The 72,089-nt window shown below is 40.0% G+C and overlaps 1 protein-coding gene across 1 annotated transcript; it reads right to left on the bottom strand.

Annotated features, from left to right (window-relative positions):
* Window positions 1-29,787: 29,787 nt before the first annotated feature.
* On the bottom strand, window positions 29,788-40,889 carry irbpl (interphotoreceptor retinoid-binding protein like; the record flags this gene model as incomplete). The annotated part of the gene is made up of 7 exons (XM_084078148.1): window positions 29,788-29,955; window positions 30,858-31,015; window positions 32,310-32,452; window positions 33,470-33,660; window positions 33,979-35,128; window positions 37,868-37,921; window positions 38,122-40,889. 7 exons carry the CDS (start codon window positions 40,887-40,889, stop codon window positions 29,788-29,790), a joined length of 4,632 nt encoding a protein of 1,543 aa, XP_083934274.1.
* Window positions 40,890-72,089: the final 31,200 nt, after the last annotated feature.

Raw genomic sequence — 72,089 nt, 5'->3', positions numbered from 1 at the left:
CCCGGAACATTACAATATTCTGGATTTTAACCTGTTTTAAACTTTTAAAAGGCACACCTATGGGCTCAATTTAGTGCCAATATTATTTTGTACTTGATTTTGTATTTGTAAACACATTTTGTATTTGTAAAAAAAACTATTTGTATTCGTAAAAATAATTTGTACTCGTAAAAAAATATATTTGTATTCGTAAATAAAAGATTTGTATTTGTAAAAAAAAGTTTTGTATTTGTAAGCAAAAGATTTTTATTCGTAAGAATGTCCATAAAAAAAGATTTTAAACTTTTCTGCTATATATATTTTTGGTGTGTTTGTAACATGTGTTAAACATGTTGTAATTGTAGAATTATATTTACAATGAACATTGTGACCAGAAAAAAATAACTGTTTCTACAGATTGCAAAACTTTCTACAAATTGCAAAACTTTCTACAAGTTGCAAAACTTTATTTTTGGCACTCTGCACTTCCGGGTCTGAGCCAATCACGTGAGGCCTTTCCCACTACCCAATCATAAAGCTCCATAGGTCTCCATGGCAACATGGCAAACAGGGTTGCCATGTTGCAACCCCAAGAGTTTTAGCTGCAACATAATTCCATTGCTCAGGAAATAAATAACGGATTCCAATAATATAACATTCCCTATAATCAGTAACATGTAGGTGATACCTATGTCTATCAAATATGGTTTTATTGAAAGGCAATCAAAGGCTAGATCGAGTTTAGAAAGCAAACAGGTAATGTCCGGGGGCCTCAGTGCGGCTGCAGAGTTTGATTGAGTGTGAGACTAGGACACTCATTATCCCACATGCCATATGTCAAAATGACAGGCTTCACCGGGAATCGTGCGCGTGTATTTTGCTAAGAGATTGGTTACATAGTTTAATTGATATTCATTTATTAGTGCATTAAATTTCCCCATCCACTTTAATGGGAAAATGAAAAAACTCGATTTCAAGTATTTTTTTCTTAGAAACTGTAAGGGCTAGAGTTACAAGACTTGGAGGGGAGGTGCATAATTTAGTCCGAAATTATCAAAAAGAAAAGTACACCAGTCGGCTTCATTGTGGCGCTATAAAAGCCCCCTTTACGTTTTGGCCTATAACTCTTGAACCGTAGGTCGTAAAATAAAAATATTTTTTCCCTAGATTCCTTGGGTCATGACGCAACTCCCCATATAGGCCACGCCCATTTGCGTCAGGAGAGATTTTCCGCCTCTTAAGAAAAGACCCGCCCCACCTGTCACTGATTGGCCTACCAAACGCCCCCTTCTGTGACGCACACGGAAGTTTCCAAATTGCCCTGCTGAAGCGGAAGGAAGTGGAAGGCTAGCCCAAGCCTTATATGGGCTAGCCCTGCGGAACAAGGAAGCGCGCCCGAGATACAAACGCTTCAGAGCCGAAGGAGGCGTCTACCTTTATATGTCTATGTTATAACCACTGTTAAATATTGGAATACAGCCAGTCCACTAGATGGCGCTCGCGTGCTGTCTTTTGGTCCTTGTGTATGATGTCACATCCAGGTCAACAGTCAGTGGATCGGTGGATTTGTTTCCATAGTGTTTACATACAGCTCATCAGACACAAGCCAACAACCTATTATTTGTAAAGGTAAAGTTACTTCTACTAACTGTGTGCTGTGTTATTATTATCTTGTTCTCTTGATGATGTTATTGCTCTTTTATATTTTACCATTTGGAAATTGCCTTTAGATTGGTTTGAGAAAGCAATGCTAACTATGCTACCTGCCTGTGTACACACACAGAGGCTACAAGCTACAAGCTCACAATCGCGACGCGTTGTGAGCTTGTACTATAGATCTGCTATTTTCAAACATTGTAGTAACCCATGGTCACTACAAAGTAAAGGAGAACATTCTACATAGATATTCTGTCTATTGTAGGTAGGTGCTAAAAAATTCCTTTACATTATTTACTTTCTGTTTTTTTCTAACATAGAGAGGGATGATAATATTTTTAAACCTCTCAGAGCTGACATTGTGAATCTACATGAGTTTGGCTTTATGTATTTATTTTAGCGTTGTTTAGTTTGGGAGTGTATAACAATATACACCAATTTCACAGATTTTTCATTCATTATTTTTATACAAGAATCCATTTCATGTATGGGTAAGAGATGATGAAAAACAGCCTTGTGTTTGGTTCTACTACCCCCGGTAAGGAGATCTATAATGTGTCACTAGTCTAATAGGCAGTTTGCTTCCTTATGGTACGTTTGATGTTATTGCATTATTTCATTTCAGTTGTTGGGGACTTGACAGATACATGCAGGGACATAATTGGCCATTTTATACAATAGACAATATAGCAGATATGTTGATTCTAACCACACTACTTTATTTGATATTTTCTATTATGTCTAGCGTACATGATTGGGCGATGATATTTACAGACAGAGTTTAGGCTTAGTTTGGACCAATAGAGACGGACAGAAATCTAAGAAAAAAGCTTAAGAGGGCTGCAGTGTTCTTAAAGTCTGTGTAAGATACATGGTAGGAAGGTGCTCTTTGGTTAGAAAAGGGGGGAGCCTTCAAAGTTTAAAAAGCTTTCATATAAAGGCTAGCTCATCTTTGAGCAATAAAAGCCAACATGTTTCGGCCTTTATGGCCTTCTTCAGGGCATGTTCTTGATGATTGGGCATAATGTGTTCATATTATGCTGCCAACTAGTATAATATATAGATATACAGACAGAGTTAAGGCTTTGGACTGATAGAGATCTGTTGATGTGAATACATGTTCATGTGTGCTACAGCAGTGGTTGTAAAACCTTTTCAAGTCAAGTTAATATTCATTCCTTTGCTCATTGTTTGTGAGTTATGTCGGTTCATGTCAAATGTAAAAGTGTCCTGTAAGTCCGTATGGACGGGGCTTCCTTGGAAGGATGACACTTTAACAAAGAAAAATCAATCAATCATATAGTGTATATTTGGCCACCCATCTGAAAAGGTTTTGAAAAACTTTCTAAAAGATCTACAGATCATGTCAATTGCTGATATTGTAGATCTGCTATTTTCAAACGGTTGATGGATACAGGTTTGAAGTGGCTACACAGATTTTGATGCTATATTAACACAAAGTGAGAATCACAGTGTTATTGTATACTTTGATTACAGGTTGATCAGTAAACACTGAAGGAGAGCTGTGATGGTTCTTTTCTTCATGTTCTGTTGATCTGTGATGTACAAACTGTATTCACATCAGTGTTGATTTTGACAGCAAATTTTGATTTAGTTTTAGTCACAGTCTTTTGAATAGAATTCCATATTTTAGTCATCTGAAATGTTTTTGTCTAGTTTTAGTAGACTAAATATAAGATTATAGTCGAATAAATCTACAGTTGATTTAGTCACCACCTTGATGGTGTCATAATGGCTGATTTCACACCTGGTTGCATGCTGAAAATAGCCGATCTACAAGCTCACAACGCGTCGCACTGCGACGCGTTGTGAGCTTGTAGACCGGCTATTTTCAGAGGCAACACCCGAGCGCAACTAAACATAAAATGACTTGCTTTTTACTGGATCAACACTGATTCACATGCAGGTAAGGACATGGTGTCAAAAAGCAAAAGTCGCTGGTAGTATGGTACTCCTGCTTTAGCGGGACGGGGTTCAACTCCCTGGGGTGCCCTGCTGATCTTTTTCACCTTTGTCCTGTTGTATGTTTACCTGAAATGTTGTGATAATTTAAGGACATTTAAAAACCAAACTAAACTATATATACAAACTGGTCAAATTGTCAAAAGGTGAACCTAGCAGATCTACAAGCTCAGAGGCGTTGTGAGCTTGTAGATCTGCTATTTTCACCAAGTATTTCCAATTTGCAGTACTTTTACTTCTACTGTACTACATCTCAGAGGCAAATATTATACTTTTACTCCAATTATTTGAAAACTTTAGTTAATAGTTACTTTGTAGATTTTCATTATTATTACAAAAGATACATTACCCACTTCAACCCTATATGAGCCATTCTACCGAATTGGTTCAAATTCAGAGTTGGAAATTGTGTGAAATTTTAATTCTATTTTGGAAAGACTTTGACCATATTCACGTTGCACCAGATCTAAGGGACACATATTTAGTAAAAGTACAGTCAATTATCATATTGTATTTTCATAATCTTTTGGAATATCTTTCCTCTCCCAAAATGTGTCACTACCGAAACATGTAGAATTACCTTAGAATAAAGATACTTATATGAATGTATTAATTTATTTTTTCATCCTCCCCTGTATAGACTGTTTCAAAAAATTAATGTAGGTGGTTTCTACAATATTAAATACATTAAAATGAATATTCTAACTGATTTTTTAATATTGAATTCTTAAGATTTATCAACATTAAATGCTATATTTCTTTGTAAAATGTATAAAGTTGATTATATTGATTTCAGAATTAACGATAGTTGAAATTACACATACACCTAACCAATCATTATCATAAAATATTGGTTGATAACTCACTATCTTTGATTTTTGACAAAATAACTGGTGTTTCGGTTGTGACTGCACTATTTCGGTAGTGACTGTATTGTTACGGTAGTGACCATAGTATTTTGTTTACAAGGCTGTGTCATAGTCACTTAACTCTTTTTGCTAAACATTCATTGTTGACATAACACATACACCTAACCAATCATTATCATAAAATATTGGTTGATAACTTACTATCTTTGATTTTTGACAACATAACTGGTGTTTCGGTAGTGACTGTATAGACGGATTTCCGCACGACGTCATCACAGAGCAGAATGCGCAATCTGCGCATGCTCGGGGGAAACGAATTGTTGCGCCGTTCACTCTGTTGTTGTGTTCGGGAGTTAGATAGCCATAATTCTGCTATTATAGGCATAATAGGCATAATGCTGCTATTATATACAAACAGATCCAACTTCCGACAAATCATTTTTATTGAGTAAACAAGGTATTACAAACTGCATAATTTAATCTACTTTCATTAAACCCGGTGAAGATCATTTCTTTTATGAATGGACATTTGACCAGAGCTGCTGCGGGTAATGGCGCCCTCTATAGGCTTACCCCTCCTCTGCGCGGTCATATCCTCTCATGTTTACTAACAGGAAACCCGTCTATTGTTACGGTAGTGACCATAGTATTTTGTTTACCAGGCGGTGCCATAGTCACTTAACTCTTTTAGCTAAATATTCACTCATAACAATGTTATGAGTGAATATGTTTGCTTTATGTTAGAAATATAATGAAAAATGATCAATAAAATATAGTAATTCATTATTGAAGCTGTTGATGTCTCAAAAGCATGAACATCCAATCTTGTTACTACCGAAACAATGATGTCACTACCGAAACTTGAGCATAATGTTTCGGTAGTGACTGGTTTGGTAGTGACAATTTTAGCTAGTTTTAAGCTTAACTCAACAATGCTAGGCAAGACATGGCTTGCAAACACAGCTTTGAGCAGTTGTACATGGATAAAAAAAACATCACATTTGAAGTAAAACCCAAAAGGAGTTTATAATTGCAGAAATGATGTGTTCGGTAGTGAAAATCCTTAAAAATACACACTGATTTTCAGACTTTGGAAGACATTACTTCTGACTGAAGTAAACTAGCACCAGGTGGCCATGATGAACAGGAAGTCTATGTCATTTCTTGGTGAAAAGTGTGGGAGTGTGGCTAAAACCAGGCTCCACCTATGGACTAAAACTCGTTGTGTTTCGGTAGTGACATGAAAACATGGGACAGCTTTTTTAATATAATGTTTTTTAATTTAAAGAAAATCCACAAAATCAATCTTAATATTTCAACTTCCCTTTAAGATAAATTTAAAGGATGTATTTAAAAACAAAATGAAATAAATTGACAAAAATCATTTAGATATTGTTTTCATGAATTGAAATTTAGGAGTTAGGGGTTTGGGACAGCCACCTCCCAATATGAAGTAACATATAAAGTATATTTTTTTATATATTACATTTTGTTCTATCTCAATTAATGTATTGTGATTCAATAGATCATGAGATGATATTAGTACACATGTAAGGTCTGACTACTTAATTGTTTTTTAAAATATTTTTTTCATTGTAGGACTGCAATTTCAACCAATTCGGTAGAATGGTCCATATACATTTTGGCCATTTGAAGATAGCAGATCTACAAGCTCACATTGTGAGCTTGAAGATCTGCTATTTTGAAACGATTTCTATACATTTGAAAACTTGTGAAATATCCTACATAATGAGTACTTTATACTTTGGTACTTTAAGTACATTTTGATACCAATACCCTGGTACTTTTACTCAAGTAAGACTCAAGTAATAGACATGAAAAAGTTTGATAACCGCTGGTATACTGTACTTACCATGTTAGCTCAGTCAGACCCACTGGCATACTGTACTTACCATGCATGTCCACAGTAAGGTGGAATTTTAAAATTGTGAATGGAGTTTCTAGGTGAAAGTTTTTTTTTGTTTATTTTTTAGGTGCCAAAATCCTCCATCGACCTCCATTATAAATCTCTGAACTTTTAAAGGAGTACAATTCTAAAACTATTAAACATTTCAAAGATTCCTTTTCAGGCAAACATGTCCACAGTAAGATGAACATTTTAAAGTATGAATGGGATTACTAGCAGTAAGTATGTAGGATTAGTAGCCTGTACTCGTTTCCCTTTGCCGCATCCACAATGCATGGGACGCTTAAAGTTAAATATCTCCCAAACTACAAATGATTTCAAAGAAAAAATATCAAGCATGCATGTCCACAGTAAGGTGGAATTTTTGAACTGTGAATGGAGTTTCTAGGTGAAAGTGTTTTTTTGTGTTTTTTTGATGTCCCAAATTCTTCCATCGACCTCCATTATAAATCTCTGAACTTTTAAAGCAGTACAATTCTAAAACTATTAAACATTTCAAAGATTATTTTTCAGGCAAACATGTCCACAGTAAGATGAACATTTTAAAGTATGAATGGGGTTACTAGCAGTAAGTATGTAGGATTAGTAGCCTGTACTCGTTTCCCTTTGCCGCATCCACAATGCATGGGGCGCTTAAAGTTAAATATCTCCCAAACTACAAATGATTTCAAAGAAAAAATCTCAAGCATGCATGTCGGTCAGGGGATCTTAGAATAATCTCACATTCTATTCCAATTCACTTTTTAAACAATTATTTTACTGATTTTCCTTTCAGACCCCAAATTAGATATTGCTCAATTTTTCAAATATTCACTTCCAATTTGAAGCTCAGATTATACTAAGATCCCCCGGGCCCTGTGAAGGTATCTTAGTATAATCTGAGATTCAATTCGAATTCACTTCTCAAGTCTATCTTACTGATTTTCGTTTCAGAACCTATATAAAACATTGCTTGTTTCTGTCTGCTTCTGTGATGTATGTCCTGTAATGTACTTTGTGTAATGTATTGTGTATGTCCTGCCTGTATCTTGAACGGTGACGTCATGGACACAAAGCAAATTTCGGTGAAAGGTGACAATAAAGTTGTATCGTATCGTATCGTATCGTATTGCTTCATTTTTTCAATTTTCTATCCCACCAAAAAGTCAGGAAAATGCTCCATTTTTCTGATATTCTGCTTAGTATTTTGGCTTCTTTTGATTTGGGACTGACACTGAGAAAAGCTCAAAATAGTTTTTTTTTTCCAAATCTTTCATCCCAGAATAAAAATCAAAGAATATCTTTGCCATTTTTCCAATTTTCTAGCCTACCCAAAAAAATCAGGAAAATGTTTCGTTTCGGTAAAATTTATTTTACCGAAACATCCCCCCAAAAACCTGTTAGGAGTACGTTTCAGGCAATTTAGAGTTGATTGGTAATTTTCGTTTCGGTAAAATTTATTTTACCGAAACGAAAGTTAAATGCGAAAAAATCACTAAGTGTGGTGGCCAAAATCGTCCCCCCAAAAACCTGTTAGGAGTACGTTTCAGGCAATTTAGAGTTGATTGGTAATTTTCGTTTCGGTAAAATTTATTTTACCGAAACGAAAGTTAAATCCGAAAAAATCACTAAGTGTGGAGGCCAAAATCGTCCCCCCAAAAACCTGTTAGGAGTACGTTTCAGGCAATTTAGAGTTGATTGGTAGTACTTTGTAGTGACTTTTTTTGGTCCCTAACATTCATCGAGCTCTGGACTTAGTAACATTTTTTTTTCACCATTGTGTCACTACTGAAACGAAAGTTTGTCACTACCGAAACGAAAGTTAAATCCGAAAAAATCACTAATTGTTGAGGCCAAAATAGTCCCCCCAAAAACCTGTTAGGAGTACCTTTCAGGCAATTTAGAGTTGATTGGTAATTTTCGTTTCGGTAAAATTTATTTTACCGAAACGAAAGTTAAATCCGAAAAAATCACTAAGTGTGGAGGCCAAAATCGTCCCCCCAAAAACCTGTTAGGAGTACGTTTCAGGCAATTTAGAGTTGATTGGTATATTTATTTTACCGAAACGAAAGTTAAATCCGAAAAAATCACTAAGTCTGCAGGCCAAAATCGTCCCCCCAAAAACCTGTTAGGAGTACGTTTTAGGCAATTTAGAGTTGATTGGTAGTACTTTGTAGTGACTTTTTTTGGTCCCTAACAGTCATCGAGCTCTGGACTTAGTACATTTATTTTTTCACCATTGTGTCACTACCGAAACGAAAGTTTGTCACTACCGAATCGAAAGTTAAATCCGAAAAAATCACTAAGTGTGGAGGCCAAAATCGTCCCCCCAAAAACCTGTTAGGAGTACGTTTCAGACAATTTAGAGTTGATTGGTAATTTTCGTTTCAATCAACTCTAAATTTAACTTTCGTTTCGGTAGTGACAAACTTTCGTTTCGGTAGTGACACAATGGTGAAAAAATAAATGTATTTGTCTTGTTTGTTGTTCAAGTCAAAGCACCAGGAAGGTATTTCTTGGCCAAAAGTTAGCTCAATGGGTTGAGACGCAGTATTCATGATCCAGAGGCCATGAGTTCAAATCCCACTGTTGTCTTTACTGTAATGCTTCCCTTTGCAGACTAACTTCTAGAAAGACATGTTAAAACCACCAGGAAACCTGTAACTCTCAGCCAACAGCTTAGCTCAACTGGTAGAGCGTCTGTCCAATAACATGACTTGACTTGAGTGGGTTCGATTCCCACTCGAGTCAAGTGTCCCCGGTAACTTGGGGCAACGGATAAATTGACTGATATCCTTAGTGATGCTTCCTTTTGCAGACTAACTTCTAGAAAAAAAAGTTAAAACCACCAGGAAACCTGTAACTCTCAGCCAACAGCTTAGCTCAACTGGTAGAGCGTCTGTCCAATAACATGACTTGACTTGACTTGAGTGGGTTATATTCCCACTCGAGTCAAGTGTCCCCGGTAACTTGGGGCAACGGATAAATTGACTGATATCCTTAGTGATGCTTCCCTTTGCAGACTAACTTCTAGAAAAAACAAGTTAAAACCACCAGGAAACCTGTAACTCTCAGCCAACAGCTTAGCTCAACTGGTAGAGCGTCTGTCCAATAACATGACTTGACTTGAGTGGGTTCGATTCCCACTCGAGTCAAGTGTCCCCGGTAACTTAGGGCAACGGATAAATTGACTGATATCCTTAGTGATGCTTTCTTTGCAGACTAACTTCTAGAAAAACAAGTTAAAACCACCAGGAAACCTGTAACTCTCAGCCAACAGCATAGCTCAACTGGTAGAGCGTCTGTCCAATAAAATGACTTGACTTGACTTGAGTGGGTTAGATTCCCACTCGAGTCAAGTGTCCCCGCTAACTTGGGGCAACGGATAAATTGACTGATATCCTTAGTGATGCTTTCTTTGCAGACTAACTTCTAGAAAAACAAGTTAAAACCACCAGGAAACCTATAACTCTCAGCCAACAGCATAGCTCAACTGGTAGAGCGTCTGTCCAATAACATGACTTGACTTGACTTGAGTGGGTTCGATTCCCACTCGAGTCAAGTGTCCCCGCTAACTTGGGGCAACGGATAAATTGACTGATATCCTTAGTGATGCTTTCTTTGCAGACTAACTTCTAGAAAAACAAGTTAAAACCACCAGGAAACCTGTAACTCTCAGCCAACAGCATAGCTCAACTGGTAGAGCGTCTGTCCAATAACATGACTTGACTTGACTTGAGTGGGTTCGATTCCCACTCGAGTCAAGTGTCCCTGCTAACTTGGGGCAACGGATAAATTGACTGATATCCTTAGTGATGCTTTCTTTGCAGACTAACTTCTAGAAAAACAAGTTAAAACCACCAGGAAACCTGCAACTCTCAGCCAACAGCATAGCTCAACTGGTAGAGCGTCTGTCTAATAACATGACTTGACTTGAGTGGGTTCGATTCCCACTTGAGTCAAGTGTCCCCGCTAACTTGGGAAAACGGATAAATTGACTGATAACCTTAGTGATGCTTTCTTTGCAGACTAACTTCTAGAAAAACAAGTTAAAACCACCAGGAAACCTGTAACTCTCAGCCAACAGCATAGCTCAACTGGTAGAGCGTCTGTCCAATAACATGACTTGACTTGTCAAGTGTCCCCGCTAACTTGGGGCAACGGATAAATTGACTGATATCCGTAGAATAACTTGTAGTAGTATGCTTGTTCAAATCCAGTTCAACCCAGGACCGAGCGATCCTGGGTTCGATTCCCACTAACGTCGAGTCCCCGGTAATTGGGGCAGCGGATAAATTGACTGATATCCGTAGAATAACTTGTAGGAGTGTCCTGGTTCAAATCCAGTCACCACCTTAGTAACTGAGACCGAATCTGGCCAATTCAGTCTCAGTTACTAAGATAGATAGATAGAGGGTGTGTAGAGTAGTGAGTAGAGTAGGGGTAGAGTAAAGAGGGAATATAGTCGGGGAGTAGGGGGAGGAGTAGGAATAGGTTCCAGAGTAGGGGGAGGAGTAGGAATAGGTTCCAGGGGAGGGGGAGGAGTAAGAATAGGTTCCAGATTAGGGGGAGGAGTAGAGCCCAGAGTAGTAGAGCCCTACTCCTCCCCGTACTCTGTGCCCTACTCCTACATCTCCCCCTACTCTTCCTCCTACTCCTCCCCCTACTCCTACTCTGGGCCCTACTCCTCCCCCTACTCTGGGCCCCAATCCTAGATCTCCCCCTACTCTGGGCCCTACTCCTCCCCCTACTCCTATTCCTACTCTGGGCCCTATTCCTACTCCTCCCCCTACTCTGGCCCCTATTCCTACTCCTCCCCCTACTCTGGCCCTACTCTGGAACCTATTCCTACTCCTCCCCTACTCTGTGCTCTACTCCTCCCCTTACTCTGGGCCCTACTCCTCCCCCTACTCCTACTCCTCCCCCTACTCCCCGACTATATTCCCTCTTTACTCCACCCCTACTCTACTCACTAATCTACTCCGCCTACTCTACACACCCTCTATCTATCTATCTCAGTAACTGAGACCGAATTGGCCAGATTCGGTCTCAGTTACTAAGGTGGTGACTGGATTTGAACCAGGACACTCATACAAGTTATTCTACGGATATCAGTCAATTTATCCGCTGCCCCAATTTACCGGGGACTTGACGTTAGTGGGAATCGGACCCAGGATCGCTCGGTCCTGGGTTGAACTGGATTTGAACCAGCACACTACTACAAGTTATTCTACGGATATCAGTCAATTTATCCGTTGCCCCAAGTTAGCGGGGACACTTGACTCGAGTGGGAATCTAACCCACTCAAGTCAAGTCAAGTCATGTTATTGGACAGACGCTCTACCAGTTGAGCTAGGCTGTTGGCTGAGAGTTACAGGTTTCCCGGTGGGTTTAACTTGTTTTTCTAGAAGTTAGTCTGCAAAGAAAGCATCACTAAGGATATCAGTCAATTTATCCGTTGCCCTAAGTTACCGGGGACACTTGACTCGAGTGGGAATCGAACCCACTCAAGTCAAGTCATGCTATTGGACAGACGCTCTACCAGTTGAGCTATGCTGTTGGCTGAGAGTTACAGGTTTCCTGGTGGTTTTAACTTGTTTTTTCTAGAAGTTAGTCTGCAAAGGGAAGCATCACTAAGGATATCAGTCAATGTATCCGTTGCCCCAAGTTACCAGGGACACTTGACTCGAGTGGGAATCGAACCCACTCAAGTCAAGTCAAGTCATATTATTGGACAGACGCTCTACCAGTTGAGCTATGCTGTTGGCTGAGAGTTACAGGTTTCCTGGTGGTTTTAACTTGTTTTTCTAGAAGTTAGTCTGCAAAGGGAAGCATCACTAAGGATATCAGTCAATTTAACCGTTGCCCCAAGTTACCGGGGACACTTGACTTGAGTGGGAATCGAACCCACTCAAGTCAAGTCAAGTCAAGTCATGTTATTGGACAGACGCTCTACCAGTTGAGCTAAGCTGTTGGTTGAGAGTTACAGGTTTCCTGGTGGTTTTAACTTTTTTTTAAAGAAGTTAGTCTGCAAAGGGAAGCATCACTAAGGATATCAGTCAATTTATCCGTTGCCCCAAGTTAGCGGGGACACTTGACTCGAGTGGGAATCTAACCCACTCAAGTCAAGTCATGTTATTGGACAGACGCTCTACCAGTTGAGCTAAGCTGTTGGCTGAGAGTTACAGGTTTCCTGGTGGTTTTAACTTGTTTTTCTAGAAGTTAGTCTGCAAAGGGAAGCATCACAGTAAAGACACCAGTGGGATTTGAACTCATGGCCTCTGGATCATGAATACTGCGTCTCAACCCATTGAGCTAACTGTTGGCCAAGAAATACAGCCTTCCTGGTGCTTTGACTTGAACAACAAACAAGACAAATACATTTATTTTTTCACCATTGTGTCACTACCGAAACGAAAGTTTGTCACTAGCGAAACGAAAGTTAAATTTAGAGTTGATTGGTAATTTTCCTTTCGGTAAAATAAATTTTACCGAAACGAAAATTACCAATCAACTCTAAATTGTCTGAAACGTACTCCTAACAGGTTTTTGGGGGGACGATTTTGGCCTCCAAACTTAGTGATTTTTTCGGATTTAACTTTCGTTTCGGTAGTGACATACTTTCATTTCGGTAGTGACACAATGGTGAAAAAATAAATTTACTAAGTCCAGAGCTCGATGACTGTTAGGGAACAAAAAAAGTCACTACAAAGTACTACCAATCAACTCTAAATTGCCTAAAACGTACTCCTAACAGGTTTTTGGGGGGACGATTTTGGCCTGCACACTTAGTGATTTTTTCGGATTTAACTTTCGTTTCGGTAAAATACATTTTACCGAAACGAAAATTACCAATCAACTCTAAATTGCCTGAAACGTACTCCTAACAGGTTTTTGGGGGGACGATTTTGGCCTCCACACTTAGTGATTTTTTCGGATTTAACTTTAGTTTCGGTAAAATAAATTTTACCGAAACGAAAATTACCAATCAACTATAAATTGCCTGAAACGTACTCCTAACAGGTTTTTGGGGGGACGATTTTGGCCTCCACAATTAGTGATTTTTTCGGATTTAACTTTCGTTTCGGTAGTGACAAACTTTCATTTCGGTAGTGACACAATGGTGAAAAAATAAATTTACTAAGTCCAGAGCTCGATGAATGTTAGGGAACAAAAAAAGTCACTACAAAGTACTACCAATCAACTCTAAATTGCCTGAAACGTACTCCTAACAGGTTTTTTGGGGGAAGATTTTGTCTTCCACACTTAGTGATTTTTTCGGATTTAACTTTCGTTAACGAAAGATAATTTTTACCGAAACGAAAATTACCAATCAACTCTAAATTGCCTGCAACGTACTCCTAACAGGTTTTTGGGGGGACGATTTTGGCCTCCACACTTAGTGATTTTTTCGGATTTAACTTTCGTTTCGGTAGTGACAAACTTTCGTTTCGGTAGTGACACAATGGTGAAAAAATAAATTTACTAAGTCCAGAGCTCGATGAATGTTAGGGACCAAAAAAAGTCACACAAAGGTACTACCAATCAACTCTAAATTGCCTGAAACGTACTCCTAACAGGTTTTTGGGGGGACGATTTTGGCCTCCACACTTAGTGATGTTTTCGCATTTAACTTTCGTTTCGGTAAAATAAATTTTGCCGAAACGAAAATTACCAATCAACTCTAAATTGCCTGAAACATACTCCTAACAGGTTTTTGGGGGGACGATTTTGAAAATCAGTAAGATAGACTTGAGAAGTGAATTCGAATAGAATCTCAGATTATACTAAGATACCTTCACAGGCCCGGGGGATCTTAGTATAATCTGAGCTTCAAATTGGAAGTGAATATTTGAAAAATTTGGAATAGAATGTGAGATTATACTAAAATCCCCTGACCCATGTCCACAGTAAGGTGGAATTTTTGAACTGTGAATGGAGTTTCTAGGTGAAAGTGTTTTTTTGTGTTTTTTTGAGGTCCCAAATTCTTCCATCGACCTCCATTATAAATCTCTGAACTTTTAAAGCAGTACAATTCTAAAACTATTAAACATTTCAAAGATTCCTTTTCAGGCAAACATGTCCACAGTAAGATGAACATTTTAAAGTATGAATGGGGTTACTAGCAGTAAGTATGTAGGATTAGTAGCCTGTACTCGTTTCCCTTTGCCGCAAACACAATGCATGGGGCGCTTAAAGTTACATATCTCCCAAACTACAAATGATTTCAAAGAAAAAATCTCAAGCATGCATGTCCACAGTAAGGTGGAATTTTAAAATTGTGAATGGAGTTTCTAGGTGAAAGTTTTTTTTAGTTTTTTTTTTAGGTGCCAAAATCCTCCATCGACCTCCATTATAAATCTCTGAACTTTTAAAGGAGTACAATTCTAAAACTATTAAACATTTCAAAGATTCCTTTTCAGGCAAACATGTCCACAGTAAGATCAACATTTTAAAGTATGAATGGGGTTACTAGCAGTAAGTATGTAGGATTAGTAGCCTGTACTCGTTTCCCTTTGCCGCATCCACAATGCATGGGGCGCTTAAAGTTAAATATCTCCCAAACTACAAATGATTTCAAAGAAAAAATCTCAAGCATGCATGTCCACAGTAAGGTGGAATCTTTGAACTGTGAATGGAGTTTCTAGGTGAAAGTGTTTTTTTGATGTCCCAAATTCTTCCATCGACCTCCATTATAAATCTCTGAACTTTTAAAGCAGTACAATTCTAAAACTATTAAACATTTCAAAGATTCCTTTTCAGGCAAACATGTCCACAGTAAGATGAACATTTTAAAGTATGAATGGGGTTACTAGCAGTAAGTATGTAGGATTAGTAGCCTGTACTCGTTTCCCTTTGCCGCATCCACAATGCATGGGGCGCTTAAAGTTAAATATCTCCCAAACTACAAATGATTTCAAAGAAAAAATATCAAGCATGCATGTCCACAGTAAGGTGGAACTTTTCAACTGTGAATGGAGTTTCTAGGTGAAAGTGTTTTTTTGTGTTTTTTTGAGGTCCCAAATTCTTCCATCGACCTCCATTATAAATCTCTGAACTTTTAAAGCAGTACAATTCTAAAACTATTAAACATTTCAAAGAGTCCTTTCCAGGCAAACATGTCCACAGTAAGATGAACATTTTAAAGTATGAATGGGGTTACTAGCAGTAAGTATGTAGGATTAGTAGCCTGTTATCGTTTCCCTTTGCCGCATCCACAATGCATGGGACGCTTAAAGTTAAATATCTCCCAAACTACAAAAGATTTCAAAGAAAAAATCTCAAGCATGCATGTCCACAGTAAGGTGGTATTTTTGAACTGTGAATGGAGTTTTTAGGTGAAAGTGTTTTTTCGATATCCCAAATTCTTCCATCGACCTCCATTATAAATCTCTGAACTTTTAAAGGAGTTTAATTCTAAAACTATTAAACATTTCAAAGATTCCTTTTCAGGCAAACATGTCCACAGTAAGATGAACATTTTAAAGTATGAATGGGGTTACTAGCAGTAAGTATGTAGGATTAGTAGCCTGTACTCGTTTCCCTTTGCTGCATCCACAATGCATGGGGCGCTTAAAGTTAAATATCTCCCAAACTACAAATGATTTCAAAGAAAAAATATCAAGCATGCATGTCCACAGTAAGGTGGAACTTTTCAACTGTGAATGGAGTTTCTAGGTGAAAGTGTTTTTGTGTGTTTTTTTGAGGTCCCAAATTCTTCCATCGACCTCCATTATAAATCTCTGAACTTTTAAAGCAGTACAATTCTAAAACTATTAAACATTTCAAAGATTCCTTTCCAGGCAAACATGTCCACAGTAAGATGAACATTTTAAAGTATGAATGGGGTTACTAGCAGTAAGTATGTAGGATTAGTAGCCTGTTATCGTTTCCCTTTGCCGCATCCACAATGCATGGGTCGCTTAAAGTTAAATATCTCCCAAACTACAAAAGATTTCAAAGAAAAAATCTCAAGCATGCATGTCCACAGTAAGGTGGTATTTTTGAACTGTGAATGGAGTTTTTAGGTGAAAGTGTTTTTTTGATATCCCAAATTCTTCCATCGACCTCCATTATAAATCTCTGAACTTTTAAAGGAGTTTAATTCTAAAACTATTAACTTTCGTTTCGGTAAAATAAATTTTACCGAAACGAAAATTACCAATCAACTCTAAATTGCCTGAAACGTACTCCTAACAGGTTTTTGGGGGGACGATTTTGGCCTCCACACTTACTGATTTTTTTCGGATTTAACTTTCGTTTCGGTAAAATAAATTTTACCGAAACGAAAATTACCAATCAACTCTAAATTGCCTGAAACGTACTCCTAACAGGTTTTTGGGGGGACGATTTTGGCCTCAACACTTAGTGATTTTTTCGGATTTAACTTTCGTTTCGGTAGTGCCAAACTTTCGTTTCGGTAGTGACCCAATGGTGAAAAAAGAAAATGTACCAAGTCCAGAGCTCGATGAATGTTAGGGACCAAAAAAAGTGTCACTACAAAGTACTACCAATCAACTCTAAATTGCCTGAAACGTACTCCTAACAGGTTTTTTGGGGGACGATTTTGGCCTCCACACTTAGTGATTTTTTTCGGATTTAATTTTCGTTTTGGTAAAATAAATTTTACCGAAACGAAAATTACCAATCAACTCTAAATTGCCTGAAACGTACTCCTAACAGGTTTTTGGGGGGACGATTTTGGCCTCCACACTTAGTGATTTTTTCGGATTTAACTTTCGTTTCGGTAAAATAAATTTTACCGAAACGAAAAGTACCAATCAACTCTAAATTGCCTGAAACGTACTCCTAACAGGTTTTTGGGGGGACGATTTTGGCCTCAACACTTAGTGATTTTTTCGGATTTAACTTTCGTTTCGGTAGTGCCAAACTTTCGTTTCGGTAGTGACCCAATGGTGAAAAAAGAAAATGTACTAAGTCCAGAGCTCGATGAATGTTAGGGACCAAAAAAAGTGTCACTACAAAGTACTACCAATCAACTCTAAATTGCCTGAAACGTACTCCTAACAGGTTTTTTGGGGGACGATTTTGGCCTCCACACTTAGTGATTTTTTTCGGATTTAATTTTCGTTTCGGTAAAATACATTTTACCTGTTAGGAGTACGTTTCAGGCAAATTAAAGTTGATTGGTAGTGACTTTTTTTTTGGTCCCTAACATTCATCGAGCTCTGGACTTAGTAATTTTTTTTTTGTTTCGGTAGTGACACCATTGTGTCACCATAGTGACACCATTGTGTCACTACCGCAACGAAGTTAAATCCGAAAAAATCACTAAGTGTGGAGGCCAAAAGTTGATTGGTAGTGATTTTTTTTTCGTTTCGGTAGTGACACCATTGTGTCACTACCGAAATGAAAAAACAATTACGAAGTCCAGAGCTCGATGAATGTTAGGGACCAAAAAAAAAGTCACTACCAATCAACTTTAAATTGCCTGAAACGTACTCCTAACAGGTTTTTGGGGGAACTATTTTTTTTTTGGCCTACACACTCAGTGATTTTTTCGGATTTAACTTCGTTTCGGTAGTGACACAATGGTGTCACTACCGAAACGAAAAAAAAATTACTAAGTCCAGAGCTCGATGAATGTTAGGGACCAAAAAAAAAGTCACTACCAATCAACTTTAAATTGCCTGAAACGTACTCCTAACAGGTTTTTGGGGGAACAATTTTTTTTTTGGCCTCCACACTTAGTGATTTTTTCGGATTTAACTTCGTTTCGGTAGTGACACAATTGTGTCACTACCGAAATGAAAAAAAAATTACTAAGTCCAGAGCTCGATGAATGTTAGGGACCCAAAAAAAAGTCACTACCAATCAACTTTAAATTGCCTGAAACGTACTCCTAACAGTTTTTTGGGGGAACATTTTTTTTTTGGCCTCCACACTTAGTGATTATTTTGGATTTTACTTTGTTTCGGTAGTGACACAATGGTGTCACTACCGAAACGAAAAAAAAAAAAACTAAGTCCAGAGTTCGATGAATGTTAGGGATAAAAAAAAAAGTCACTACCAATCAACTTTAAATTGCCTGACTTAACTTGCCTGAAACGTACTCCTAACAGGTTTTTGGGGGGACGATTTTGGCCTCCACACTTAGTGATTTTTTCGGATTTAACTTTCGTTTCGGTAAAATAAATTTTACCGAAACGAAAATTACCAATCAACTCTAAATTGCCTGAAACATACTCTTAACAGGTTTTTTGGGGAACGATTTTGGCCTCCACACTTAGTGATTTTTTTCGGATTTAACTTTCGTTTCGGTAAAATAAATTTTACCGAAACGAAAATTACTAATCAACTCTAAATTGCCTGAAACGTACTCCTAACAGGTTTTTTGGGGGACGATTTTGGCCTCCACACTTAGTGATTTTTTTCGGATTTAATTTTCGTTTCGGTAAAATACATTTTACCTGTTAGGAGTACGTTTCAGGCAAATTAAAGTTGATTGGTAGTGACTTTTTTTTTGGTCCCTAACATTCATCGAGCTCTGGACTTAGTAATTTTTTTTTTGTTTCGGTAGTGACACCATTGTGTCACCATAGTGACACCATTGTGTCACTACCGCAACGAAGTTAAATCCGAAAAAATCACTAAGTGTGGAGGCCAAAAGTTGATTGGTAGTGATTTTTTTTTCGTTTCGGTAGTGACACCATTGTGTCACTACCGAAATGAAAAAACAATTACGAAGTCCAGAGCTCGATGAATGTTAGGGACCAAAAAAAAAGTCACTACCAATCAACTTTAAATTGCCTGAAACGTACTCCTAACAGGTTTTTGGGGGAACTATTTTTTTTTTGGCCTACACACTCAGTGATTTTTTCGGATTTAACTTCGTTTCGGTAGTGACACAATGGTGTCACTACCGAAACGAAAAAAAAATTACTAAGTCCAGAGCTCGATGAATGTTAGGGACCAAAAAAAAAGTCACTACCAATCAACTTTAAATTGCCTGAAACGTACTCCTAACAGGTTTTTGGGGGAACAATTTTTTTTTTGGCCTCCACACTTAGTGATTTTTTCGGATTTAACTTCGTTTCGGTAGTGACACAATTGTGTCACTACCGAAATGAAAAAAAAATTACTAAGTCCAGAGCTCGATGAATGTTAGGGACCCAAAAAAAAGTCACTACCAATCAACTTTAAATTGCCTGAAACGTACTCCTAACAGTTTTTTGGGGGAACATTTTTTTTTTGGCCTCCACACTTAGTGATTATTTTGGATTTTACTTTGTTTCGGTAGTGACACAATGGTGTCACTACCGAAACGAAAAAAAAAAAAACTAAGTCCAGAGTTCGATGAATGTTAGGGATAAAAAAAAAAGTCACTACCAATCAACTTTAAATTGCCTGACTTAACTTGCCTGAAACGTACTCCTAACAGGTTTTTGGGGGGACGATTTTGGCCTCCACACTTAGTGATTTTTTCGGATTTAACTTTCGTTTCGGTAAAATAAATTTTACCGAAACGAAAATTACCAATCAACTCTAAATTGCCTGAAACATACTCTTAACAGGTTTTTTGGGGAACGATTTTGAACTCCACACTTAGTGATTTTTTCGGATTTAACTTTCGTTTCGGTAAAATAAATTTTACCGAAACGAAAATTGCCAATCAACTCTAAATTGCCTGAAAAGTACTCCTAACAGGTTTTTGTGGGGGACGATTTTGTCCTCCACACTTAGTGATTTTTTTCGGATTTAACTTTAGTTTCCGTAAAATAAATTTTAACGAAACGAAAATTACCAATCAACTCTAAATTGCCTGAAACGTACTCCTAACAGGTTTTTGGGGGGACGATTTTGGCCTCCACACTTAGTGATTTTTTCGGATTTAACTTTCGTTTCGGTAGTGCCAAACTTTCGTTTCGGTTGTGACCCAATGGTGAAAAAAGAAGATTTACTAAGTCCAGAGCTCGATGAATGTTAGGGACCAAAAAAAGTGTCACTACAAAGTACTACCAATCAACTCTAAATTGCCTGAAACGTACTCCTAAACGTACTCCTTTAAAAGTTCAGAGATTTATAATGGAGGTCGATGGAAGAATTTGGGACGTCAAAAAAACACTTTCACCTAGAAACTCCATTCACAGTTTAAAAAATCCACCTTACTGTGGACATGCATGAGATTTTTTCTTTGAAATCATTTGTAGTTTGGGAGATATTTAACTTTAAGCGCCCCTTGCATTGTGGATGCGGCAAAGGGAAAAGAGTACAGGCTACTAATCCTACATACTTACTGCTAGTAACCCCATTCATACTTTAAAATGTTCATCTTACTGTGGACATGTTTGCCTGAAAAGGAATCTTTGAAATGTTTAATAGTTTTAGAATCAAAAAAACACAAAAAAACACTTTCACCTAGAAACTCCATTCACAGTTAAAAAATTCCACCTTACTGTGGACATGCTTGCTTGGGACTTTTTCTTTGAAATCATTTGTAATTTGGGAGATATTTAACTTTAAGCGTCCAATGCATTGTCAATGCGGAAACTGACATTTACACAGGCTACTAATCCTACATACTTACTGCTAGTAACCCCATTCATACTTTAAAATGTTCATCTTACTGTGGACATGTTTGCCTTAAAAGGAGATTTATAATGGAGGTCGATGGAGGATTTTGGCACCTAAAAAATAAACAAAAACAAAACTTTCACCTAGAAACTCCATTCACAATTTTAAAATTCCACCTTACTGTGGACATGCATGCTTGAGCTTTTTTCTTTGAAATCATTTGTAGTTTTGGAGATATTTAACTTTAAGCGCCTAATGCATTGTCAATGCGGCAATGGACATTTAAAGGCAGGCTTACAACTTACGCCTAGTAACCTCATTCATACTTTAAAATGTTCATCTTACTGTGGACATGTCTGCCTGAAAAGGAATCTTTGAAATGTTTAATAGTTTTAGAATTGTACTCCCTTAGAAGTTCAGAGATTTATAATGGAGGCGGATGGAAGGTTAGGGTTAAGGGACCTCAAAAAACACTTTCACCTAGAAACTCCATTCACAGTTCCAAAATTCCACCTTACTGTGGACATGCATGCGTGATACTTTTTTCTTTGAAATCATTTTGCTTTGATAGAGAAAGATTGATAACAAAGTAGTAGTTGAGTTATCAACCAATATTTTATGATAATGATTGGTTAGGTGTATGTGTAATTTCAACTATCGTTAATTCTGAAATCAATATAATCAACTTTATACATTTTACAAAGAAATATAGCATTTAATGTTGATAAATCTTAAGAATTCAATATTAAAAAATCAGTTAGAATATTCATTTTAATGTATTTAATTGTAGAAACCACCTACATTTATTTTTGAAATAGTCTATACAGGGGAGGATGAAAAAATAAATTAATACATTCATATAAGTATCTTTATTCTAAGGTAATTGTACATGTTTCGGTAGTGACACATTTTGGGAGAGGAAAGATATTCCAAAAGATTATGAAAATACAATATGATAATTCTTTCCAAAATAGAATTAAAATTTCACACAATTTCCAACTCTGAATTTGAACCAATTCGGTAGAATGGCTATAGGGTTGAAGTGGGTAATGTATCTTTTGTAATAATAATGAAAATCTACAAAGTAACTATTAACTAAAGTTTTCAAATAATTGGAGTAAAAGTATAATATTTGCCTCTGAGATGTAGTACAGTAGAAGTAAAAGTACTGCAAATTGGAAATACTTGGTGAAAATAGCAGATCTACAAGCTCACAACGCCTCACAACGCAATGCGTTGTGAGCTTGTAGATCTGCTATGTTCACCTTTTGACAATTTGACCAGTTTGTATATATAGTTTAGTTTGGTTTTTAAATGTCCTTAAATTATCACAACATTTCAGGTAAACATACAACAGGACAAAGGTGAAAAAGATCAGCAGGGCACCCCAGGGAGTTGAACCCCGTCCCGCTAAATCAGGAGTACCATACTACCAGCGCCTTTTGCTTTTTGACACCATGTCCTTACCTGCATGTGAATCAGTGTTGATCCAGTAAAAAGCAAGTCATTTTATGTTTAGTTGCGCTCGGGTGTTGCCTCTGAAAATAGCCGATCTACAAGCTCACAACGCGTTGTGAGCTTGTAGATCGGCTATTTTCAGCATGCAACCAGGTGTGAAATCAGCCATTACGACACCATCAAGGTGGTGACTAAATCAACTGTAGATTTATTCGACTATAATCTTATATTTAGTCTACTAAAACTAGACAAAAACATTTCAGATGACTAAAATATGGAATTCTATTCAAAAGACTGTGACTAAAACTAAATCAAAATTTGCTGTCAAAATCAACACTGATGTGAATACAGTTTGTACATCACAGATCAACAGAACATGAAGAAAAGAACCATCACAGCTCTCCTTCAGTGTTTACTGATCAACCTGTAATCAAAGTATACAATAACACTGTGATTCTCACTTTGTGTTAATATAGCATACAAATCTGTGTAGCCACTTCAAACCTGTATCGATCAACCGTTTGAAAATAGCAGATCTACAATATCAGCAATTGACATGATCTGTAGATCTTTTAGAAAGTTTTTCAAAACCTTTTCAGATGGGTGGCCAAATATACACTATATGATTGATTGATTTTTCTTTGTTAAAGTGTCATCCTTCCAAGGAAGCCCCGTCCATACGGACTTACAGGACACTTTTACATTTGACATGAACCGACATAACTCACAAACAATGAGCAAAGGAATGAATATTAACTTGACTTGAAAAGGTTTTACAACCACTGCTGTAGCACACATGAACATGTATTCACAACAGATCTCTATCAGTCCAAAGCCTTAACTCTGTCTGTATATCTATTACACTAGTTGGCAGCATAATATGAACACATTATGCCCAATCATCAAGAACATGCCCTGAAGAAGGCCATAAAGGCCGAAACATGTTGGCTTTTATTGCTCAAAGATGAGCTAGCCTTTATATGAAAGCTTTTTAAACTTTGAAGGCTCCCCCCTTTTCTAACCAAAGAGCACCTTCCTACCATGTATCTTACACAGACTTTAAGAACACTGCAGCCCTCTTAAGCTTTTTTCTTAGATTTCTGTCCGTCTCTATTGGTCCAAACTAAGCCTAAACTCTGTCTGTAGATATTAATCGCCCAATCATGTACGCTAGACATAATAGAAAATATCAAATAAAGTAGTGTGGTTAGAATCAACATATCTGCTACATTGTCTATTGTATAAAATGGCCAATTATGTCCCTACATGTATCTGTCAAGTCCCCAACAAATAACATCACACCTACCATAAGGAGGCAAACTGCCTATTAGACTAGTGACACATTATAGATCTCCTTACCGGGGGTAGTAGAACCAAACACAAGGCTGTTTTTCATCATCTCTCACCCATACATGAAATGGATTCTTGTATACAAATAATGAATAAAAAATCTGTGAAATTGGTGTACATTGTTATACACTCCCAAACTAAACAACGCTAAAATAAATACATAAAGCCAAACTCATGTAGATTCACAATGTCAGCTCTGAGAGGTTTAAAAATATTATCATCCCTCTCTATGTTAGAAAAAATCACACCCTGTGTGAAGGAAGCGGTGCCTTTGGGGCGGGGCTTAACTAATTTCAGTTCGTCCCTATTGGTGGTCTGAGTCCACTTACCAAATTTGTACTTGGTAGCATGCTGCAAACTGGAATAATGGCTGTTTATAGCCCAGCCAAAGGGCAGACAGAGGGGGCGGGGCTTAAGTAATTACAGTTCGTCCCTATTGGTGGTCTAAGTCCACGTACCAAATTTGGACTTGGTGGCATGCTGCAAACTGGACTTACGGCTGTTTAAAGCCCAGCCAATAGGAAGACAGAGGGGGCGGGGCTTAATTAATTTCAGTTCGTCCCTATTGGTGGTTTTAGTCCATGTACAAAATTTGTACTCCGTAGCATGCTGCGAACTGGAGTTATAGCTGTTTAAATGCCGTGCTCATACGCCGTGCTCATACGCCGTGCTCATACGGACGTCAAGTGTGTGTGTGTGTGTGTGTGTGTGTGTGCGTGTGTTCGTGTGTGCGCATGTGTGCAGTATTGGCTTGTGTGTGTGTGTGTGTGTGTGTGTGTGTGTGTGTGTGTGTGTGTGTGTGTGTGTGTGAGAGAACTGGAGTTATAGCTGTTTAAATGCCGTGCTCATACGCCGTGCTCATACGGACATAACATACGGACGGACGGACGGACGGACAAACGGACAGAGTCAAATGTAGAGCGGTTGGCACCGCTAAAAACAGAAAAAACAGGAGTCATTTTAGCACCTACCTACAATACACAGAATATCTATGTAGAAAGTTCTCCTTTACTTTGTAGTGACCATGGGTTGTCATAGCAACACATATGATGTCGTAATAAAATCTATACTATATCACACCCATTATTAGTATTATTATTGTCAGGTGTGGAAAAATATAAATAATTCACTTGAGCAGAACTCCCTAAACTGTATGAAATGTCCCAAAGAAAATGAAAAATGTTCATAAAATATTCATCAAATATATGCAACTTCAACAATAGTGCAGAGAAAATGTAGGCCTACAGTAGAACTACTAGTGATTTATCTGGCCTGGCTGAGGGAAACCAAGGTTATGCTCATATATATAACAAGTCAATCCACCATAAGAAGTGTCCATGGCACAGTCACTACAAAGTGAAGGAGAACATTCTACATAGATATTCACATTTTACACTTCATGTTCCCTTTATCGTAGGCAGTAGTGGAAAAAGTACTCAATACTGCAATGTGGAAGTACTCTGTTACAAGTAAAATGTATGAAAATGTACTTAAAGTACCAAAAGTAAAAGTACTACAATGTTTGAAAATAGCAGATCTACAAGCTCACAACACGTCGCGATTGTGAGCTTATAGCTTGTAGCCTATGTCTGTGTACACAGGCAGGTAGCATAGTTAGCATTGCTAGCATTCTCAAACCAATCTAAAGGCAATTTCCAAATGGTAAAATATAAAAGACCAATAACATCATCAAGAGAACAAGATAATAATAACACAGCACAGAGCACACAGTTAGTAGAAGTAACTTTACCTTTACAAATAATAGGTTGTTGGCTTGTGTCTGATGAGCTGTATGTAAACACTATGGAGACAAATCCACTGATCCACTGACTGTTGACCTGGATGTGACATCATACACAAGGACCAAAAGACAGCACGCGAGCGCCATCTAGTGGACTGGCCAACATTTAACAGTGGTTTATAACATAGACATATAAAGGTAGACGCCTCCTTCGGCTCTGAAGCGTTCGTATCTCGGGCGTGCTTCCTTGTTCCGCAGGGCTAGCCCATATAAGGCTTGGGCTAGCCTTCCACTTCCTTCCGCTTCAGCAGGGCAATTTGGAAACTTCCGTGTGCGTCACAGAAGGGTGCGTTTGGTAGGCCAATCAGTGGCAAGTGGGGCGGGTCTTTTCTTAAGAGGCGGAAAATCTCTCCTGACGCAAATGGGCGTGGCCTATATCGGGAGTTGCGTCATAACCCAAGGATTCTAGGGAAAAAAGATTTTTATTTTACGACCTACGGTTCAAGAGTTATAGGCCAAAACGTAAAGGGGGCTTTTATAGCGCCACCATGAAGCCGACTGGTGTACTTTTCTTTTTGATAATTTCGGATTAAATTATGCACCTCCCCTCCAAGTCTTGTAACTCTAGCCCTTACAGTTTCTGAGAAAAAAATACTTGAAATCGAGTTTTTTCATTTTCCCATTAAAGTGGATGGGGAAATTTAATGAACTAATAAATGAATATCAATTAAACTATGTAACCAATCTCTTAGCAAAATACACGCGCACGATTCCCGGTGAAGCCTGTCATTTTGACATATGGCATGTGGGATAATGAGTGTCCTAGTCTCACACTCAATCAAACTCTGCAGCCGCACTGAGGCCCCCGGACATTACCTGTTTGCTTTCTAAACTCGATCTAGCCTTTGATTGCCTTTCAATAAAACCATATTTGATAGACATAGGTATCACCTACATGTTACTGATTATAGGGAATGTTATATTATTGGAATCCGTTGTTTATTTCCTGAGCAATGGAATTATGTTGCAGCTAAAACTCTTGGGGTTGCAACATGGCAACCCTGTTTGCCATGTTGCCACGGAGACCTATGGAGCTTTATGATTGGGTAGTGGGAAAGGCCTCACGTGATTGGCTCAGACCCGGAAGTGCAGAGTGCCAAAAATAAAGTTTTGCAACTTGTAGAAAGTTTTGCAATCTGTAGAAAGTTTTGCAATCTGTAGAAACAGTTATTTTTTTCTGGTCACAATGTTCATTGTAACTATAATTCTACAATTACAACATGTTTAACACATGTTACAAACACACCAAAAAATATATATAGCAAAAAAGTATTTTTTTTATGGACACATTTTTTTCTTACGAATAAAAATCTTTTACTTACAAATACAAAACTTTTTTTTATGAATACAAATCTTTTTTATTACGAATACAAATCTTTTATTTACGAATACAAATATTTTTTTTACGAATACAAAATGTGTTTACAAATACAAAATCTTTTTACAAGTACAAAATAATATTGGCACTAAATTGAGCCCATACACACTTATCAAAATGTAATACACGTACTGTGTAGCAAATGTAATTCATCTCTCTTTCACAGAGATCAGCGAGACCGATTAGGATTTCCGCACACTCAATACCAGTACATGCACATTATCCCAGTCCACAACATGACTGCAGGGTCAATGTGCACTGCAGGTTTATTCCTGTGTTAATCTCAGCCCCTCTGTTCTGTGTGTTTTGAAAATGTGATATGAAGTCTCCTGGCCTTGTTATGTTGGGAGATATTAAAGCTGCATTCTAGAGCTTATTTGAATGAATAAAAGGTTATCATTTAACCAATATCTATCAGTAGAGCATTGGTTCTCAAAGTGGGGTCCCCAGCAAAAGTAGTTTATATAGCAGCATCACAATTATTTTAACCACTTAATCCATATATACGTGGTCTATTCAAAAACAGCACATCTACAAGCTCACAGCGAGCTTATATGTGCAATTTTGAATAATTTTCATTTTCTTTCTGTTTTTTTACATACATCTTCTCTTCTGGGGGGTCCCTGGCACAAAACATTTTCAGATTGGGGGTCCGTGGCCTAATACATATCAATTTGGGGGTCCTTGACATGCAAGAGTTTGAGTTTGAGAGTATATTAACAGCCTACACTACAACTTGTACATCTGCAGTGTACATCTTCTCCCCTGGCCAAGCAGGCATTTCGTCTTGGTAGAGCGGTAGAAATTTGGTCTCCCACGAGACTCTGTTTTGAATCCCGGGTAGGGCATGAGACTTATGGATTCTAGCTACACACATGCCTAAACTACAGTACCACTACAATTAATTAATGTAATCACACCATGCCTAAACCTACCTAATCGTAACTACAATAAATTAATTGAATCACACGCCTAAACGTAGCCATACTAACAGTGTCTAACCTTAAGTGCAATTAATTAATAAAACCTCAACAAGCACAGGGCTAAACACAAGCATTGAGCAATTCACTGTCGTGTTATTGGGGTATACAGACAGCATCCTCTGGCCGCTCTACATTTAGGATAGACTTGTGTCGTATAATCTTAATCCATGTTCATAAAGCTATCACCTCAAGACTGGCACATTAAGGCAAAGTTGTTGCTTTGAGAGAGAGAAATATCCTCACTTTCTTCAGATAGCAAATCAAAAGATGAATGTGGGAGACAATGTCTCATTGTGTCTTCTTATACAGTAAACTGTATGCCCCATTTGACTTTATTACATTTTTTAAAGTAGAGTGGGCTCTCACTTTTGTATTTTTTTCTTTACAGAGACACATGTGTGGATTCAGAAGTAAAAGTCTCAACCACTGTACGGTTGACAGGCACCAATCGTATCTGTTTTGTTGGCCATGCAGTTCAACAGGGCTGTAAACTGCACAACAATAATTACCTGGAAGTGATTCTCCCCGGGCCAGGCTGTGGATTTTGTTTCATTTGCAATCTTGAGTAAATCTGGTGAGGATTTGTACTAGATGATTTATTTAAGTGCCAAGAAATGTGTTTGGTGTTACATAAACATACTAGCAGCCCGGTTAGCTGGCTTTGTTCAGACAAATCCCATTCTTGCATTGTGTCGAGTAAGTGGTATTGTCTTGTACTGCCGTTTTATAATGTTTTCTCATTGTGCCCGGGGTGGGGTCAAAGATGATTTTCCAGCTGTGTTGGATAATAAGAATATTGTATTGTAATGTATTTTTTTTCAATCTGTCTTTGTTGTTAGAAAAGACGAGGCTCACACACAGCAACGCTTTATGTTTCCACTGGCTGTTTATTCTGCATCAGGAATCGATACACTGCAAACATAGCCCCCCACATGGCAAGAATGAACCTGTGTGCCAAACATGATTCACATACACGGTAAGAAAGACCACCATCTTAACCAATTAAGAGCCATTTTATACTTTGTTGTATGACTGTGTTGCACAAAAATTGCCTATCTACGACCTCACAAAAAAGCTTGTGCTGTTTTTTTTTTGTTTTTTTAGCTGGAGGGAAAAACATGAAGATTTGCACCTATAATGACATATAGGGACACCGGGTTGGAAGAGGTTCACTGTGACATGTAGTTCCGGCTATACAAATCCTCTCTAGCCAGTCAACAGACAAAGTTCCCCACATTGGACTCAGTGCATTTTTGTAGTCTCCTTTCATTCGTTGCTGCCATTAGATTTGCAAGTTGCTCACTTAGTTACTGCTTTGCTAAAAAAGTGCAATTTCAAAAAGCCTAGAATAACCCCCACAGTCACCATATCACATCTGGCTTTACATAAACAGTCATAGCCTGTAAACCCACATCCCGAAAGAAACCCACGTCTCGGTACCCCCCACACACACACACACACAAAAGGAGTGAACCTACTGGAATCAATGGCAGAAGCACAACCTGCCCTACCAGGACACCCTGTTGTAGCTTTAACAATTCATTAATTTTGGTCTTATCACTTCTTTTTTATACAAAACAAAACAGGCTAAAAAGAAAGGCTTGGGTGTAAGAGAGAACAAAATAAACACTGCACAACGTGTTGGACCTTCCACTCTTGTCCTACATTCTTCTTGTATTTGTATCACATCAAACAACTTTCCGGATCCTAAAACCCCCCATAAATCCTTTGTTTGGCTGCCCCCCTCCCCCCACAAACCCCCCCAAAAACAACAACAACAAACAAAAACCGAAAAAACAAATAAAAAAATAAAAGAAAGCATAAAAGTGACCATTGCAGGAATGAACAGCAGCTCCGTATCAGCCACGCGCAGGCGGGGAGGCAGCAGTTCACTTCTGGCTGGTAAAGTGCTTGTTGAGGATGCCCTTGGCCGTCTCCAGAGCGGCGTCGGCGGGGACGGGGATGTGTGGCGCCACGCCGGCGCCCTCCCAGGCGGGACCCGCCGCCGTGTCGCAGTGCACGGTGGGGATGCTGAGGTAGACGCCGGTCTCGCCCACCTGGAAGTAGGGATGGGAATATTAACCGGTTTTACTGTTAACTGCGATTTAAGACGTCACAATTCATTAACCGCAGTGGCTCAGCATAATCGTGGAGAAATCTCTACTCAGGTCACTGTAATACAGTTGAAGAACCTTGCAGATACAGTACATGGATGTTTAACGATGTAGTCGCTTTTATTTACTTCCAAAGAGCTTTTTATTTCTTTCTTTCTATTTTGTATGTATTATTTGGCTTGTGCATTATTTAGGTAAGCTTTGCCAAGCCATGTGATCCATAGGGCAGGAGCCTATCTCCTGTTTCTGTAGCATTAGACAGCTGGATGTACAAGTATACATCACCTGGACTTGATTCTAGCACAGGGAGTCAGGGACTTACCCCCAATCCAACCCTTTATGCTGAGTGCCAAGCAGGGAGGCACTGGGCCCCATTTTTAGTCTTTGGTACGACCCAGCCAACCTTCCAGTCTCAGGACGGACATTCTAACCACAAGGCCACTGAGCTGGTTCTGCATTATGTAGCTACTGTAATAGGCCTATTTGTGTTTTGAAAGGCAGCAATGGTTTAAAAAAAAGCCCCCCAAAAAAACTCTAATTTACAAATGCTTGTGTTGTTTTATACACCCATAGTGTATGAAATAAATGTAGGCCTATGCGTAATAATAATGATAATCGTGAAAGCGTGATTATTTCTCTCATGGCATAGTAGAAACAAAACGAGCACATGCAGCTCAGTCCAAGGCGAAAGTAGTTTACCGGGTGCACGGCTCAACAGTAACACGACTCAACCTAAAAAACCTGTGCCGTGTATTTTGTAACTAGAAGCAGGCTACCAGAGCACTGGCATTTCTTTGTTCTTTGTTGTTGTTTTTTTTTTTTTTTTACATTCTCTCACTACGTACCGGGAAGGTCTGGGGAGGGTGGGAGCCCCCGGAGGTGGTCTCGCCGATGATCATGGCGCGGCCGAGCTTCTTCAGGATGTAGACGAACTCCTCGGCAGCGCCGGCAGTCGCCCCGCTGGTCAGGATGAGGAGGCTCTTTGTGGCGCCGTACCTGGGACCTTTGGGGGGTGGGGGGGGGGAGAAAGGAGAAAGAGGAACAGGGGATGAAAGAGAGTGGGGCAGGTGTACTTAGAACAGTGGTCCTCACACTTTTTCATGTCAAGGACCCCCAAATTGACACTTATCAGCAAGGGCGCCGATACCGTGGGTGCCCCGGGGGCTAAAGCACCCACTGTGGGTGAGGAGCACCCACTGGGTGCTGGTCAAAAAAAAAAAAGAAGAAAAATCAGATCGCCTGGTTCAGATCGCCACTGAACAACCGAATTAACCGAAATAAAGTTACAAAACCCCCCCAAAAAAGTAAATTACCCGCCAGGGTCCATTTGGTTCCATTTGTACACTCTCAGAGTTAGAGACCCATATGGGTCCATTTGGTTCCTATCCATCATTTAGCTGGGGACCCCCTGGAACCCCCTCAAGTACCCCCACTTTGAGAACCAATGACTTAGTAGATCAGTGATTCTCAACCTTTTTAATTTCAAGGCCCGCCAGGCCTTATAGGCCCCCCTAGTTTGACATGCATTAAGCCACAGACCCCCCCCGTTTGATACACATTTTATATCCGGGACTACACTAAATTGTCAGTGTTGCTTTAACTCTGAGAGAGTACAAATGGAACCAAACGAACCCTTATCGGTCCATTTGCTTGCCTGACTATCAATCATCTTGCTGGGGACCCCCTGGAGCTCCCTCAAGGACCCCTGGAGTTCCCCGGACCCCATGTTGAGAACCAGTGTAGTACTGAAGATGAACATCTTTACAAACTCCATGTGGAGCTACAGTGCATTGCAAATAAAACTATTCTTACGTGATCAACCAAAGTTGCACACAGTGGCTGTACAGGTATTTAGTCTTTTAACCCATTAAGACCTGAGGTCGATTCTACAAAATGTCTTCTAAATCCTAACAGTTTTTTGAAAAAAGCTTATGTTAGGTACTAGGTCAGTGGTTCTCAAACTTTTTCCTGTCAAGGACCTCAAAATGTATATGTATTTGGCCACGGACCCCCATCTCAAAAATATCTAGTTCCAGGGACCCCTCAGAAGCAAAGATCTGAGTTACAAATGTTGGCTTGAAAAGATATATATTCAAAGATTGGCGCACTCGGTGCCGCGCTACAGTATGAGCTTGTATATCTGCTATTTTTGAATATAGCCAAAGTGTAAAATAATGCTTTTTAGCTCAAATTAAAAAATGGGTCTTAAAGGGTTAAAAAGCAACGTAAGTGAAATAATATAGAACTGGTGGGAGAGCAGAATATCCATTTTAAAACGTGATCTTTTCTGTTTGTACCAGTGAGGTCATCGATGGTCCAGAGCTCCGTGGTTGTGCCAGAAGGTCTGTCATACAGCTTGTCCAGCAGGATCTTCCTGTCGGCGTTAAAGAAGTAGGAGCAGAACCCAGCGATGGCTGAGGTGGGACCACCAACGTTGTTCCTGCAAGGTACCACCACAGTCAGGTAAGTTAGGAGGACGTTATGCAGGGTTATTTCAAAACTTCACTGAATGTTCAATTCTGATTGGTCTGCCTATATTGGCAGTGGTTATCAACCTTTTCAGGCTGTGACCCCCCAAAATAATTATATTTGACCCCCCCCCCCCACACCCTGATAAGCACTTGGAATGTAGAAGTTGAGGCATTACATTTAGTTTGACTCAGTTCCACAGATATATCTTGTGAAAGTAGCTGATCTACAAGCTCACAACGCCTCGCAACACGAGTTGTTGTGAGCTTGTAAAACAATGTAAAAACAATTGCTATTCCCAAAATGTTTGCCTCTTATATTATTTGACAATTTGGCCAATGTTTGTTATTTTATAGTTGATTACTTTTGATGCTGTAATGGTCTCCCCCCTGGAGGACTCCCCCCTGGAGGTCCCAACCCACATGTTGAGAAACTACTGTGCTAAGGCATTCTGAGGTCTGCTATTTCACCATAAAAGACCCCTGTTCTGCTTACATTGCTGTCCACGTGGAAGCTTTTACATTTCAATAATTATTCTTGAATCAATATGTATTTATTATTTATTTAGTTTGCATCAGTTCTGCTTCACCCTGCGAACGTTTATTTTTGCAATAATGACTGGATTGCTGTGCATGATCCTGTACTTAATACATTCTAAGAATAATAAGCCCAATCTATTTACAATTGTTGGATTCTTGTGTATCCTATATTTGTATTTATCGTCATTAAGCTGACTCTCTTATCCAGAATAACAAGAAATGAGTGCATCAGTAGAATAAGCTTGACATTTCAGCTAAACGACAACCGTATCATAAAGGCCAGAGAATAAGTCTGTCCCTGCATCCTCTCATCAATGCAGCTCCATTTTTTTCTAGTTTAAATTGTCTCTTCACTGTCATCTGGGGACCCCCCCCGGAAAAAAAAAATCATGTGGGGACCCCAAGAGGGGGTCCTGACCCACAGGTTGAGAGCCACTGTTCTAACGTACCTGAGGTCGACAATCATGCCGTCGGTGTTGACGACCTTGCTCCAGACATGTTCAACGATGATCTGGGCGATGGGCTTGACCTCCTCGAAGTCTCCAAACATGTCGAAGCGCAGGTAACCAATGTTGTTCTCAAACACGTCGGTTTGGAAGGACACCTTGATCAGCTCAATGAACGTCTCTGGAGAATAGTCCTATAGAAACAAAAGTCACTTTACCTCCATGGTTTATTAAGTATGGCCAAAGTATGAAGTCAAACCATTTCAACTGTATGTTAGACATTGTTAGTAAGTAAAATAGCACTTCATTTAAAGACTAATAACATTTTACACACATTTCACGTATGTTTTATACAATATTTGAATTAGCCATTCCCACATCCCCATATGTGCAAAACAATTGATCATAAATAAAAATGTTTCATGCCGACTTCCTCATTTAAACACATTTCTGAAATAAGATATTACATTGAGTAATAATTTAGTAATTTGAAATGAAAATGAATGTCTTACCAGGGGTGGCAGAGCAGGGGTGTTACTGGTTGTCTTCAGACTCTTGTCTCCAGACAGAGTTTTCAGGTCGTCAGACAACTTCGCCTCCAGCCCAGCCTTAGAGTTGACCGAGCTATATTTGCCGCTGGCCAGGAGTCCTTTAAGCTTGTCCGCGACATCGGCTCCGATGGCCTCGAACGCGTAGTTCTCAGCAATCAGGGTAGCAGATCCCTCAATGATGGCAGGAACCTCGCCACGCAGCTTGAGGATCTCAATGGCGGTGGCGAGCGCGTCCTCAGCACTGACGTCGACGTCCGGGGTCACGCCGGTGACTTCCCAGGTGGAGCCGGTGACAGGATTGACAGACTTGGCTGTGGGAATGGTGAGGTAGAAGTCTGTGTCCGCCACCTTAATCTTGTCGACTTTCACGGAGCCTCCGGCCGTCTTCTCGCCGACGATGGTGGCCCGGTTGAGGTTCTTGAGGCAGTAGGCGACGTCCTCGGCGATGCCGTTGGTGTTCTGGCTGGTGAGGATGATGAGAGGCTTGGTGCTTCCGTACCTGTCACCGAGCAGGTTGGACATGGTGAACAGCTTCGTGGTGGTGTCCGAGGGACGGTCGTACACACTGTCGATGTGGATCACGGGCTCGGCGTCGGTGAAGTAAGACACGATGTAGGGCAGCCCCGAGACGTCTCCGCTGCAGGTGTAGCGCAGGTCAAAGATCAGGGCGGAGGAGGGCAGGATCTTGTTCCAGACCAGCTCCAGGAGCAGGGGGCCGATCTTCTCGGCCACGTGCTCCCCGAGGATGTGGTCGATCCTCAGGTAGCCAATGTTTCCCTCCAGGATGTCCAGCTTGATGGAGTGCTGGAGCACGGCGATGAGCTGCTCGGCAGGCAGGTTGGGGATCTCGGGAGGGGCGACGGCAGCGTAGTCGGGCTCGTGGGAGACCTTCAGGCGCGGGTCGTTGATGGTGCTCTGGACCCCCGAGGTGAGGACGCTAGCCAGGGTTTCGGGGTCGGGGATGCTGAGGATCTCCGTGTTGCTGGTGGCCGCGTCGATCGCCTCCTGCATGCCCGCCAGCTTCTCCGGGGAGCAGTAATTGTCCAGGAGGATCTTGGCCATGTCTGTGATGAGGCTGGGAGGGAAGGTGGCACGGACGATGAAGACATTGCTCAAAAGGAGCAAAGACGCCACCAGAAAGACTGCTTTAGCCATTTTCTCTCTTTTTGGAGAGACAAAGAAACTGATCGGCAGAACCTCCGTCCACGTTGAGGTTCTTTGTCAAATGAGACTATTTCCTGGCTGCAAGGTTTCTGTTAACGCACACCTAAGAGGCTTTGCCCCCACAATAAACCTCTAATCGCATTATGTGCTTTTGTAGGACAATAACAAGCTAGCCAAACAGGGTTGCACCACGTTTCCCAATATACCATCCTTAAATATATTGCAAGAGACTTACGGTAAATATTAGAAGCTACCTATGCCAATTAAGGTAAGGTTTGTAACAGACAGGAATATCTGTAATGAAGGGATTATGGCTCGTAGAAATATTTGGCCTACTTGAGTAAGTCACTGTGTAGGCCTATTTACTGAGTACCTTCCAGTGTGTGTGTCCTAGAGGTAGACAGCTCATAGAAGGCTCATAGACAGTGGTTTGTCTGTTACCTGTATGTATGCAGCATCTTGAAAAGTTGCATCTCTGTGGTTCTTGTCGAAAAGGGCTCCGGAGATTAGTGAACATGTTTGAACATATGTAGTGAACATATGTTTGAATCTTTGCAGACTCGCCCCACAGAGGAATTGTATAGGATATATTGGTGGAATATAATGTGGTTGTGTTGCTTACAAGTGCACAGAATGCAAAAATAACCTCTCTAATGATACGAAGAAAGGACAGTAATTACAATCAACACACATATAAATCCCACACTGATGTCGTATTTTGTATAAAAGGAATCTAATATCATCACAGTTTCTAGGTGGAAGTTCATTCCATGGCAAGAAAGCTTGCAGTCTTAGCTATTTGCATACCCCACCAACATTTGTTGCACAGCTTATTCCATATGGTATGCTAAGTCTAAGTCAGCACTTTTCTCACAGGCTTAGAACAACAATCTGCTACTCTGTCCTCCCTCGTGGGAGCATTTTGATTGACCTCAAGCCCTGATTTGCACACTGATCAAGCACTGGCACACAGTGGATCACACCAGTCACACCAGTTAACCAAGCTTTTATTCTTACTAAAACTAACCTGAGTTACAACGCTACTGTGACCACTTTTTTTCCCATCTACACCACAGCTCTTTGCCAAAAATAGCCGATCTACAAGCTTACAATGCGATGCGCTGTGAGCTTGTAAATCTGTTATTTTGGGGCGACTGTTCCCCCTAGAATAGGCATGCTGGGGGTTCAAGTGGTTGCCCTATTTCAAAACTAGTGAAAATTGCAGTTCTACAAGCTCACAAGGCTGTGAAATCTTTGGAAATGTTCTGAAATTATTTTTACATTTCTGAAGGTTTTTGTCTGTAATAACATTCCCGACATAAAGATGAAAGGGTTAAGTTGTTAATGGGACTGCACTGAAATGTTCCCTCAACATAGAAACATGTCTACCACCAGCAAGCTGACTTATTTTGTTCTTTCTATTACAGCTTAGTAGTAATGGACACCCACTGTTGTTAATGTTGTTAAATATAACATAATAACAATATAATGAACAAGTAGTTTATTTTTGTGTGTGGTTTAAATACTTTATTGCAGGGGAAATAACTGAGGAGAGATCTTTGCCTGCAGCAACAGCACAGAGGAAGTGAACAGACTTATTGTAGGTTTCTTTGCAACTGGCTCCCTCTAGTGGTTGTTTTCAGTAATTAACTATTGTACAAGGACATTCTGAAAGTGCTTTTGAAAGTAGTCTAAAGAAATACAACAAAACCACATACTCACATAAGAAAGCCCTAACTATAAATTACACATACATTTAAATATTCAAAAGAGAGAAAAAAAAGAAAAAAACACCAAGGTATGTTTATTTCTAAACCTAAACAGTTTCTTTAGGCAAATAAATATGGGTCAACACATACAATACATTGTCGGATTATGCACTTGGTATTAATACATGTCAACAACAGGAATTACACAAAGTTAAAAACAACACACTGATGTCATAATCAAAAAAGGCATCTCATATCATCACAGTTTTCATCTTTTCTTTTGGGATGTGCTTTCCTATAAGTGCAATAGAGGAGTTTTAAGGTGCCCAAATGAATAAAAAGTGCAATCAATACAAATTATATAGTCTAGTATTAGAATCATTCAGATTTGACAAAATGTGATCCTTAATAATAAACTCAGATGTTTTTTTGTTTTCTGCTCTTCTTCCCTTATAATGTTGAGTTTGTAAAGTTTAGAGTGTTCAGTAATTGGAACATCACATTTCAACGAGTCCAGTCTTGCAAAAGTGTTCATGAGCCAGTAAGGAAGTACATTTACTTGAGTACTGTTCTTAAGTAAATGTACTTGAGTATCTGTAAGCCTACTTTAATTGAGTCCTTTTTTGCATATTTAGGAGAAGGTTTCAGGGGTCCCCAGCAAAATTGGTTAATATAGCAGTTTAAACACTTTAACCCTATATAGATCGGCTACTTGAAAATAGCCAGTCTGCAAGCTCACAATGTGTTGCATTGCTATGCGTTGTGAGCTTTCAGATCTGCTATTGTCAAATCTACACATTTTGAATATTCTTTGGACATTTTAACAACACAAATCCTGTATGGGGGTCCCTGGCACAAAATATTTCAGATCAGGGTCCACGGCCAAATACTTAATTTGGGGACCTTGACATGAAAAGGTTAAACTATATTACTTTCTTGTGAAAGCAATATAGTTATAATTTCAGGTTATTTCTGACTTCTTCCTTTGTTGTTGGTTTATACAGATAGGACAGTGCATAGAGTCAGGAACCCTGAGGACAGACAGAGGAGAGACACATGATAATATGCCGAGAGTTGGATTCAAACCCGGAACTCACAAGGAGCATGTGGTTATTGCGCTAACTGGCTGAACTACCAGGATCCCCAATATAGATGTAATTTTAAAGTGTACTGTTATTAAACAAAGGGTAAAGTAATAATTTTGAAGGTATAAGAACAGAACACCAACTACTTCCCTTGCTCTCTCTTCACCAGCCTCGCTGATATGACTTTTTGAGCCACAGCCAGCGCGTCATTTGCCTGGGAGACGATGTGCGGCTCGACCCCAGCCACGCTCCACACCTTCCCGGTGACGGCGCTCAGGACCGCCAGGTTCGGGATGGAAGCGTACAGGATGCTGTCCCTGATCTGGTAGGTTCCGCTCGACAAGGACCCGCCCATCGTCGGCTCTCCGACGATGGTGGCACGGTTCAGGTCTTTCATGGTGCGGATGAACACCTCGGCCGCGGAGCCCGTCATGTGGCTGGTGAGGATGAAGATGTCCTTGGAGGAGCCGTACCTCTGACCCATGACCTGCGGCGAGGTCAGGACCTCCGTCAGGGTGTTCGTGGAGCGGTTGAAGACGGTGTAGAGGTGCTTCAGGGGCTCGCCGTCAAAGAAGTAGGTGCACAGTAGAGGAATGGCCGTTGAGTAGATGCCCGTGTTGTACCTCATGTCGATGATGAGTGTGTCGGTGTTGACGATTTTGTTCCATACTAATTTGATGAGCTGCGGGCCGATGGTTTTCACCACGTCCACGTCGGCCATCATGTCGAACCTGAGATAGCCGACGTTCCCCGGCATTACCTCGACTTTGAACAGCGCGTCGATTATGTACCCCGCCTCCTCTGCCGACGGTATCTTCGGAATGTTGTCCAGGGTCTCTGGCTCGACGTCGCAGTAGAAAATGTGGAGGCGGTGGTCGCCAGAGGTCTCCTGCAGGTCTGCCGTGAGTTGCGAAGCCAGAGATTCGAAATCGACCACCGAGCGGTACGCCCCTTCTGTCCATTTGTTCCGCAGCACTTTGCTGACTTTGGCGGCGACTTCGGGGATGGCGTAGTGCGTTTCTAAGAGCTCTATGGTTCCTTCTATCAGGGTCATGACCCCTCGGTGGAACTGTATGACCTCGTGGACGTGGTCCACGGCCTCTTCTGCTAGCACGATGGCGTCGGGGACCACGCCTCCTCCCAGCCAGCATTCCGCGTTGTTGTCCATGAAGTTAATGAAAGGGACGGTAATTGCAATGTCTGTGCCTTCTATTTGGAACGACTTTGAGTGCATCAGGGTACCGGATGTGATCTCCCCAATGACTGTGCCACGATGTAAGGACTGCATGAGGTAAGCAAACTCCTCTCCGACCCCTGCGGTGTAATAGCTGGTCAACACATAGACGCCACGCTTGGAGCCATAAACGGGTCCGGTGAGCCCAGGCAGGGTGTCATATTCCCTTGTTGTGTTTTGAATTCGGTCGTATATGGTGAAAAAATGGCGTTTCTGCGAGGCATCCTGGAGATAAGAAAGGATCAGTGCTAAGGAGGCAGATGACCCAGCAGTGTTATAACGCAGGTCAATGAGAAGATTGTCTGTGTCTTTCAGGGGCTCCCAAACCCTTTTAGCCATGAGCTGTCCTAGTTTAGCCACCACAGACGACTCTATAAACTCATCAAAGCGGAGATAACCCGTATTTCCTTGGAGGATCTGCACTTTGAACACTCTATCAACTAACGTCCCCAGTGATGCTGAATCGTCTACAGCCTTCCCAGGGTCCAAGTCCCCCATGAGGGCGATGTCATCTTCTGTGTGTTTGATGATCAGGCGAGGGTCTTCCGAAACAAGTTGGAGCTCCTGATTGAGTTTGGTTGCCAAGTCCTCCTCGGAAATAATCGAGAAGAAGTCTGTGGACTCCAGGTGGTGAAGGAGCGCCTGAACTCGGTCGGTGAAGGCGTAGAACCTCCTGATGATGTCTGAGATGTTCTGCACAGCTTTGGGGATGGCGCTCCTCACAGCCAATAGGGTTTTTGCACTTCCGATGGCTTCCTTGGCGAGAACGGTTACCGACGGCGAGACTCCGCTCACCTCCCAGCTCTGGCCTGTGATCGGGTTGATGGACCTCGCCACAGGAACGGTGATGTAGAACCCAGAATCCCCGATTTTGATCTTCTGTACTTTTACTGATCCGCCAGCCGACCTCTCGCCAACGACGATAGCCCTGTTCAGGTGTTTTAACGTGTATGCCACTGCCTCGGCCGCCCCCACCGTACGCTTGCTAGTCAAAATCATTACGTCTTTTGTCTTTCCATACCTTTCGCCCATTATGGAGGCCATGGTCCATAGTTCTTTGGTCGTGTTCGAGGGCCTGTCGAAGACGGTGTCGATGTGAACAAGAGGCTCGGGGTCCGAGAAGTAGGAGACGATGAAAGGAACTCCAGAAAGCTCTCCGGCCGTGCTGTATCTCAGGTCAAAGATCAGGGAGGACGTATGAGCCACCTTATTCCAGATGTTGTCCCTCAGAAGAGGGCCCAGCTTCACCATGGTCTCCTCCCCGATAATGCGGTCAATCCTCAGGTAGCCCACGTTGTTTTCCATGATGTCCAGTTTCACCGAGTTCCTCACCAGCCGTATTAGCTGCTCAGTGGGGAGGGAGGGCAGCGCTGGTGGCATCACGGGAACAAAATTGGGCTCGTACGACACCGTCAGCCTCGGGTCGTTCAGGGCGCCTTGCACCCCGGCCGTGAGGACCGATGCCAGGGTCTTCTTGTCCGAAATCTGGAGGATCTCCCCGCTGCTGATGGCCTGCTGGATGGCCTCCTGCATCCCGACCAGGTTCTCTGGCAGGCAGTAGTTATCGAGCAGGATCTTGGCCATGTCGAGCACCAGCGCAGGCTGGAACGGTGAGTTGGCAGAGAAGCCGAGGCAGAGGAACGTCGCCAAAAGTGTCGGCGAGAGCCAAAACCCCGCCATTCTGAGATGCACAGAGACAAGAGGAGCAGATGTTGTCTCTTTCGTCCTCTCACTGACTCTGTCTTCTGTTTCGCAGCTGCTGCTGCTCTTCTACTGTGCATAAAGCAATCGGAGCTTTTGTTTGGAGAGGAAAAGAAAATTCACTGTCACTGGGTTTTTTTCGGACAACATCATCATCGACATAAGAGGCTTTTGTCCCCAATAAACCTTTAATCGCATTATATGTGCCGCATCAGCTGGCAGACAATAGCAGACAAAAAAGGAGACAATTTGGAAACGCAGAGGTCGAGCCACACGTGTCATGCACATCTGGGTTTCTATTTCGTTTCATGGTTTGTTTGGTATTTGATACTGTTAGATCTCACTGGGAGACAAGAACCTAAAGGCATAGAACAATTTAACACCACATGAACCATAGTCCCTATTCTGGGCCTAATAGGCATAATAGGCAAACATTCGTCAAAAATACTAAAACATTTTGTGAAAATATCCGATGACACATTGATGTTCAACAGTATATAACGTTTAAAGGGATAGTTCACCCCCAAAATGGCTTTTTTCCTATCAATTAGTCACCCCATGGAGACTTGAATTCATGGATATTTTTAGTTTTTGTCACATTCCTAAGCCAATAATTTGATTGGTTCCGGTAGGAGAAACAAAGAGTCTCCTTTGTGTCTCCTACCGGAACCGCTGCCTACCGCTGTCAAGTCTCCATGGGGTGACTTATCAACGTTTTTTTGGGTGAATTTTCCCTTTAAGTAGTTCATTCAGTAGTTCACAAAATTAAGACATCAAATTGAAATAATGAAATGTAAGCTTGAATGCTGCTCTCTCTCGCACGGCCTCCATCTCCTCCTCTATCTCTTCCTCTCTCTCCCCACATCTCCCTTCTTTCATCCCTCCATCTCCTCCACTCTCTCTCCTCCACTTCCGTCCCTTTCTTCCCCCTGCCTCTCTCTCTCCCTCTCTCCCTCTTCCCTGTCTGTCTCCGTTCCCTCCCTCCCTCCCTCCCTCCCTCCCTCTCTCTCTCTCAAACACGCATGCGCACACACACACACACACACACACACACACACACACACACACACACACACACACACACACACACACACACACACACACACACACACACAGAGGTGGCCAGGTGCAGAGCGTTGGCAGGTTTTAAAGGGTCATGTCTGGGTCAGTCCAGGAACGACACATGATTACACATTTTGTGGGAACGTTGCAAAGCCGTCTTAAAAAGGACACACACACACACACACACACACACACATTTAGGTCAGAATTAGACACATTCACATAGCAAAGCCCTGCGTGTTCATTCTCTGAGAGTGAAAATCGACCTGCTAGGGTCCATTTTCAACACTCCGGGTTACATTAGCACTCAGTCATTATTTGGATTGAATGTTGAATCAGACACTCTCTCACTATATTAAGACCTCACTACATAAAGGCCTTTGTTTTAACCTATCAGAAGGAACAGACGTGGATATAACTGAATTTAAAGTTTAGAGCTGATCAGCGTTAATAACCGGTTACTTTTAATAAGTTATATTTAATAACTGGTGACAGTGGGCTGGTTAAGCCTGACCTGGACTAAGATCATTATTACCCTCCCTTCTGTGTCTAATCCCTCTCCCTTTCAAGCGTGATGCATACTTCTCTCTGTATGACGGTGACAGTGTATAAATTAAGCATCAGCTGGCCTACAGCTGATCCCAACACAGTAACAGAAAACCAAGGAGGCTAGGTCTGCCGCTAAGCTTTTTAAATGCGAACAAGATTAAATGGAGGAATGTGGCGATTATACTGAGGTTGGACTTCACATCAGCATTGAAAACAAAGGCAACCCACTGTATTGTTGTTAGCGCCCTCTGGTGGACAGGGATGCACACACACACACACACACACACACACAGACGGCACTGCTCAACTAATAACACAGCAGGGATTTAACTCCTCCCCCTTCCTTATGCTCTGATAATCCCATCTCTTAACTTCTAATAACCTGAGTCTTACATAATAGAATCCTGTGTCTGATGATTCCCTGCAGACCAATCAGGTTCAACCAACATCTCTTATCTGTTCTTCCCCATTGTGTCAAACTGGAAGATTGCGTCATGGCGATTTAAACAAAATTAAATCACCATGTAATTAAATCGTCTACTCAGGCTTTAGGGAGCACCCCGGACAGTTTTCAAGTTGCTTGATTCAGTATTTAGATATTTGATATTCATTTTATCAGACACACCCACTTATACAAACCCATTGTAACTTCAAACTCCATTTTAACCATGTTAGATTCATTGGAAACACCCGTCCTTGGTTCTGGTGACTGATATTGTTCTTCCTGAAGGTACTTTCCACTCTGAATGTGATACTCAACAGGATGTGGTCTTGGTCTACCGTATGAAGCAGCTCTGCAAGATACTGTAATGTGTTTATTCTTTTCATATGCACATCAGTTAGAGTAAGGAAGGGATCAGGTCACGATCACTTCTATCATGCAGTTATAACGTACACATCTTTATTTGTTAACTTTTATAGCAATACAGTTATTATTATAAAACGACATTCTTCCACATGCTCATCTCATTGCCACATTATGCCCGTGCCCGCCACATTATGTAGAAGTGAAACCTATGCTCATGGTAGATTTTCTCATCCACAGTTAAACATTACACATTTTTCCATTTCAGTGTTGGCATATTATTTGGCTCCAGAGCAGTGTGGCCTGGAGAGACATACAGTCGTCCAAACCTAGTTTTAAATTGGAAATGCGCAAAAGCTGACCTCAAAACCCCTTAAAAATCGAACCTTAAAAGCCGGGAGGTGAAATCGGTGCCGTTTTGATTACTAGACAACCTCTCTACCCACTTGCTTACAAACAGTTAGCAACTCAGCTAGCAAATATGCTATTCTATTAAACTGTAAACACAACAACAAACATAGCAGCAGTCCCTTGAACAGTTTACAGTGACAGTCAATACTATGGTGTTAATGTATTGCAGTATAAGCCTGCACCTCACACAGAACATTTTAAAGATGGATGGGGTTGAATCTCAACACGTGACAGAGCACTTTATGAGCATGATATGATAAGAAAAATATTTTCTTAGTCTCTGTCTAAGGATCATAGTTAAAGTTTATGTAGAGAGCGAATCTTTTTCCTTTATGTTTATGTTTTTGAGGTTGCAGTCAACCCTGAACAAAGGACAAATAAGGGTTCAACAGTTTACCCTGGACTTTAGTTGCCAGATTGTGTTAATATTCATATTCATCTTCAGAAAATGGCTTTCATCTGTGCCACAACTCAAAGTTGGTTAGGTTAGGTTTTAGTGAACTGATTTGAATGCTCCAGTATACTGAAAAGAACAACAATGCCCATCACTAGTTGTGAGCTTGTAGATCTGCTACTTTGCCGTGTGACACCGGCGTGCAAAAAAGTATAAATCAATCCACATCTTCATCTCTCACACTCATCAAATCAGTGTCTGCCTGGCTGGGAGCTATACTCATGCTGTCATATCCTGAAAAGGGCGCTAAGGGTCCAAAATGTGTAGTCAGCCAATCAGAGACCTTGGCAGGTGACCAGCAGTATGTTTCACTCACTGGAACAGAAGACAACAGACAGCAAGACATTTACAATGATTATAAAAACACACCTGGATGTGAAAACCCTGCAGCCCAGCACAACATCTCTACATGTCTCTCGAACCATGATGTCATTTTGACCTTTGACCTCTTCCACCCAAAAGTTCATCATCTCTTCAGAGCACACTACTGATCATTCTCTCCCAGTTTTACATGAAAATGCACCCATCTATTCTTGTTATTTTATGCACACAAGCACATTGTAATAAATTATTTATGTCCACATAAGAGGATAAAAGTAAGACTCACTACTTGGTTCTTGTGGCTCCATCATCACAAACTTCAACATCCTCTCTATCACCTCCTCCTCTCTCTTCTTCCATTCTTCTTGTGTTAAAGTTCTCCTTCCTGTCAGTCTTTCAAACAGGGTCATCGGTCGTGTCTCCTTGTCACAATATTGACAGGTAAGAGAGGGAAAATTCACTGACAACACCTTTGTACATAATAGTGTTTGTATGCATTTTTGTGTGAATTTGTTATGCTCTGTTGATGAATTGAATACATAGGCCCACAATGGAAACAAGTCCCCAGGACCCTTTTGTGTTAATGATACAAAATAAATCTGTTACAATGATCATGTACTCTTTGAAAAAAATATAAGGTAAATAAATAAGATTTAAAATGTGTTTGATTGAAGTCGAATTCAGTTTAATCTATGAAACATCTTCCTCTCTCTCACTTACATCAGTGTCTGCCAGGCTGGCAACTTCACTCATGGTGTCATATTCTGAAAAAAGTGTTCCACCACTCACTGGAACAGAAGACAACAGACAGCAAGACATTTACAATGATAATATGAACCATGACGTCATTTTGACCTTGACCTCTTCCACACAAAAGTTTATCATTTCATGGCAACCTACTAGTGATGCGCGGGTTGACCCGTAACCCGCGGGTCCCGCGGGTCAACCCGCGGCGCGGGTGGGTCGAGTCAGAATTTCAGTGGCAATTATGCGGGCTGTGGGTGAGCGGGTCAGCCGCTCTCACACGCAAAAAATAAATACAAAATCACATGCTCTTGTTTTGTCTTTATTCCTAATAAGAATAAGAATAATAACAATAAAACAGTTTGAATACACTTGGGGATTATTTTCTAAACCATGATTTTACAGAATAAAAAAAAAAATCGCGGGGCGGGTTGAGGCGGGTTGGGTTCCGTTGCGGGGCGGGGCGGGGCGGGTCATGAAAAAACCCGACCCGCGAAGCACTACAACCTACTGATCATTCCCTACAAGTTAAAGGGACTACACCATGAATTTTAACTTTTGTGTGTGTTTTTTGTCTCCCCTACCTCTCTTCTATCCCCAAAAATACCCCAGTTTGAGCACTCAGGCTTTCACAGCATACCTGGGGTTTTACGTAAATTGGTCTCAAAACAGGCCAAACTGATTTGTCACTAGCGGTACAATCCCTCACGTTTTTCAGTTCCAACATAACAATTTTTTTTTATTTTATTTTTTTTTACTTTTTCCACACAAAACCAGGAGATAACATGCATACAAACTGTCTCAATAGCACCACGTGCCAAATCAATATCAATATCAATATCAAAGGACAATGTGGTATTGCAGGTAAAAGTGCTTTATAAGCCAGAGAGAAGTTAGTTGGAATGAGTATATCTGAGGCTTGATTTAGGCTCAAACCTTTTGAAAAATGTTTGAGGGACATAAGTAATATGATAATAAATATTACTTTTAAAAAAAAAAATCATGGTGTAGATCCTTTAAATGAAAATACACACACACACACACACACACACACACACACACACACACACACACACACACACACACACACACACACACACACACACACACACACACACACACACACACACACACACACACACACACACACACACACACACTTTACGAAATCATTGCTGTCGGGCAAAAGCTGTATCTCCATATTTCAACGTTTTCCTAAATGAATGCCCTAAGTAGTGAAAATATGGTGTCCGTTGGCTTTATAAATGTTGAACCAATTAAAAGTTTTAACAAGCTTGTGACTAAATAATAACTACCCATTTAAACAGGTTATTTTTTTTTCCATTTCCTGAAAAGTAACAGTATTGCACATACAAGGTTTCCACCTGACATGATGATATGCTGATATTGATACTCACTGCTTGGAGGAAGCCACGGCATGCTGTTCCTTCTCCTGACAGCTGGTAAGGTTGATTCTACTGGCTCCTTCACCACAGACTTAAAAAAAACAAACACATAGTAACTAATTAAAATGGTGTTTTATTAATGTTTATCTATGAAGATGCTATGAAATATCTTCATCTCTCACACTTACATCAGCATCAGTCTGGGTAGGAGCTTCACTCATGGTGTCATATCCTGAAGAGCGTGTTCCACCACTCACTGGAACAGAAGACAACAGACAGCAAGACATTTACAATGATAATAAAAACACATCTGGATGTTAAAACCCTGCAGCCCAGCACAACATCTCTACATGTCTCTGTTCCTCACATATGAACCATGATGCCATTTTGACCTTGACCTCTTACACACAAAAGTTAAAGAGGTGGTGCCGTGGTTTTGCACTTTTTCTGTTTTTCATGTGTCTATGAGGTTGATAGAACTTCATTAAGCCCCCTGGTGGTGTTTTATGGTATTTCATGTCTTCTCTGACTATTTTGAGTTTCTACCTGGAGGCTGAAACCTTGAGGGTCAAACGTGCCAATAGAAAAACAGCGCTTTAGTGACATAGTAAACATATACCCTCCCCCTCATTATCATAACACACCAGGTGTGGGCATGAGGAGGAGGAGGGACTAGGACAGGTGGGTGGTGCTAAGGTGGTGGAGGAGGTGCTAAGGTGAGAACCAGGTATACTTAATGAACTGGAGGCGTGTCCACATGAAAACATAATTTTAACACTTTCTGTACACTTTTTTGAAATAAATCTTCCTCCTAGTATAACCATAATACCTGAAGATTATGTTTTAGGGGGGGGGGAATCACTGAAAATCACGGCACCCCGTCTTTAATCATCACGCACACACACACACACACACACACACACACACACACACACACACACACACACACACACACACACACACACACACACACACACACACACACACACACACACACACACACACACACACACACACACACACACACACACACGTGTTTAGTTGCTGCAGACAGCATATTGATACTCACTACTTGGAGGCATCCGGTCTATGCTGTTCCTTCTCCTGACAGCTGGCAGGGTTGATTCTTCTGGCTCCGTCACCACAGACTTCAACATCCTCTCTATCATCTCCTGCTCTCTCTTCTTCCATTGTTCTTCCGTTCTTCCTTTCAATATTTCTAACGGGGTCATCTGTGTTGAAGGTCCAAGGTGTCCTCTGTCCCTCATCAACATGCCGACTGACACGCACACGCGCACACACACACACACACACACACACACACACACACACACACACACACACACACACACACACACACACACACACACACACACACACACACACACACACACACACACACACACACACACACACACACACACACACACACACGATTACAAAATCATCCTGTAGAGCAGAAGCTGTATCTCTGTATTTCAACTTTTTATGTTATTAGTGAAAATAGTCTGTCTGTGGGTTTTATAAATATTGATCCAATAAATAACTACTTAGAGCAGTGGTTCTCAACCTTTTCAGGCCGTAACAACCCAAAAAAATAACATATTTGAACTGGGGACCCCCAAAAATAATCATATTTGAACTGGGGACCCCCCACCCTGATAAGCACTTAAATGTAGGAGTTGAGGCATTACATTTAGTTTGACATGTGAGGACACCCCTGGGGGTCCTGACCCACAGGTTGAGAACCACTGACATAGAGTACTGTAGTCCTGACGTCACTCCCGTTACCCCTGGGTCACAGAGGTGTTTTTTGTATTGGAAATCCCATAGAGAAATCTTAGATCACATCATATAAGAACTGTGTTCCATAAATAAATATCAGCACAGCAATTTAGTCAGGAATGTGACTTTGTGTCATTTATGATATTGAGTTATATTTGATAATGTCTGTGTTTGGGGAAAACGTAATAATAATACTTTGGTTAAATTTGTACTTTTTCACCATCAGTTGATGCTTCATATTCATATCATATGAGTAAAATCGTAGAGTTTTTTATTTATTTATTTTTTTAACACAGTTCTTATATGACACAATCTAAGATGTATAGGATTCATAATACAAAAAATATCTCTGTGACCCAGGGCGATAGCGGCCTCCAGCGGCAGTAATGTCACACTTCGGGGCTCTATAGAGGCTATGCGCGTGACATCATCGTACCCGGAAGTTATGAGGGAACGCCTACTGAGTGGCAAAAAACTTTCTGGCCTTCACAGCCCATACATCCAAACAGAAAAGTCATATCTGATTGTATTAACTATTAAACGACGCAAAATCCTGCTGCCTCCTGCATTATGTGCAATTTAGAAACAGGTGGAACGCAGGACTGTTGAGTGATTTCCAACGAGCTCTTCCAAACTCCAATGCTCCATGCTGCTCAATGTTTTGACACACAATGAGGGGGGTGTGTCTCGGTGACGTATGTGCATACTCTCTATTGGATCCATTGAAATACATGTTATTTTTTCCCATTTCCTGAAAAGTAACAGTATTGAACGTACAAGGTTTCCACCTGACATGATGATATGCTGTACTTGATATTGATACTCACTGCTTGGAGGATGAAACTGCTTGCTGTTCCTTCTCCTGACAACTGGTAGGGATGATTCTACTGGATCCTTCACCACAGACTTGAAATAAAATAAAATATAAAGTAAAGAAATAAGAATTAAAATGTGTGATTAATGTCAGACTAAAGTTTCATCTATGAAACATCTTCATCTCTCACACTTACATCAGCATCAGTCTGGGTAGGAGCTTCACTCATGGTGTCATATCCTAAAGAGCGTGTTCCACCACTCACTGGAACAGAAGACAACAGACAGCAAGACATTTACAATGATAACTAGAAATTACTGCTCCTGAAGAAACAGTGTGGAATCGCTAAGATCCCACTATCTATTTATAGTACATATTGTGATGTCACGTGAAGCTTGTCACATATGAACCATGATGTCATTTTGACCTTTGACCTCAGAGCAGCCTACTGATCATTCCCTCCAAGTTTCATGAAAATGCGACCATCCATCATTATGTAAATGTGTAAACGCGCGCACACACACACACACACACACACACACACACACACACACACACACACACACACACACACACACACACACACACACACACACACACACACACACACACACACACACACACACACACACACACACACACACACACACACACACACACACACACACACACACACACACACACACACACACACATTGATACTCACTATCGGGAGGAAAGTCCATACTCCGTGCATCCTCTAGGTCCATGTTGTTCCTTCTCCTGACAGCTGGAAGGGTTGGTTCTTCTGTCTCCGTCACCACAGACTTCAACATCCTCTCTATCATCTCCTGCTCTCTCTTCTTCCATTCTTCTTCTGTTAAAGTTTTCTGTCCTTTCAGTTTTTCAATCAGGGTCATTTGTCTCGAAGGTCCAAAGTGTCCTCTGTCCCTCATCACCATGTCTTCTATTTTCACCATCAGCTCTTTGACTTGTCTCTTTGAAATGTCGACCTTGATGGAGTTTAGAACATGGTATCTGTATCCACATTTCTCCAGGATCCACCTCAGAGGTTCTCCTTCAGACTCTATGTACTCCTCAACACGTCTCCCTCCCAGCCAGTATCCCCATGTGAACAGAACCAGAATGTGTCTCCAGACTCTGTTCCCCAGCAGCTCCATGTGTTCCTCCACTGATCTCCTGTCAGCTTCAGAGAAACTGGACCTGACATCAACAGTCAACAGGACAGCATGGGGTTCAGGAGAAAACAGAGTCACACCGTGTAGAAGGACGTCTTTGATCTTCTGTGATGGAGGTGTAGTCGACCAGTCTGGACAGTTCACCACGCTCACTTTTCTTCCAGCAACTTGTCTCTGTTCTCTGACACATTCTGTCAGTTTAGTCTGGGTTTTAAACTCCTGGAATATGAAGTTTACTGTATGTTAGTCATAATAATAACAACATTCACTCTAGTCTTCACTGGAGTTCCTCTTCAAGATTACCAGTAATTAACTCACTGAATGTATTATTATCCATCACTTTGTCTAACAATGCCACAGTAATATGGGATTAATATCATGTCATAATGACTTCTGAAACTGAAAAAAGCTCTAAAAGGTGAAACTCTGTGTTGACGTACAGGTGTGCATAAGTCAATTTGACATTCTATCTTCTCCACAGGGGATGTTGAGAGCACTTTATTAAACAGAGCAGTGGTGGAAGAAGTACTCAGATATATTACTTAAGTAAAAGTAGCAATATGACAATATAAAAATACTCTGTTACAAGTAAAAGGCCTATTTTCTAAATGTTACTTGATTAAAAGTGCAAAAGTATTGGCATCAAAATATACTTAAAGCACCTACATTATAAGTACTGAAATGTTTGAAAAGAGCAGATAAAAAAAGAAAAGAGCAGATCTACAAGCTCACAACGCGTTGCAACACAACGCGTTGTGAGCTTGTACATCGGCTATTTTCAAATAGCCTATGTATAAAATAGGGCAAGAGTGGTTAATGTATGTTTCATAATGTCATCATTTATATCTGAAAAGTAACTATTGTAACATTTTCAAATAATTGTAGTGGAGTAAAAGTACAATATTTGCCTCTGAGATGTAGTGGAGTAGAAGTAAAAGTACTGAAAATGGGAAATACTCTAGTAAGCTACTACTAACTACTAAGTAAAAATTCCTAAAATGTATAATTTGAGTACTTGAGTAAATGTACTTAGTTACTTTAAACCACTGAAACAGAGAGCATCATTATTCAACTTTCATTTGTAGTTGAGTAAATATTTGACCAGGAGTATTTCGACTCAAATATTGAGGTTGGGTAGCCTACTTTGTCCACACAGGTTATTGATCAGTACCAGCATAGAGCTACTGTATGGAAGTAAACAGAATAACTAACAGTGACAGATTTACTTTATCGATTACTTTTTCAATTAATCAAATAATCGAGTTGTGCGGGTATTTTTCTTATAAGAAAATGTTATTTATTACCACATTGATTAACCATTTAAGGGTTATTTCTAGGGGTGTGCCGATACACTAATTTCACGAAACGATACGATACGATATTTGGCTCACAACTTCGATACGATTTCGATACGATACGATACGCACTTTTTTTATTATGAAAATATATGGAGGAGAAAAAAAGAAAATGCAAACAAATAATTCTGTTTTTGCATTATTCAGACATGCAAACTTGTAGCTTTTCAGCTACAATAGCCGTTTTGAATCCAAATAGTATGACACCTGACCCGAAAAAAAAAACATGTTGTCACTCTTTTCACTTCGGGGCCGTTTGCATGCCTGATTATTATGATTGTAAAAAAAAAAAAAAAAAAATTCAAAAACGATATTTTTTTTTCCCAAAACGATACATATCGTCGCGAAAACGTATCGCGATATATCGCGGGACGATATATCGGCACACCCCTATATTTCATACTTCGTCAGACAACAATATCATGCAAAGACAGTGAAAATATCAATTCTATAAGCTCACAACGCGTCGTGATGCGACGCGTTGTGACCTTGAAGATCGGCTATTTTCAAACTTTTAAGTTTTTTAAAAGGTTTTGAGACTTTAACCCAATAAGACCTGAAGCAGATTCTACAAATGTCTTCTACATCCCTACAGTTCTCTGAAAAACATATGTTGCTATATGTGGTGCTCAAACTTTTTCATCTCAAGGACCCCCAAAATTATATATATTCGGCCGCCGACCCCCATCTCAAAATATTTTGTTCCAGGGACCCCCAGAAGCAAAGATTTTAGTTAAAAATGTTTGCTTTAAAACAATATATATTAAAAGATTTTCACACATTTTCACGATTTTTCAAAAATAGCAGATCTACAAGCTCGTATCACGGCACTCGTGCCGCGCTACGAGCTTGTATATCTGCTATTTTTTGAATAGCCAAAGTGTAAAATTATACTTTCAGCTCAAATCAAAAAGTGACACAGTGACAAATAAAAAGTGACAACCTGCGTTCGAGGTCTTAATGGGTTAAACCATGATATGCTCAAAATAGGTCATGATTATTAATGTATTATTTTATTTAATAATCGATTATCGATTATGTGTTTTGATCACTGACAGTTCATTGATCACATGATCAATGAACATTCATGACAGCAGATACTTTTACATTATCTTCAGAAAACATATTTGATCACTTTACTGTTTACTTACTTTGAGTGAAGTCATTCATTATAACATCACATTCATGTAATATTACTCACCTTGAATGGAGTTCGTTTAAACACATTATCCTGCAGTAGGAGATCTCCAGCTCTGCTCCTCTGATCCTGTTCTCCACCAACCAACATCACCTTCACATCTGATAGACTCTGATGTTCTCCTGACACACACACACACACACACACACACACACACACACACACACACACACACACACACACACACACACACACACACACACACACACACACACACACACACACACACACACACACACACACACACACACACACACACACACACACACACACACACACACACACACACACACACACACACACACACAGCATTAGTTCACTTTACACTGATTTAGGATTGGATTCAGAGATTCAGCTAAATGAGTTATTACATGTATAATAATTCTGCAACAACACTGACCACAGAACAGTAAAAAAAAAAAGAATCAATAATTTGAAGTTATACTGAATATTATGTGATCAATTATGCAAATGAGTTGAACATACATGAATTAAATCACCAATGTGTCAATCTGTTGGTCATTAGATCAGTTCAATGGAGGAAGAAGTACTCAGATATTTTACTTGAGTAAAAAATACCACAGTGTACAAATACTGTCAAAAGTAAAAGTCCTGCATAGACATTTTCACTTAACCCATTAAGACCTGGGACGCATCTCTGTCTTTTTAAGATTTCTTTGGGCTATTCAAAAATAGCAGATCTACAAGCTCATAGCGCGGCACCGAGTGCCGCGCTATGAGCTTGTAGATCTACGATTTTTTGAAAAATCATGGGATCTTTTGCAAATCTTTGAATATATATACTTTTAAAGCAAACATTTTTAACTCAAATCTTTGCTTCTGGGGATTCTACAATTGTCTAAATCCTAGAACAAAAATTCGAAGAAAAAACTTGTTGCTAAAATATCAGTGGTTTTCATGTCAAGGACCACAAAATGATATGTATTTGGGCGCAGACCCCCATCTCAAAATATGTTGTTCCAGGGACCCCCCAGAAGCAAAGATTTGAGTAAAAAAAATATATATAAAAAATAAAATGTAGTCAACGATTGGAAAACATTTTCACAATTTTTATAAAATAGCAGATATACAAGCTCATAGCGCGGCACTCGGTCTTAATCTAATAATGCTCCTAATGTATGTATTGCTTATCATGTATTATTTATCTCAATTTGCATAGAATACTTGAGTAAATGTAATTAGTTATTTCGACCATCCGTTATAACAGGGCTCTTCAACGTTTTTCAGGCCAAGGACCCCTTAGCTGATAGAGAAATGAAGCAGGGACCCCCAATACATGGATACAATTATGCTGCAGATTAAACGTTTTCATAGATTTCATAAATAGCTTCATAGATTAGTTTGACAGCACTATCATCAATGTTGTGTAAATTAATGTTTGTTTGTACATTATCTTATCTATTAATATGTTGGATTCATGTTAATGTGTATTTTCAGACATTTAACCACTTAAACCCTCAATACTGAGTAAACTTGACCTGTGACTCTGTACTTGGTCTTCTCTTTTCCCCCCTCTGTCTACACCAAACCTCTTTGCCAAAAATAGCCGATCTACAAGCTTGTAGATCTGCTGTTTTTGGTTAATGTTCCCCTCAGAATAGGGATGCTAGGGTTCAAGTGGTTAATGTAAAAAAAACCTGTTCCAATCACAGAAAGATTTGGCGGCCCCCCTGTAGTAACTCTGAGGACCCCCTAGGGGTCCCAGACCCCCTGTTGACGACCCATGCTTTATAATATTAAGCTTTTAATTTTAACAGCATCTTTTTATATAGAATGTGTCGCAATATTGAGAATATACATTCATATACATCACCTTCAAACAGAGCTTTCAGAGCAGTTCTTTGTCTCTGTGTCTTGGTCATGAATGTCTGGACATGTTCCTCTGTGATCTTCTTCCTCTCTGACAACGTCTCTGAAACATCTCCATCATCTTCATAGTGTCCACCTCTGTTTCCTGTCACCATCTCCTCTATCTTCCCCAGCAACTCTGTGACCTGAGTGTCATCTGTCTTCTGATTGTTGAAGAAATGATACCTGTTCCCACATTTGTCAACAAGCCAGCGGAGGTCTTCTCCTTCAGCCTCAATGTGCTGCTCAATGCTTCTGTCTCCCAGACAGTCTCCATAGTTGAACAGTACTATAGCATGACTCCACACACTCTGTGACAGAAGTGTCATGTGTTCCTCTAATGCTACTCTCTGTGTTTTGGTGAATGCTTCATGAAGAGGAACCGTCACAAGAACAGCATGTGGTCCAGGAGGACAGAGAGACACACTGTTCTGGATCTCCAGTTTGTCCATCTCTGAGGTGTCCTGTAGTGGACTGTTGTAGTACCAGCCTGGTGAGTCCACCACTGTCACATGTCTCCCTGATACTTCACCATGTCTCACCTCACACTGCTCTGACCTCTGACTAACTTTAAAACCACTTCCTCCCAGAATGGTGTTTCCTGCTGAAGTCTTCCCAGACCAACGCCTTCCCAACAACACAATCCTGAGGTCAGTCAGTCCTGTCAGAGAAAAAGATTGTTTACTTTCACTTTGACAGCTTCTTATTTAACCACTTAAGACATTTAATTATTTCACAATTCATCACACAACAAATAGTGAAAATAGCAGTTCTATAAGCTCACAACACAATGTGTTGTGAGCTTGTAGATTTGTATGGAAATGATCACCTACAGCATAACAACATGTGCAAATTAGGCATGCCAGGATTGATATGATTAAGAAACAAGACTAAAATGTCCAGGTCTATGTGTTGTTCTTAATATCTAATAATGAAATTGCTGAACATATTAACAGCAGAAAGGTGTGTTCAGTGTACAGTTCAGAACAAATATCCACCAGGAGACATCATAGAATAATAATATTGTACATTACTACCTAGACAAGACTCATGTAAGTGTGTGTGTGTGTGTGTGTGTGTGTGTGTGTGTGTGTGTGTGTGTGTGTGTGTGTGTGTGTGTGTGTGTGTGTGTGTGTGTGTGTGTGTGTGTGTGTGTGTGTGTGTGTGTGTGTGTGTGTGCGCGTGTGTGTGCGTGTGTGTAGGACTGATCAGCTTCATATATCTAGTACACACTGCCAGTAGAACCAGGAAGTACCTCCATTTATTTTCACATATCCTCATTGTCGGGTGGAAACCTTGTATGTCCAAAACCATTACTTGTCATCAGTTTTAGTTTGTAGTTTTAGTCATAGTCTTTTGAATAAAATTCCATTTAGTTTTAGTCATATTTAAGTCATTTGAAATGTTTTAGTTTTAGTCTAGTTTTAGTTTTAGTATCATAGGATTTTAGTCAACTAGATCTACAGTTAATTTAGACGACAAAAATATGTATTTTAGCGGGCTGTGATAGCGTTGTAATGCCTGATTTATACTTAGCTGTGTGCCGAAAATAGACGATTTACAAGCTCACAACAAGTCTGTGACGTGTTGTGAGCTTGTAGAATGACATGATAAAATGACATGAAAGAACACCAGTCCCTCCATCTAACATTATAGTCATTTTATTATTTGTTTTGTTGTCTAAATTGTAAATATATTTGGTCCTAGTTTTAGTCATCATAGCTTAGTTTTTATTTCATGTTTTTTTTTTCTTTTTTCGTCAGTGTAAAAAGGTAGTGGATGAACATTTTTCGTCATAGTTTTAGTCGACAAAATTAACACTGCTTGATATGAAATAGAAAAAACAGCCTGTGTTCCAATGTATTTACTGTAATGTAATTATTATTTAGTCCCAAGCTCTTGTTAACCCATTAAGACCGGGAACGCATCTGTCATTTTAAGATTCCTTTAGCTATGAAAAAATAGCAGATCTACAAGCTCATAGCGCAGCACCGAGTGCCGCGCTATGAGCTTGTATATCTGCTATATTTTTTAATCATAAAAATTAAATGTGTGCAAATCTTTGAATATATATACATATTTTTAAAGCAAACATTTGTAACTCAAATCTTTGCTTCAGTGAATTCTACACGTGTCTTCTAAATCCTAACAGTTTTTTTCTCTTTTACTTATGTTGCTATATATCAGTGGTTCTCAAACTTTTTTCATGTCAAGGACCACCCAAAATAATATGTATTTGTCTGCGGACCCCCCCCCTCCCCCCATCTCAAAATATTTTGTTCCAGGGACCCCCAGAAGCAAAGATTTGAGATAAAAATGTTCGCTTAAAAATATATATTCAAAGATTTGCACAAATTTTCATGATTTAAAAAAAAAAAATACAGATCTAAAAGCTCATAGCGCGGCACCGAGTGCCGCGCTATGAGCTTAACCAAAGTATAAAATAATGGTTAAAGTGTTTACACAGATGTGTTCCCGGTCTTAATGGGTTAAAGCTTTCCACTGGTTAAATATTTATAAAACCCTCAGACAGAATTAACCACTTTCCTCTCGTCATGATGCAACGTGTTGTGAGCTTGTAGATCTGATATGTTTGTTGCTTTTGTATGAAACTGTAGTGTGACAAAGTAAGGCATTCATTTAAGGAATAAGATAAAAAGTTGAAATATGGAGATATGAGGTTTCTGCCCAACAGTAGCAACAGACAGACAGACAGACAGACACACAGACACACAGACAGACAGACAGACAGACAGACAGACAGACAGACAGACAGACATGAACCTCCTGGCAGAGATGAATGAAATATTATCATTATTAAAGTAAAACAAAACATACCAGTATCTTTTGGAAGTCCAGTTGTTTGTTTCTGAGCGTCTGCCCTCCTTTGTTCTGCTCTTTTGCTAATAGTTCTCTCCATCTCCTTCAGTTCCTCTGAGACGTGTTTTTCTGTCTCATAGTGACAACCATTACTAGTCACCATCTGATCTATCTTCTCCATCAGCTCTGTGACCTGACTTCTATCTCCTCTGTCAGTAATGTTAAGAACATGGAAGCGGCCTTCACATTTCTCAGAAAGAAGGGTCAGCAGGTCAGATTGGTTAGGTCTAATAAGATCTCTCATAGGTCTCATTTTGTTTTTATCAGCTACAGTGAACACTACAATAGTGTGTGTCCACACTCGGTCACTGAGGAGAAGACTCAAATGCTCCTCTACTGACATATCTGTTCCTACATATGTGTCGTCCAATGGTATCACTAGGACAAAGGCATGGGGTCCTCCTGGAGGACACAGATTCACACTCTGTTGGATTTCTAACTGAGTCAGTTTTGGGGTCAGATCTAGGGGTAAAGCAGACTCCCATCCTGGAGTGTCAACCACAGTGACCTGTCTACCAGACACTACCTCTTGTCTCATGACACTCTTGACTGTTCTTCTGTTTGTTTCAAAAACATCTCTGCCCAGGATGATGTTTCCTACTGAACTCTTTCCACTGGGTTTATATCCACGTCTTCCCCCGATCAGAACAATTCTTAGCTCTGTTGGTTCGCTGTTCTTCCCTGGTTGGATAAATAAATATAATATTAATAAAGATCACAGATGTAACTAAACCAGTGTCATTTTGCTGGTTTCATGTGTTTTAATAGAACTCACCTCTGATGGAAGCTGAGGTTCCACTGGCCATCCTGTCTACAGCTGTTGTTTGAACTGTAAAACAGTAACATACAGTAAGTCACAATAATCTGCTGTTATTATAGTTTAGTTGTCATTACTGTTATATCACACATTTGACAATATAATGAATACTATCTGACCAGTGGTTCTCAAAGTGGGGTCCAGGGACCCTCTGGGTTCCTTGAGAGGTTCTAAATGGACCCTTACAGGTCTGTAACCCTTGTGGGTTCATTTGGTTCCATTTTTACACTCTCAGAGTTATAGGGGTCCTCAAAATTAAAACGTTTGATAACACATTGGTTCTCAAACTTGTTTTGTCTCAGGACACCCCTGTAAATAACTTTTTCATCCACGGCACCCTTGAATTACATTGTTACTTTAGAGCACCTTACTGTACATTTATGTGATATTACAGTATGTAAATAAAGTACGCAAATATGTAAATCTTTCCCCCTAAGATACAGTATGTCACCAGGTGAACTTGAGAGATTAGGACAGATTGTAAATAACTTTATTTAACTTTGTTTAACCACTTGAACCCCAGCATCCCTATTCTGGGTGGAACATTCACCAAAAATAGCAGATCTACAAGCTCACAACACGTCCCACTCCCAACGGGACGCGTTGGGAGCTTGTAGATCGGCTCTGTTTGGCGAAGAGATTTGATCAAAAAAGAAAAAGAATGCACAAAGTACAGTGAAACTCAAGTTCGTTTTAGAGCAGTGTTAGGGAACAGGCCTAAATTTGCACCAAACTGTAGATCCTTTTAATTAAAACGTTTGAGAAGCATTCTACCATCATGTCAACATAGAGAATCTACACCCACCGTAAGAATGTTTTTATCAATGTTAGGAGTGCTTCACAGGCATGTGTTTCATAAAGTCTCTCTCCATATCTATAGAGACCTTAGAGCTCCTATTCAATGAAAGAGCTTGTTTATCTCTGTTCAAAAGGGAGTCTGTCTGTCTGTCTCCCCAGGTGTTCTTTTTTTGTACTTAATCCCTTAAGACCGGGAACGCATCTGTGTCATTTTTAGATGTATTTGGTTATTCAAAAATAGCAGATATACAAGCTCATAGCGCGGCACCGAGTGCCGGACTATGAGCTTAGATCTTCAATATATTGAAAAATCGCTGAAGATTTGTGCAAATCTTTCAATATATGTTTTAAAGCAAACATTTTTAACTCTGATCTGCTTCTGGGGGTCCCTGGAACAACATATTTTAAGATGGGGGTCCGTGGCCAAATAAATATCAATTTGGAGGTCCTTGACATGGAAAAGTTGGAGCAACACTGCATATAGCAACATACTGTTAGGATTTAGAAAACATTTTTAGATATGTATTTTGCCGCGGATCCCCATCTCAAAATGTTTTGTTCCAGGGACCCCCCAGAAACAAAGATTTGAGTTACAAATGTTCACTTTAAAAAATATATATATTCAGGTATTCAGAAGATTTGCACACATTTTCCAGATCTTTCAAAAATAGCAGATCTACAAGCTCATAGCGCTGCACTCTGCACTATGAGCTTGTAGATCTGCTATTTTTGAATAGCCAAATATATCTACAATGACACAGATGTGTTCCTGGATTGAATGGGTTAATTAGCTAAACATCCTCATTCATTGGTGTGTCCTTCACAAAATGATTACCCCAAGTCTGTACCTTTGATTAGAAATACTCTGTTACAAGTAAAAGTCAGGTAATCAAAATTTACTTGAGTAAAAGTACAAAAGTATTTGCATCAAAATGTAAGTAATAAATAAGTTCAAAATGTATAAAAAGATTATAAGAAATATTTTGAAAATATCACAAGCTCACAATGCGTCGTGATGCGATGCATTGTGAGCTTGTAGATCGTATATTTTCAAAAGGCCGAAATGTATATAGGACTGAAGTGGTTAATGTATGTTTTGTGATAATAATCTAAATCAGCAAAGTAACTAAAGTTGTGAAATAATTGTAGTGGAGTAAAAGTACAATATCTGCCTCTGAGATGTAGTGGAGTAGAAGTAAAAATATTGGAAATGGGAAATACTCCAGGAAAGTAAAAATTCCTCAAAAGTGTAAATAAGTAATACTTGAGTAAATGTACTTAGTTACTTTACACCACTGCCGGCCCGTTTGGCTTCAGTTGCCACGCTTGTCGTGTGTGTTTCATCACTGAGCGTGTAACTTCCTCAAACAAAGCTGGCCTGTTGGGCTGCAGTTTAGTTTGTTGTCACTAGCCCCCTTTCGATTGCAGCTTAAGCACCACACCACACCACACCACACTACACCACACCACACCGCATCAAAATATCTACCGTTTCCATTACACAAAAGTACCCCTGCTCAAATCCACAGGTATGAGTAGCAGACTCCGGTCATTCACACTCATTTGTAATGTACATTTTTGCCTAACAATGGAATGTAGGTGAGTAGCCAACTGTCCTGTATACAAATGCAAATCACTTGTGCACGTGGCCCAGCTTGGCCTAGCTCAGACCTACCCAGGACTGGGTACTTTTTAGGCACCAGTTTAGTACCACTTACACACCACTCTACCCACTTCATTGTAGTGGAAACCGAGGCACAAGTGGTCGGTGTGGTGTGGTGTGGGGTGAGGCCATGCATATGGAAAGCCGCCTTAAGTATCAGTGCTGGTATGTCTTCTATCTTGTTGTTTAGTGAGCAGCCTGCAGTGCATATAGTATGTTCTGGTCATGAACTTGACCGTTTGTTTTATGTGGTTTTAGTCCCTGTGTCCCTCTCCCTCAGGTTGTCTGTCTACCCCTGGCTGTGTGTGTGTGACTGGACCACGCAGAGAAGTGTGTCCGTGGGCATTAACTGTGTGTTTGCCGTTGAATGTCGCAGTAGGTTTAAATGTGTCTGTCTCTGTTTTGTCTCATTGGGCCGGATTCATAAAGGGATTTACGACCATATTTTGTACGTACCGGCATTTAGGACAAATCCTACACCTGCAGTCGGATTCATAAAGATTTTTTTGTCTGTGTTTTGTGCATCAGGTGCGCACGTTCTCAGGTCAGCCCCGAGGCTGTCTTACCAGGGCTGAAATGTGTGTATGTCTTTAGAATGCTTTATTCTTCATGCCAAAATCAATTACAACAGTGGCAACCCTCAAATAAAATATGTATTTGGCCAACATTTGTCAACACATATATATAAAAAACATGACAATAGGCAAACAGGCATGATAGCCTTAATGAAACTGCGGAGGGACTGACGCACCAGTGTCCGTGCCGCGGTATTAATTTGTAGGCTAATAGCCTACTGTAGGCTACTCTACTGTATATTGATCACATGAACGCCACACACAACAGCCTAATAAATGTTACCATCTGATGAGGAAACTATAGTGATGAAAGCTGTGTCCAGAAGATCCATTCCCCATTCAGACGTAGGACAGTGATATATTAATCAAAAATTAACTAATTTAATCAATAAGCTCTGGTCCATAATCGGATAGCAGCGTTCCACTTGTATGCCCTGGATTTATTTTCAACATCATCTTTTTACCTGGTAAACGTGAGCAATGTTATATCCTTTCCAGGTTATTAGTCTATTATTTGCTGGCGGGGTTAAACCTTGTAAACATTACACATTACGTTCAGCTGTCCATCGTGCAAATAGTGGGACTCGCTTCCTGACAGATCAGAATGACGTTTAAGTTCTCTGTCAGTGTCAAGGCAATGCGGCCGACAGCTGTAAGTTTGGACGAGAAGTTAAACTCCGGTGTTTCCAGATTTTGTGAGAGAAATAAGCAACCAGGTCTATGAAAATAAGCCCAAAAGAAGCAACTGGCACTTAGGCCATTTATTATAAGCACTTTAATTAAACCGTTGTGAGCTTGTAGATCTGCTATATTTAAAAAAAAACTTGTAATAAAATGTGGAATATTTGGAAGATTTTTAAAACATTCTAACAACACAAATCTGCCTCCAGCTGGCACAAAACATTTTCAGATGGGGCTTATAGGGATACATTAGCCTACATATTAACTTCGGGGTCCATGACATAAAAATATTTGAGAACCACCGGTTAAAACAATTGAACAATTGTGAAGCAAGCCCAAATAACCAACTACACTTTAGAAACAAGACCAAAAAAACACACCCCACTTCTACCAATATTTACAAGCAACTTTACAGAAAAATAAGCGCAAATTCGCTTATAATAAGCGGACATGGCAACACTGTGCCGTAAAGTGACGTTAAAGTTGGATGCTGTTGGATGCAGACTTCGAGATTAATCAGCTCCTACACCTGGTCATACGCACGTCTCTGTCATATACGAACCCCTTTATGAATTGCACGTCCGTTTGTGAGTACCAAAAATACGACCTCCTTTACGAACTTTATTCACGCCATATTTACGACCCTCTTTATGAATCGGGGCCATTGATCTTAATCACTATTGAATAGTGGGCTGATACTGCCGCTTGTGTTTCCAGGGCTTGGTGAAGAGGAACACAACGCTGCTCCTTTGCCTGGGTGTAGTTTCACCTCCTGACCGTCAGCCCTTGTTTTGGGTTTAATTTTGGTCCTTTTATTATGTTGTGTGAAACCCCCCGGTATATTTTATACCCCTATTAACATGGGAGTGGAAAATATGCTTGGCATATACAAAAGTATGTTTATGTATTATTGGAAAAAAAAGCCAAAAGAAACCATCAAATGGTACTGCATTGGCATACAAATAGGCTGCAGCAGAGTAAGAGTACTGCAGTATCCACCTTTATGTGTATATATATATATATATATATATATATTTTTTTTTACATTAACACTAAATGATGGACCTCATATATAGGATTCTACAAAATAAAACAAACATAAATTGATCAGAGGATATTGTGTCCTCCCTGTTACACTGTAGCATTTACCTATCTATTGAAAGCAGCTGAAGAAATACATGTAATGCGTAATGAGTTGTGGGGTAACAACAGTAATGGTACTGTAACATCTACTGTACAATGACCATGGAAATACACAACACATAACAGCAAAACATAAGGAGCATGCTCACAGACATAGAGAGCTGTGTCCTAAACTATGGATACTCCAAATGGCAAAAATGAATAAATAAGCCATAAATTGCAATTAAAATAATGAATCAAGATTAAGCCTCAGCATTGACCCATTGTAGAGGTGCAATGTATATTGTTGTTTAACCACAGTCATTGTCATACCATTTTTAACCCATTTATTGATGCATCACTGTTGCTATTCCGGTATTCCCTTTTGCACATTGAATAAAAGTGAATTCTATTTTGGTACCTTATACACACTATTTGCCGTATTAAGTACAACAAACTGTGTGAGGAGTTATAGTGTGTTCTCAGGTGGTTTACTTTAGATTACTAAAACTATTTCCCAGGGCACAATCCCCTAGGTGGCGCACGCACGCACGCGCGCATGTGTGTGTGTGTGTGTGTGTGTGTGTGTGTGTGTGTGTGTGTGTGTGTGTGTGTGTGTGTGTGTGTGTGTGTGTGTGTGTGTGTGTGTGTGTGTGTGTGTGTGTGTGTGTGTGTAGAAATAGAAAATAAGTATTTTTTTGGGTGAACTACTCCTTTACAGTAAGTACAAATGTAGCCTCTTGAAAGTGGTTTGTGTGACAAATCATATACATGTATATCAGCACACATATCTTAGAGCTCCTATTCAATGAAAGAGCTTGTTTATCTCTGTTGAAAAGGGAGTCTGTCTGTCTCTCCCGGGAACCCATCTGTGTCATTTTTAGATTACTAAAACAATTTCCCAGGGCACAATCCCCTAGGTGGCGCACGCAAGCCAATATTTTGATGACCAGCGGAAAGATGCTAATGTCTGGTAGGAGACACAAAGAGTCTCCATTGAGTCTCCACCGGTCATCTAAATATTGGCTTAATGCAACAAAAACTAAATCATCTCCACGAATTCAAGGCTTCATGGGGTGTGTAATTGAGAGAAAATACGTTTTTTTTTTGGGTGAACTACTCCTTTAATGAAGACATTTTAAAAGGTTTCATCATCTCATGATGATATAATGTACAGTCATATACAGCTCTATTGTACAACGTAACACCAACAAACATGGTCAGTCCTTACCTGTCAATGAGTTCTGTCTGTCAACGATCGTTGTCTGTAGATTGAGATTTAGTCTAGTTGTTTAGTAGAGGAACTGTAGTCACACAGCAACAGCAACTTTCTATTTCCTGTTCAGAAAAAGTGCCGGTTTGGGCGGTGAGAGAGAGAGAGAGAGAGACAGACTGCAGGCAGAGAGACAGACAGGCAGAGAGAGAGAGAGAGAGAGAGAGAGAGAGAGAGAGAGAGAGAGAGAGAGAGAGAGAGAGAGAGAGAGAGAGAGAGAATGGTAAACACATGCTGCACCACTGATGTTCAAGTTGCTTCAAGTTACAGAACACACACACACACACACACACACACACACACACACACACACACACACACACACACACACACACACACACACACACACACACACACACACACACACACACACACACACACACACACACACACACACACACACACACTCAGCAGCTCCATTCCATCTACACGGCCTCATAAATTTAACTCCATAATTCATTAAATTGTTTTATTCATTACTGTCCTCTGTATTAGTGTTTTAACCATGTTAGATTCATCAGAAACACCCGTCCTTGTTTCTGGTGACTGACATTGTCCTTCTAATATGTGAGGAGACCGTGTTTTTTCAATTACTTTTTTCATTTATTATTATACATCTATTTTTTTTAATACAATATACAAATTAAATTACATAAATGAAAGAAGTAAGGAGGGCAGTGTGAGTCACCAGAACCAAGGACGGGTGTTTTTGATGAATCTAACATGTTAAAAATGGAGTTTGAAGTTATGATGGGTTTGTATAGGTAGGGGGCGTGTCTGATAAAATGAATATCAAATATCTAAATACTGAATCAAGCAACTTAAAAACTGCCTGGGGGGCTTACAAAAGCCTGAGTAGACAATAAAAATGACCCATTTTTGTTTAAGTGAAATACCCCTCCAAGTAATATTTCATTAGTGCACTGTTTTCCAGTTTTGGAAGGAAGTTTTTTCTTAATTTTTTCAGTTTCAGATTTTTATATACTAAGGATAAAAAGATTATCGTTAGATTTCCCCTATATTTTAAAGACACAAATTATAGATGTGAACACATCTGTGCACTTACAATTCATAAATAAAAACCTCTATTCTCACAAGTCTTTCTAACTTTCTCACAGTACCATGTAAACATATCAGAGGACGTAGAATCAAATGTATTAACAGTGTAATACATTCTTGTCATTAATTTGTCTTGAATTAGTCTTACATTTTCATTAGTGGATTTTCATTAGTGGTATTTGGCATACCACTAATGGAGTTATCATTGAAAGAGGAAGCGTCACATAGAAGGTGATACAGGGACAATAAGTTGGATATTAATAAGACGTTCCGATGGAGAGCCCTTTTATATTAGCAACAGAAGCATATTAAACACAATAATGAAAGCAGTTCATGAAGCTTCATTCCATAAACCAGCTGGAATGTAATCACTGAACACACATCACACTGAAAAGTTGACACAGATCTGATCTACCACCAGGTGTGACTTGCCTTTAGATACACATTTGAACACATTTGCTTGTAACAAACAGTGTAGGAGACAATTATTTAGTTTATATTCAATAATAATATTGTATTTATTTATTGTCCTTCTTGTATTGTTGTGTGTGTCTACTAATGGCTGTGCTCAACCTTCCGCAGGTCTCTTTATTTATTGTCTCCGCCAGGAGACTGTTTTCACTTTCCGTCCCCCCCCTCGGCCAAGCTAACATTGGTCAAGCCTCACGTGACACGTGACAATACGTTGAAAGAGTGTGCTCTGATTGGCTAGTGAGACGCATGACGTATAGCGGCCTATAAATAGATGTGTCACTTTTTCAAAGTGAGGTAAGACAGGAATAATCACGAAATAGCTGAGAAATGGCGGAGCAATACATTATGTAGACACACTGGTGTCATCACAATACGTAATATAAATAGCTTAGACAGGATTAATCAATATTTGCTGGCGGAGACTTGTGCTCCGAGGAGCACATTTTCTAGTTGTCTCCGCCAGGAGACTATGTTTTCACTTTCCGTCCCCCGTCCCCCTCGGCCAAGCTAACATTGGTCAAGCCTCACGTGACACGTGACAATACGTTGAAAGAGTGTGCTCTGATTGGCTAGTGAGACGCATGACATATAGCGGCCTATAAAAAGATGTGTCACTTTGAAAGAGTCTTTGTCTCTTTCAAAGTGAGGTAAGACAGGAATAATCACGAAATGGCTGAGAAATGGCGGAGCAATACATTATGTAGACACACTGGTGTCATCACAATACGTAATATAAATAGCTTAGACAGGATTAATCAAGAACAGTACTTTCCAGTCACAATTGATGACACAGTGCAACTAACTCTTATTATGCAAACTGAAGAAGCTAATCATTGTCTGCAAACTGATGAAGAAGAAAAGGCGCAACGCCTATCATCAAAGTTCCAATCTTGGAATAAATTACAATATTTGCTGGCGGAGACTTGTACTCCGAGGAGCACATTTTCTAGTTTATTATTATTTTCATTTTGTACACCTTTTTCTCCCCAATTTCGTCGTTATGCCAATTAATTCCTCCCCACACACATTTGTGTGTTGTCACTGCTGATTTATCCTACTGGCTCACCTGCCAGTGAGGAGCCCCCACCAGGAGGACGTAGAACCTTTGTCCTTCTCCTCCCGCCCAACTCTCCCCGCTGACAGGTGCCGCCCCCAGGCCGTAGGAGTACATGCAATGACCAGTATCACCCTCCCAGCCCGGCTTCCCCCCTCCATGGGCCAATTGTGTTCGTGCAGACACTTGACAAAGCCGGATGCAACCTCCTTGGTGGTGGGCAGGGACTTTACCACTGCGCCACCCAAGCACCATCACAGGTCTCTTCATAAGGAGAGGTGAGTCATGCTAGGGGGCGTGACAGACTGAGAAGCACACAGTCTTTAGACCTTGCTTGCGTGCGGGAGATTTATTTTGTGATCTTTTATTGGATTCTATTAGCCTACAAGAAAAGTTTAGTTTTATTTTAATTTATCTATTTGTAAACAGAAGAAAAATAAACATCTTTAAGTTGAGATCTAACCAAACCTGGAGTGGACATTCTGTTCTTCAATCTGCACCACATGTCTATTATTTCAGTCTGCCCAAGAGTGGCTCACACAAATGGAAAATGTGTTTTAAAAAAAAAATGATAGTGGTTACAACAAAGGGGGGGGGGGGGGGGGGGGGCTAAACCTCAAAGCTCAGATGTACAACTTCAGCAACATTTTAAGTTCACTGTCCTGCAGATTGCACCAACCAACAATAGTTAATAAAATAAGTACATAAACGATAAACATAACTAACAACAAAACTGTTACAGTGATAGCCAGTACACATTCCTCACTGTATGTCATTTACTCCACATACAAACATGAACCAACTGGAATGTAATCACTGTACACAGATCACACTGAAATGTTGACACAGATCTGATCTACCAGCAGGTGATCAGATCTGCTACAACATGATGTAATAACTGATGCAACTCTGACTCTCACTCAGGTGTGCGTCATCATCCTGCCTCATGTCGGCCTCAGCCTGTCTTGTTGTTCTAACCTTGTGTCACCAGGGATGGCCTACTGGGCCTCAGCCCAGGATTTATAAGCTCACTGCCCAGGGGTCCATTGTCTCATCATTTTGTCTATGGGTGTCACCAGGCTTTCCACAGAACCTGTTTCTATTAGAATATACTAGAAACTACAGTAGAGCCTTTCTACTGTATCTGGTAATTTGCACACACACACACACACACACACACACACACACACACACACACACACACACACACACACACACACACACACACACACACACACACACACACACACACACACACACACACACACACACACACACACACACACACACACACACACACACACGCACACACACAGAGTACATGCTGCTCTTTTTCTGTATGAACTCTATACTCAGACCGGATCAGCAAACTGATCCCAGTCTATATTGTTCAGTAGGGAGCACTGCCATGCCCATCCCAGTGAAACAGCTGATATAACTTTACAAACGGCTTTCAATAGACATTACATTTTTGTATTTAATGAAGACATTTCAAAATATTTCATCGGTATCATCTATACTATATAATGTACAGTCATATACAGTTCTATTCAATGAAGCATGTGTACCAGTCAACGAGTTCTGTCTGTCAACGATTGCTGTCTGTAGATTGAGATTTCATCTAGTTGTTTAGTAGATGAACTGTAGTCACACAGCATCCATCAGCAACTTTCTATTTCCTGTTCACAAAAAGTGGCGGTTTGGGCGGAAGGAGAGAGAGAGAGAGAGAGAGAGCGAGAGCGAGTAACCACATCCTGCACTACTGATGTTCAAGTTGCTACATGGCTGCACATGCACGTGTCAGACAGTGAGTAAACGACGCTAACGCTTAGCACCAAAAGCTAACAACATACTCTGGGGAACCTGTGGTCGTGCATGCGCACGTACATGGCTGTGCATGCATGCGCAGTAACGGCAAAAAACGCCGGCCGTAATTCTTTTACACCAAAACGCTAATAAACAGGTGACATTTGGGGAAAGAAAAAAAACAGAGCCATAGCAGGACTAAAGAGGTGATAGTTGAGGAATGTAATGAATGACAGTTTTGTTCAGTCTCCCAGCGGAATAAATATAATATTCATAAAGATCACAGATGTAACTAAAGCAGTGTCATTTTTCTGGTTTCATGTGTTTTAATAGAACTCACCTCTGATGGAAGCTTCCACTGGCCATCCTGTCTACAGCTGTTGTTTGAACTGTAAAACAGTAACATACAGTAAGTCACAATAATCTGCTGTTATTATATTTTTGTTGTTATTACTGCTATATCACACATTTGACAATATAATGAATACCTTGAGAGGCTCTAAATGGACCCTTACAGGTCTGTAACCCTGAGAGTGTACAAATGGAACCAAATGGACCCTTGTGGCTCCATTTGGTTGTACATTCTCAGGGTTATAGGGGTTATTGAAATGTAAACGTTTGATAACACATTGGTTCTCAAACTTGTTATGGCTCAGGACACCCCTGTAAATAACTTTTTCATCCACGGCACCCCTGGATTACATTGTTACTTTAGAGCACCTTACTGTACAGTTATGTGATATACAGTAGGCCTAACTAATACTAATTATTATAATACTATAATATACTATACTTTATTATAATACTATAATAAAGTATGCAAATATGTAAATCTTTCCCCCTAAAATACAGTGCGTCACAAGGTGAACTTGAGCGATTAGGACAGATTGTAAATAACTTTTACCAAAAATAGCCGATCTACAAGCTCACAACGCGTCCCACTCCCGACACGTTGTGTAGAATGTAGATCAAAGAGATTTGATGTAGATTTTATAGAGCAGTGTTAGGCAACAGGTGGCCCGTGGGCCAAAATTGTCCCGCCAGTGATGACAGGCAAATGATTTTGTAAATACTTTACAATATCTGATAGTCCACATATGCTAGTGATTGTCAAAGTGGGGTCCAGGGCCCCCCAAGGGGTCATTGAAGGGCTTCCAGGGGGTCCCCAGCTAAATTGTAGTTTGTAACTAAATGGACCCTTAAAAGGTCTGTACCTCTGTCTCAGAGAGAGACACTCTCAGAGTTATGGGGGTATTTGGCCTAAGTTTGAAACCAACCTGTAGATCCTTTTAATGAAAACGTTTGAGAAGCACTCTACTATCATGTCATATATATATATATATATATATATATATATATATATATATATATATATATATATATATATATATATATATATATATATATATATATATGAATAAATATATATATATAAATATATATATATATTATATAAAAAGTGTATTTATAAGCATATTTATATAAATACACACACACACACACACACACACACACACACACACACACACACACACACACACACACACACACACACACACACACACACACACACACACACACACACACACACACACACACACACACACACACACACACACACACACACATATATATTATGTGTGTATGTATACTAACATGTGAATCTAATTATCTTCAATTTAAATGTAATATAAACAATGAATATATTTATATATATGAAGCTACCACTTCATGTAAATGTGGTAGTGGGGGTATTTGTTTTGTATTTGTTTTATAATGGTTTTGTCTTTATGCAAATTCATCACATATTAATATAATTTTATATCATGTCATAGGGTAGTTATTACATATTATTACTATTATTACTAAATAGTAATAGTGATACATTATTATTATAAATATGAAACGAGTTAAAAATACAGTATAACAATTAGTTACTTTTTTTCTCTTCTTTTTTCTGTGTAATTGATGCAAAGCTAAAAATGTTTCTCTTCGTTCTGTTTCGTTTGTTTTGATATGTAAGACTTGTAGCATCGTTGACACTTGTTTTTCTTTTGTTTGTTTTCTTTTTTACTCTTTTGTTTCCTTTTCTTTTGTGACAAGTAATTTAATTTGAATATTAATAAGGTGGTCATAATAAGCTTCGGCTTCAGCCCAAACCTTTTTGGTCAAATGATCTTGTTGAAAATATTTTGTATGCCAGACCATGACCGAAACAAATAAACTAATTAACTAACTAACTAACTAACTAACTAACTAACTAACTAACTAACTAACTAACTAACTCCGATCTGTGCTTTTGGGGGTCCCTGGAACAACATATTTTGAGATGGGGGTCAGCGGCCAAGTACATATCATCTTGGGGGTCCTTGACATGGAAAGGTTTGAGCACCACATATAGCAACACACTGTTAGGATTTAGAAATGTATTAGGCCGCGGACCCCACATCTCAAAATGTTTTTGTTCCAGGGACCCCCCAGAAGCAAATATTTGCTTACCTATATCTGGTACACACACACACACACACACACACACACACACACACACACACACACACACACACACACACACACACACACACACACACACACACACACACACACACACACACACACACACACACACACACACACACACACACACACACTGTTGTAGTGCTCATTTTGGAAGTGGGGGAGCGCACCTCTGAAGCCCCGTGATAGCAAAAAAGGAAAGAAGAAAAAAAAATCATAAAAATTTAAATATATTTTTCAGCAGTTAGAGAAGTGAGGGAGCACCGCTCCCCCGTGTCCCCCCTCCACTACACCCCTGCACACACAGTAGGCCTACATGCTGCACCGTTTCTGTATGAACTCCAGACCCAGACCGGCAAAGCAAACTGATCCCAGTCTATATGGTTCAGTAGCGTGCACTAGAGATCTTCACGGATAAAAAAAAAAAAGCGGACCCGAACCAAAACGGTCCCAGGAAATTTGGTCAGATTCCGAGCCGTTCCGAAATTATTTCCAAAAAACGGAATCGAACC

The sequence above is a fragment of the Gymnoscopelus microlampas genome (assembly GCF_963454915.1).
Source record: "Gymnoscopelus microlampas genome assembly, chromosome: 14".
Classification (NCBI taxonomy): Eukaryota; Metazoa; Chordata; class Actinopteri; order Myctophiformes; family Myctophidae; genus Gymnoscopelus; species Gymnoscopelus microlampas.
The sequence above is the reverse complement of the archived record's forward strand: the minus strand, read 5'-3'. Positions and strand labels throughout refer to the sequence as shown.